At 45.3% G+C, this 60,948-nt stretch overlaps 2 protein-coding genes across 4 annotated transcripts; one reads left to right on the forward strand and one right to left on the reverse strand.

Annotated features, from left to right (window-relative positions):
* Positions 1 to 14,264: 14,264 nt before the first annotated feature.
* Positions 14,265 to 14,915, forward strand: LOC147340803 (histone H2B 1-like). The gene has a single exon (XM_086386585.1). The coding sequence runs from the start codon at positions 14,289 to 14,291 to the stop codon at positions 14,787 to 14,789; it is 501 nt and encodes a 166-aa protein (XP_086242711.1). The 5' UTR covers positions 14,265 to 14,288; the 3' UTR covers positions 14,790 to 14,915.
* A 7,866-nt stretch (positions 14,916 to 22,781) lies between these two features.
* Positions 22,782 to 60,729, reverse strand: RTL9 (retrotransposon Gag like 9). 3 transcript variants are annotated; one of them, XM_086386588.1, is made up of 4 exons: positions 60,183 to 60,729; positions 33,790 to 33,943; positions 24,452 to 28,545; positions 22,782 to 23,906 (listed from the first exon to the last, which is right to left on the reverse strand). In XM_086386588.1, exons 3-4 carry the CDS (start codon positions 28,466 to 28,468, stop codon positions 23,790 to 23,792), a joined length of 4,134 nt encoding a protein of 1,377 aa, XP_086242714.1. In that variant the 5' UTR covers positions 28,469 to 28,545; positions 33,790 to 33,943; positions 60,183 to 60,729; the 3' UTR covers positions 22,782 to 23,789. The 3 variants fall into 3 exon arrangements, with proteins under 3 accessions (XP_086242714.1, XP_086242712.1, XP_086242713.1); XM_086386586.1 differs by having other exon boundaries at positions 33,790 to 33,905; positions 60,183 to 60,718; XM_086386587.1 differs by lacking the exons at positions 33,790 to 33,943; positions 60,183 to 60,729 and adding an exon at positions 30,166 to 31,060.
* Between the last annotated feature and the right edge of the window lie 219 nt (positions 60,730 to 60,948).

The following is a 60,948-nucleotide window of genomic DNA, read 5'->3' on the forward strand; positions in this document are numbered from 1 at the left end:
GGATTTCCAGAAATTTGCTTCCTTTTGTAAGAATGCCATTTCTGGGAAAGTAAAAGACTACATTTTTGGATTAAAGAATTCTGAGGCGACCACACCTCAGCCAGTGTCATTAGAATAATTGCTGATACAATGCTGCCCTCTAGCAATGGCTCAGATTGGGCTTCTGCCCCAGTAGTCCTCTCCCCAGACCACTGAGACATCTTCCTACTTCCAGAGCACATCCAAACAGAAGGGGAGTTATCATCTTGTCTGATTCCCTAATGAGAATTGAACAATCACAAAGATGAGGTTACTGAGGCCCAGAATGATCAAGTGACTTGCCCACGGTCACACAACTTGACGGACTTGCATAGCTGGAATTGCAATTCAGATTTTCATTTTGTTTTATTCTCTGTCTCTTTCTCTCTCTCTCCCTCTCTCCTTTTCTTTTTATCAGGGTAAAGGATAGTGACTTGGTTATGGAGAAACTCTGAGTTGTATCAGAATAAGAGAGTCTTAGCCCAATGAATGACCACAATGATGAATTATCTGTTTGGATTATTTTAGTTTGGGGTTGAAGGAGAAAGAATTCACAGGAAAGAGGCCATATTTCTCTAGGAATTTTCTTTTGAGTCATGGCTTCTGGGCCTCCAGAAAACCCCAAAATACAAGCCCATATTCATCTTTGTTCTGAAATAATCTTTGTTATGGAAGGCAGCAGTTGAAAGAAAGCTATTATGGATCTTGGAAGGACCATGAGAATTTGCCTTTCTAATCCCACTCCAGCCCCCAAATCCTGAAAAGGTATAGGGCAGTAGCATAGTTACGGTGGACTGGAGAGCAAGGGGAGCAGTAGCTTCTCCCAGAATACTCTTGAAAAGTGAAGTCTCTAACAATACTTACAGTAATATGTTGTAAGATAGTTGAGTTTGTAATAAAAATATGTTAGAGGGAAACTCAATATCTTTAGCCATCAGGGAAATACAATTCAAAACCACAATGAGATACCTACTAGAATGGCCATAATCAAAACAGACAATAACAAATGTTGGTGAGGATGTGGAGAACTTGGATTCCTCATATACTGCTAACGGGGATGTAAAATGGTGCAGCCACTTTGGAAAATAGTTTGGCTTTCCTCACATGTTTAAACATAGAATTATATGCTCCAGTAATTTTAATCCTATATATGTACCCAACAGAAATGAAAATGTATATTCACACAAAACTTGTACAAGACTGTTCATAGCAGCAGTATTCATAATAGCCAAAAGGTGGAAACTGTACACCAACTGAAGAACGTATAAGCAAAATGTTGTGTATCCATACAATGGCATATTATTCAGCTAGAAAAAGAAATAAGTACTAACACATGTGACAACATGGATGAATCTTGAAAACATTATTCTAAGTGAAAGAAGCCAGACGCAAAAGGGCACATGCAATAGGTAAAGCTGTAGACAGAAAGCAGATTAGTGGTTTCCAGGAGCTGGGGGACAGGGAAAATGAGGAGTAACTGTTCAATGGGTACAGAGATTTTTTTTTTTTTTGAGGTGATGAGAATGTTCTTAAACTAGATTGTGGTAAAAAATAAAATTAGATTGTGGTTATGGTTGCACAACTGTGTGTGTGTATATACTGAAAAAAAATTGAATCGTACACTTTAAATGGGTGAATTATATGGTATGTGAATTATAACTCAATAAAGCTCAGACCAAAAAATACATAAATTTTTAAAAGATATTAGAGGATATTGTAAGAAAGCCATGGTTAGTCTTTCTAGCACCCATTTATACATCAATGCTTAGACCAGTAAAATTCTCAGCAAAGGTTGTCAAAGGGTAGGATTTGTTTTCTTTTTAAATCTTGCCAGCTTTCCCAAGACCAGCCCAGCTTTAAGGGTCTTGGTGAATGGTAAATTGACTCAGTCTTTTCATATGAATGGTGAATTGACTCAGTCTTTGTTGGAAAATGTCTACATTTCATACTGACTCTTGAGTGATAGTTGAGCAGTGTATAGAATTAGAAGTTCAAGCGCTGTATAAATATTCTATTGTCAGCTAGTCTATATCTCTTCTAGGTCCATCACCTCCCCCTGGAGGGCTCAAAAGTTAAGGGGTCTGCCATTAAGATCCCTCCTTGCTATTTGCTCCTGGAGATTTCCCTTTCTTTATTTCAGGCCCAGCTGTGAGTTCCCGCCCCCAACACTTTATTCAGCATTTCTTTGAGTTTACAATGGGAGAAGCCACTCAAATTATCTCTATTAAGATGCTTAAACCAGAAGTATCTGGTGCCTTTTTTTAATGTGAATACTTTTTTATCAACAATGCCTCTAGATTACTTTAAATATACTCTGATTCATATATACCCTTTTAAAAATTGAGATAAAAATGATATATAACATTATATAAGTTTCAGGTGTACAACATTACAGGTTTCAGTTATATAACATTATAAATCAACATCTGTATGCACTACAAGGAGATTACCACCAAAGGTCTAGTTACCATCCATTACCATACAATTGACCTCCCTCACTCATTAAGGAAGGGGGTTGAAAGGTGGACTAAATGATGCCTTTTAATGTGTACACTCATCCCAATGTTAGAACCATTAATAGGATCACTTTCCAAGGTGTGGTGGGAGAGGGCAGAAGAGGATGACATTGGAAGACAAGGACATAGACTATCCAAATGGTTGATCATCTTCCTTCCTTATCCATTTCCCCCCACCCCACCCCCTTTCTTGAGAGAGGAGTGGCAAAGAGGTGGAAATAAGTGCTGAGAAAAAAGAAACAGCTCCTGCTGTAACCACAAAAATTCCTTCACTTTCAGAGTCCTATACCCTTCCATATATGCTGGGGTCCAAAATACATTTTTTTTCCTCTATGGGGTGATGCCCAGGGGAGAATCTTACCTTCCTTCTGTGACCAGAGCCCAGAACAGAGGCTGTTCTACTTTGGGGCTATAGCTAGCCCCTGGGCAGAACCTCCTGAGTTCAGTACCATCCCTCAATGATTGATTCTTTTCCTTGAATATGAAAGACTTTTCTCAAATACCCCAGGAGAATTCACATCTGGGTCTAAGATGGGGAAGGGCCACTGTTGCTCAGGCCTCAGACTTTATGACCTTCAAATGTTGGCTACTGTTGGGTGGCAAAATTGTCCCGGGTGACAGGGTAAGCCTTCACAGTGACCATTTGGCTCTAAATAATGAAGCTGTGCCCATATAGTGGAGTGGTTGCATGTGGGGTTCTGTGGTCAGACTCCATGTGTTCAAATCCCAGCTCTGCTCCTTTTTAGCCTGGGGCCACTTACTCAACCTCTTTGTGCCAGAGCTTCTTGGTAAAAGAATAAAATAAAATAGGACTAATGAGAGCACCCACTTCACATGGTTGTTTTGAAGATGACATAGGATAATACAGATAAAGCAGGTAGTCCAGAATTTGGACCCCTGATAAATGCTCCACAGATGTCACTATTAATGTGTGTCTTATGCCAGTCTTCAGCCAAGGATTTACTTTTAGATCTTTCCCCACAGTTTAGACAGCATCTCCAAAGAGACTAGATGCTGATTATGTCCCAACTAGCCCTATCCTACCTCAACCTACCCCAACCTCCTCAGGGCTGAACCTAGGTGTAAGGGTAATAAAAAAGATCTTATATTTTTACATCTTGCATTTGATTTTTCCAAACACTTTCACAACATTTGTCACATGATGCTGTGAGGTTAGCAGGATGGTGATGATTAACCCCATTTTGGAGAAGAGGAAACAGAAGCTCTGAGAGGTAATGAGGCCTGTCTAGAACTACCTAGTTTGTTAGAGGGAGAGAAAGAGGTACTCAAAGTCGTCTCCTCCTCCAATGGCCATTTCAACCTCCTACAATACAATGTCTATTTTCCTATAAATCCCCCATTAAATCACAAAGGATTGAACTGATTGCTTACCCCTCCCATCTGTTTGAAATTTGCAGAGCTTTCAGACCAGGTGTAAAGGAAGGAAACATATGTCCAGAAGAAAAAAATTTCTCTATAGCTCTGAGGTAGGCCCAGTTATTTTACCTGTAATATTCTGGTTGGAGAATAAGGTTGAGAATGCCTCAAGCTTATTAGAAAGAGTGAGGGGAAGGCAACCTATATCTGATGTGAGGAACTAGTCCAGTGTCGTGGGATCTCAGGTGATCTCAAAGTGGGATACAGAAATGTTTAGAAACTGTCTGAGGCATAGCCATTCAGTGTCAGGCCAACCCTATACTTTCATGGAAGAAATGATCTTCAGGAGAAGGTTCTATATACTGTTGGTCCCTGAGGGGCAGAGACAGGGACCAGGTGGTGGGGGAGAGGATGGCAGAAAGGTAGAGGACCAGGCCAAGGTGACATTTGCTCTCCATTTGGGCCCCAGAACTGGAAGTTTGGAGACAGTCCCTAAGATTTATTCACCTGGAAGATAATGGTTTTGAAGAGATCTGTGGATGTGGCTTATGATGAGCCACACCCCAACCCTGCAGGAGCCTCCATATTCTCATTAGCCAGAGGCTCCCTCCAGCAGGTAGGGTTGGGCTCTGGCACGACCATGTGGGCAGCGGAAGGCCACGATGTAGAGTAGGAATGGAAGAACAGGAGAGGACTATCAGAATATGGGAAAACTGTCAGGCTCTTCCACAAATTAGAGGAGGAAACCTTCAAAGGATTGAAGTTTTGTAACACACAGGTAGGCACAGGCATCAGTGACAGTGAGTTTTTACTGCTTGTGCTCAGTGGCTCAGTCATGTCTGGCTCTTTGCAACCCCATGGACTGCAGTCCACCAGACTCCTCTGTCCATGGGATTCTCCAGGCAAGAATACTAGAGTGGGTTGCCACGCCCTCCTCCAGGGGATCTTCCAACTCAGGGATCAAACCCGAGTTTCCTGCGTTGGCAGGCAGATTCTTTACCACTGAGCTACGTGGGAAGCCCTTTTACTGCTTTTGGGACCTTATGTTTACCCATTGGCCAGCGGGGCCCGGAGAAACTTGAACTGCCATCTTACAGCAGACAAAGTCATCTTAAGTACTTGGGCATATGATACCCAGCTCCATGTAGATGGTGAGTGACTCTTTAAACATTTCTGCTTTTAACTTTGAGGTGGGGAGAGGAACAGGGACTGGGCTCTGGGAGGTTATGATCACTTCAGTTCAGCTCAGTTCAGTTGCTCAGTCGTGTCTGACCCTTTCTGACCCCACAGACTTCAGCCCTCCAGGCCTCCCTGTCCATCACCAACTCCCGGAGTTTACTCAAACTCAAGTCCACTGAGTCAGTGATGCCATCCAACCATCTCATCCTCTATCGTCCCCTTCTCCTCCCGCCTTCATTCGTTCCCAGCATCAGGATCTTTTCTAATGAGTCAGTTCTTTGCATCAGGTGGCCAAAGTATTGGAGTTTCAGATTCAGAATCAGTCCTTCCAATGAATATTCAGGACTGATTTCCTTTAGGATGGATTGGTTGGATCTCCTTGCAGTCCAAGGGACTCTCAAGAGTCTTCTCCAACACCACAGTTCAAAAGTATCAATTCTTCAGTGCTCAGCTTTCTTTATAGTCCAACTCTCACATCCATACATGACTACTTGAAAAACCATACCCTTGACTAGATGGACCTTTGTTGGTAAAATAATGTCTTTGCTTTTTAATATGCTGGCTAGGTTGTTCATAACTTTTCTTCCAAGGAGAAAACATCTTTTAATTTCATGGCTGCAGTCACCATCTGCAGTGATTTTGGAGCCCCAAAAAATAAAGTCTGTCACTGTTCCCCCATCTATTTGCCATGAAGTGATGGGACCAGATGCCATGATCTTCGTTTTCTGAATGTTGAGTTTAGGCCAACTTTTTCACCCTCCTCTTTCACTTTCATCAAGAGGCTCTTTAGTTCTTCGCTTTCTGCCAGAAGGGTGATGTCATCTGCATATCTGAGGTTATTGATATTTCTCCCGGCAATCTTGATTTCAGCTTGTGCTTCATCCAGCCCAGCATATCTCATGATGTACTCTGCATAGAAGTTAAATAAGCAGGGTGACAATATACAGCCTTGACATACGACTTTCGAGATTTGGAACCAGTCTGTTGTTCCATGTCCAGTTCTAACTGTTGCCTCCTGACCTGTATACAGATTTCTCAACAAGCAGGTCAGTTGGTCTGGTATTCCAATCTCCTGAAGAATTTTCCACAGTTTTATGTGGTCCACACAGTCAAATGCTTTGGCATAGTCAATAAAGCAGAAGTAGATGTTTTTCTGAAATTCCTGCATTTTCGATGATCCAGCAGATGTTGGCAATTTGACCTCTGCCTTTTCTAAAACCAGCTTGAACATCTGGAAGTTCACCGTTCAAGTACTGTTAAAGCCTGACTTGGAGAATTTTGAGAGTTACTTTACTAGAGTGTGAGATGAGTGCAATTGTGCGGTAGTTTGAGCATTCTTTGGCATTGCCTTTCTTTGGGATTGGAATGAAAACTGATCTTTTCCAGTCCCGTAGTCACTGGTGAGTTTTCCAAATTTGCTGGCATATTGAGTGCAGTACTTTTACAGCATCATCTTTTAGGATTTGAAATAGCTCAACTGGAATTCCATCACCTCCACTAGCTTTGTTCATAGTGATGCTTCCTAAGGCCCACTTGACTTCACATTCCAGGATGTCTAGCTCTAGGTGAGTGATCACACCATCATGATTATCTGGGTCATGTTGATCTTTTTTATATAGTTCTCAGGATTCTTGCCACCTCTACTTAATATCTTCTGCTTCTGTTAGGTCCATACCATTTCTGTCCTTTATTGTGTGCATCTTTGCAGGAAATGTTCCCTTGGTATCTCTAATTTTCTTGAAGAGTCTTTCCCATTCTGCTGTTTTCCTCTATTTCTTTGCATTGATCGCTGAGGAAGGCTTTCTTATCTCTCCTTGCTATTCTTTGGAACTCTGCATTCAAATGGGTATATCTTTTTCTCCTTTACCTTTCACTTCTCTTCTTTTCACAGTTATTTGTAAAGCCTCCTCAGACGACCATTTTGCTTTTTTGCATTCGTGGTTAGAATCAAACCCCATTCCCACCAGAGACGCTCAGAGGGCTCAAACAAACCTTGTGTGCACCAGGACCCAGAGACCCCACAGAGACTGAGACAGAACTGTGTTTGAGCATCTCCTGTGGAGGTAGGGGTCAGCAGTGAACTGCCATAGGGACAGGGGCTCTGGGTCCAGCAGACTTGGGTATGGCTGGGTGCAGCAGACTTGGGTATAGCATAAACCATCTTGGAGGAGGTCACCATTAATCCCACCATAGAGCTGCCAGAACTTACACAGGACTAGGAAATAGACTCTTGGAGGACACAAACAGAATATCGTGTGCACCATGACCCAGGAAAAAGGAGCAGTGACCCCACAAGAGACCGACCCAGACTTGTCTGGGGGTATCCAGTAGTCTTCAGCAGAGGTGTGGGTTGGTGGTAGCCTGCTGCAGGGTTGAGGGCACTGGGTGTAGCAGTTCATGCATGGGATCTTTTGAAGGAGGTCACCATTATCTTCATTACCTCTACCATAGTTTCAGTTCAGTTCAGTTCAGTCACTCAGTCGTGTCCGACTCTTTGCGACCCCATGAATCGCAGCACGGCAGGCCTCCCTGTCCATCACCAACTCCCGGAGTTCACTCAGACTCACATCCATTGAGTTGGTGATGCCATCCAGCCATCTCATCCTCTGTCGTCCCCTTCTCCTCCTGCCCCCAATCCCTCCAAGCATCAGGGTCTTTTCCAGCGAGTCAACTCTTCGCATGAGGTGGCCAAAGTACTGGAGTTTCAGCTTCAGCATCAGTCCTTCCAGTGAACACCCAAGACTGGTCTCCTTTAGGATGGACTGGTTAGATCTCCTTGCAGTCCAAGGGACTCTCAAGAGTTTTCTCCAACACCACACTTCAAAAGCATCAATTCTTCGGTGCTCAGCTTTCTTCACAGTCCAACTCTCACATCCATACATGACCACTGGAAAAACCATAGCCTTGACTAGATGGACCTTTGTTTGACAAAGTAATGTCTCTGCTTTTTAATATGCTATCTAGGTTGGTCATAACTTTCCTTCCAAGGAGTAAGCATCTTTTAATTTCATGGCTGCAATCACCATCTGCAGTGATTTTGGAGCCCCCAAAAATAAAGTCTGACACTGTTTCCACTGTTTCCCCATCTATTTGCCATGAAGTGATGGGACCAGATGCCATGATCTTCATTTTCTGAATGTTGAGTTTCAAGCCAACCTTTTCAGTCTCCTCTTTCACTTTCATCAAGAGGCTCTTACTTCCTTTTCATTTTCTGCCATAAGGGTGGTGTCATCTGCATATCTGAGTTCATTGATATTTCTCCCAGCAGTCTTGATTCCAGCTTGTGCTTCACCTAGTCCAGCATTTTGCATGATGTACTCTGCATATAAGTTAAATAAGCAGGGTGACAATACACAGCCTTGATATACTCCTTTCCCGATTTGGAATCTGTCTGTTGTTCCACATCCATTTCTATCTGTTGCTTCTTCACCTGCATACAGATTTCTCAGGAGGCAGACAAGGGGGTCTGGTATTTCCATCTCTTGAAGAATTCTCCACTGTCTGCTGTGATCCACACAATCAAAGGCTTTGGCATACTCAATAAAGCAAAAGTAAATATTTTTTTGGATCTCTCTTACTTTTTCGATGATCCAACAGATGTTGGCAATTTGATTTCTGGTTCCTTGGCCTTTTCTAAATCCAGCTTGGTAATGCATTTCTGATTCATAGGAAGAAAAACTGATGTTTTGAAGCAGCAACTATTAGCAACATAGACATTAAGGCATTTTCTTTTTTTTTTTTTTCTTCGCCCCCCCACCCTGCCTAGACTCCACTACCGGAGCACATGGGGCAAGGTACAGCCCTCCCCAGGCATTTTCTGAAGTCACTCTTTTCAAAGTGTGATTTGAAAAGTTCACACTTTTGAAATTGAAAAGTTCACACTTGTTTCTCCTAGAAGTCACCTGTACCCGCACAGAGTTTCCACTTCTGAATTTTTTTCCAGCGGATATTCCAATTTCTAATTGCTGCAACAATAAGGCATGCACTGGATTTCATGGCTGATTTTAATGTAGGTTGCATAGTAAGATCTTTTTTCCCTTCAAATTCCTTCATTTTAATTTTCAACATTACAGAATAATAATAAGAAATTAACTTCTTGAGGGGGCTTATTGCCAAATTCTTTTTTAAATTTATTTACTTTAATTGGAGGCTAATTACAATATTGTAGTGTGTTTTGCCATACACTGACATGAATTAGCCATGGGTGTACATGTGTTCAGCTTCCTGAACGCCCCTCCCTCGTCCCTCCCTATCTCATCCCTCTGGGTCATGCCAGTGCACCAGCCCCGAGCACCCTGTCTCATGCATCGAACCTGGACTGGCAATCTGTTTCACATATGATAATATACATGTTTCAATGCTAGTCTCTCAAATCATCCCACCCTCGCCTTCTCCCACAGAGTCCAAAAGACTGTTCTATACATCTGTGTCTCTTTTGCTGTCTCTCATATAGGGTCATCGTTACCATCTTTCTAAATTCCATATATATGCGTTAGTATACTATATTGGTGTTTTTCTTTCTGACTTACTTCACTCTGTATAATAGGCTCCAGTTTCATCCACCTCATTAGAACTGATTCAAATGCATTCTTTTCAATGGCTGAGTAATTGTGTATATGTACCACAGCTTTCTTATCCATTCATCTGCCGATGGACATCTAGGTTGTTTCCATGTCCTGTCTATTGTAAACAGTGCTGTGATGAACATTGGGGTACACGTGTCTCTTTCAATTCTGGCTTCCTTGGTGTGTATGCCCAGCAGTGGGATTGCTGGGTCATATGACAGTTCTATTTCCAGTTTTTTAAGGAACCTCCACACTGTTCTCCATAGTGGCTGTAATAGTTTGCATTCCCACCAACAGTGTAAGAGGGTTCCCTTTTCTCCACAGCCTCTCCAGCATTTATTGCTTGTAGGCTTTTGGATAGCAGCCATTCTGACTGGGGTGAAATGAGGACCTCAATTCTTTTTCTTTATCTCATGAGGTTCTGCCAGTTTAAAGAAAGTCTTCTGTTTTTTCTGTCCTGTAGAGCCCTGTCCCTTTCCTGAAGGGCTCAGGAAAAATTTAATTTCATGGGTTATCAGGATTTTATCTGAATGTTTGGCTGAGAGTTGTGTACTTTACAGGCTCTTATATCCTACACAATAGGAAATAATTACAACTGTAGGTGTAAAGAATACTTTGTAATAATTGAGAATGACAGACTATCTTCTCCCTCACAGAGGGAAGAAGAAATAAAATACTAAAATGAAATTACTAAACATTCACAGAATTGTGAAAATGACTGTGGTGGGTCCACCTTGTTTCTCATAAGTGGTCACCAGTGTTCTCTTAATAAGATGAAAGAGGCAGGAGATATGCCCACAATTAGTTCAAAATGCATATCTCCTATGGTTGATTTTGTGCCTCTAAAAGTAATGTATCTGTGCCATAAACACTCATACTCATATGTGATCATATTTGGAGATAGAGTATTTACCAAGTAATCAAGTTAAAATATGTTCATTAGAGTAGGTCTTAATCCAAATGAGTTATAGCCATATAAAAAGGGAAAGGGCCTCTTGATGAAAGTGAAAGAGGAGAGTGAAAAAGTTGGCTTAAAGCTCATCATTCAGAAAACTAAGATCACGGCATCCAGTCCCATCACTTCATGGCAAATAGATGGGGAAACAGTGGAAACTGGCTGACTTTACTTTTCTGGGCTCCAAAATCACTGCAGATGGTGACTGCAGCAATGAAATTAAAGGACGCTTGCTCCTTGGAAGGAAAGTTATGACCAACCTAGATAGCATATTAAAAAGCAGAGACATTACTTTGTCAACAAAGGTCCGTCTAGTCAAGGCTATGGTTTTTCCAGTGGTCATGTATGGATGTGAGAGTTGGAGTATAAAGAAAGCTGAGCACGAAAGAACTGATGCTTTTGAACTGTGGTGTTGAAGAATACTCTTGAGAGTCCCTTGGACTGCAAGGAGATCCAACCAGTCCATCCTAAAGATCAGACCTGGGTGTTCATTGGAGGGACTGATGTTGAAGCTGAAACTCTAATACTTTGGCCACCTGATGCAGAGAGCTGACTCATTGGAAAAGACCCTGATGTTGGAAAAGATTAAGGGCGGGAGGAGAAGGGGCTGACAGAGGATGAGATGGTTGGATGGCATCACTGACACAATGGACATGGGTTTGGGTGGACTCCGGTAGTTGGTGATGGACAGGGAGGCCTGGCGTGCTGTGGTTCATGGGGTCACAAAGAGTCAGACATGACTGAGCAACTGAAATGAACTGAACTGAACTGGAAAAGCGAAAATCAGACATAGATATATACATATAGGAAAGAAAATGTGGGGAGGTATAGGGAGATATCAGCTATTTACAAGCCAAGGAAAGAGGCCAGGAATGGAGGCCCCTTATGCATTCACACCTTGTGTAAGATCCAACTCAGATGAAACCTTGATTTGGACTTAGAGCCTCCAAAAGTATGAGACAATAAATGAATGTGTTTAACTGACCCAATCACTAGCATTTTGTACAGGAACTCTAGAATACTTGAAAGTGTTGAAAGTATTAGTCACTCAGTCGTGTCTGACTCTTTGTGACTCCATGGACTGTAGCCTGCCTCCCTCTTCTGCCCATGGAATTTTCCAAGCAAGAACACTGAAGTGGGATTCCATGGCCTACTTCAGGGGATCTTCCGACCCAGGGATTGAACCTGAGTCTCCTGCATTGCAAGTGGATTCTTTACTATTTGGCCATTTTCTAACACTTATATAATATTTAAATGATCTTAATTAGTTTTATAAAATGAACAATAATATAGATAAATAATCATACTTCTTACACTACTGTAACCAGACCCGAACACCCCAGGAAGACCATTATTGGTTTAGTCAGGATAACCTCGCTGTAGGGTGGCTCAGTGACTGTGGCTACCAGTTTGAGTCCCTCCTTGGCTGACATGGAGTCAACATGAACTTTTTAGCTTCTTTGATGAATGCCCTCGCCATCCCTAGGATGTTAAGCTGAAAACCATGAAGGTTTTCCACTTCAAAAACAAGAGAATAAGGGCTGGAAAAGAATTACATTAGATCATCTGAATGAGTTAGGGTAGAAACTTCTGATTCTAGGCAGTGTGAAATGAGTTTTTTTCCTGAATTTTTTGTTGCACTTAACTTCTATGTTGTGTTGGGGTCCTCTTTATAAGTGAATCCATAAACAATGGTAATGTTGAAAAGATTTCTGAATGGGGTATGCCTATCCTATCAACACCATCATCCGTGAGTTGAGACTTGCAGTTGTTAACTCAGCCGTGAAGCCATTTCCCTTATTTTGCCTTTACAATGAACCACAACATTGCAAGGTGATTACTCATAGGCTGTCTTATTTCCTTAATCATCAACTGAAGTGAATAATTACTAGTGTTACTCCCCCTTCCAGTCTTCAACATCAAACTGCTTTTCCCTTCTCCATCCTCAATTTCCTGTATATCAGAGACCTTTGAGGTCCCAGTTATCTCTTTAAAACCCATTGTTTTGTATTTTTAATGTTTTTTTATAACTGATGTGTTCACTTAATTTCTGAATTTACAAATGTGAAAGAAACACAGCTCATTAAAATATCTAATGGATTCTGTTTCTTAAAATGACTTCCTACATAATATATGTATTATATTTAGGTCTTTAGACCATTTTGAGTTTATTTTTGTATATGCTGTTAGAGAATGTTCTCATTTTACTTTATTGCATGTAGCTATCCAGTTATGCCAGCATCACTTATTGAAGAGATTGTCTTCTCTCCACTGTATATTCTTGTCTTTTTTATTATAGATTAATTGACCATAAGCACATAGGTTTGTTTCTGGGCTCTCTCTTCTGTTCCACATGTCTGTTTTTGTGCCAATACTATACTGATTGGATTAATGTAGTTTTCTGATATAGTTCAAAGTCAGGGAACCTTATTCCTCCAGTTCTGATCTTCTTCCTTAAGATGGTTTTGGTGATTCAGGGTCTTTCATTTTCCATACAAAATTTAAAATTGTCTGTTCTAGTTTTGTGAAAAATGCCCTGGTATTTTCATAGCAATTACATTGAGTATGTGGATTGCCTTGGATAGCATGTTTATTTTAACAATATGAATTCTTCCAATCCATAAACAAGGTAAACCTTTCCCTCTGTTTGTATTATCTTCACATTCTTTGATCAGGGTCTTATTTTTTCTAAGTACAGGTCTTTCACCACCTTAGGTACATTTATTTCTAGGTGTTTTATTTCTCTCTTTTTTTATTCGTTTTCTCTCATCCTAGTGACTTTTCAGCAATAAGAGTGATCATTTTTTGAGAAATAACCACTATAAATCATTAATCAATTCCAGTATGTGTGGTATTTGGGGGACCTAAATAATGTTTAAGAAAACAACTTATAATTTGCAAAATGTTAAATATTTTTAGTGTGCATGTGTAAGGATTCCTATGTCTGTGTTCTGTATTTGGAGACTGGGATTTTGTCATTCTCTTCATACTGATCATTGGTTTTGATAAATTTTGTAGATAATAGCTGTTTATTTAATTCCTATGATTTTCAGGAGCACTCTGCTGAGGAAGCCAGGACATTCTGCTCATGCCACTGAAGGTCAATCAGGAGAAGATACTGTGTTGGAGTAAAATGTCCACCAGGTGACCTGAGTCACTCTGATGCCTGAAAGAGCTGGAGTTATGGAGGTCTGTCATACTCTCTCAGGAAGTTCTAACTGATTATTTCATTTTTCAACTTAGGTGACTTTCACTGAGTTTAGCTGAAAGTGAAAGTGAAGTCGCTCAGTCGTGTCCGACTCTTTGCGACCCCATGGACACCAGGCTCCTCCGTCCATGGGATTTTCTAGGCAAGAGTGCTGAAGTGGGTTGCCATTTCCTTCGCCATGGAATCTTCCCGACCCAGGGATCGAACCAGGTCTCCTGCATTGTAGACAGACACTTTACCGTCAGAGCCACCAGGTGAGTTCGGCTGACTGGGGTTAAACGTGGGGGAGGGGGGCGGCAGGAGTTGGGAGGTGGGCCGTCCAGTGTCACGTGACATGGGCTGCCATAGTAACAGGCCTACCTGCCTTGCATCCAATCAGATATGGACAGTGTCTGTGACATCAGGGAAAGCAGGGCCTATAAATTCGGCCAACGGCCTTCAACGCCCTCACTGTTCTTCTGGGCTGAGCTATGGGGAATGGTGGCTCTACCATGTCCAAACCATCCTCTGACAGCTATGAGGAAGACGTGATCACCAAAGAAAATGGCACCTCCGAAATTGAGCCCTCTGAAACGGATATGGCAAAAGCGGAGACCTTCAAACCAGAGCCGTATGATGCGGAACCAAAAAAGGCAAAGCAGAAGACAGCTAAGGGCCGCCGTCGCCGTCACCGGCACTGCCATCACGACAATTTCTCAAGTTTTGCTACCTATTTCCCTAGGGTGCTGAGGCAAGTACATACAGGCCTGAGTCTTTCCCACGACTCCGTGAACATCCTGGATTTGTTTGTGAAAGGTGTGTTTGAGCGGATTGCCGAAGAGGCCGGGCGCCTGGCCCGCAACAACAAGCGCCGAACCATCATGCACGAAGACATCGAGACAGCTGTGCGTCTTCTGTTGCCTGGGGTGCTCAGCAAGTATTCCATAACCCAGGCCACCAAGTCGCTCATCAGATACCACACCTGCAGATGAACTGCCTCAGGACTGTCTGACCATCACAAACCAGACTTAAGGGTTCTCCCTTTAGGCCCTACATTTAATCTTTAAAACATTTCTACCCCAAAGAAAACATTAAAAACCTCATTAACTTTGCTTCAATATGTGTCGGTTGTGTCACTTGTTCGATGGAAAATCGTGTACTTTTTCTTAACGTATTGCAACTCGTCACTTTACTAAATGGTTATTTCTATTCGTGGTTTCTCAATGATTTTAGGGATCTTTATGGTCAAAATTCTTTCCCTAAAAGTTTCATTGGCCTTTTCCATTTTCATTCTCCCATCTATATTTAGGTATAATCCAGAGATTTTTATATGGGGTATAGCAACCAATAAAAAACAGTGTGGTCTTCCCGGGTGGCTCAGCAGAAAAGAATCCGCCTGCAATGCAGGAGTCACAGGAGAGGCAGGTTCCATCCCTGGGTCATAAAGATCCCCGGGAGGAGGGCATGGCAACCCTCTCCAGTATTCTTTCCTGGAGAATCCCATGGAGAGAGGAGCCTAGTGGGCTACAGTCCATAGGGTCTGCAAAGAGTCGAGCCCACCAGGCTCCTATCTCCTTGAAATTTTCCAAGCAAGAATAGTGAACTGGGTTGTCATTTCCTACTCCAGGGGATCTTTCTGACCAAGGGATAGAAGCTGTGTCTCTTTCATCTCCTGCATTGGCAGTCAGATTCTTTACCACTGCACCAGCAGTAGCAGATATAAAAATCACATTTACCCATTCTATTCCTTCAATCCCAATTCACTTCCATGTGTAAAATAGGACTCAAACACAGTGTAAAATAAGAAAATTTTAAATTTCTGGAATCCAGCACCATATCTTCTGGAAATTACCTTATCCAGATTTCTCTGATCCTATTTTTTGTTTGCAACGTAGAACATTTTGCTTTTAAAAAAAAAACAAAAAAACAGAAATCCTGACTGAATTGCAAACTTGCAGGGATGATGGAATAGTCCAGTGACAGTGAACGTAGCCACAGTCTCCACAGTAGCAGCCAATGAGGGACTGGTAGCCCATGAGCCAAAGCAATTGGCCAAACATATGTGAGGAGGGCTGAACAAATAACAACCTTCCTGTGACAATCATCCTAGAGATGGAGCAGGAAAGTGGGGTGATAGTTTCCCTGATGTTTTTCCATTCAAGCACCTGCTGTTAACCATGGCGATTTAAGTACAGGCATCCATTTCTTGGGGCTTCCCAGGTGGTGCTAGTGGTAAAGAACCTGCCTTCTTACGTGGGAAACATAAGAGCCATGGATTCAACCCCTGGATTGGGAAGATGCCCTGGAGAAAGGCATGGCACCCCACTCCAGTATTCTTGCTGTAAAGTCCCATGGACAGAGGAGCCTAGCGGGTTACAATCCATGGGGTCTCAAAGAGTCAGACACAACTGAAGCGGCTTAGCACGCAGACATCCATTTCTTGGGTCTTCCCAGGTGGTACCGGTAGTAAAGAACCTGCCTGCAATGCAGGAGACACAGGAGACCCAGGTTCTGTCCCTAGATGGAGAAGGTTCCCTGGAGGAGGGCATGGAAACCCACTCCAGTATTCTTTCCTGGATAATTCCCAGGGACAGAGGAGCCTGGTGGGCAGCAGTTCATAGGGTCACAAAGAGCGGGACACAACTGAAGAGACTTAGCGCACATGCATGCATCCATTTCTTGTTGTGGGACATGTCTCTAGCTCCTTGCATCAAAATAAGGTGGAGGAGGATGTTCAGCATTAAAAGAAATAAGATGACTCCTTCTTCTACCTCACGTATTTGACTGCTATTGCTTATGATAGTATTTACTGAATGTAATGTCCATTATGTTTTCTTCTTGGTGCATTAACATTTTTATTTCTATAAGTGTATTGCTGAATTTCAAACTAGTTGGTGATTTTCCTATTCATTTTATTTTTGTTTATTTTGAGATATTTTTTATTTTTTTATTAATTTTTTATTGAAGGATTATTGCTTTACAGAATTTCGCTGTTTTCTGTCAAACCTCAACATGAATCAGCCTAGGGTATACATATATCCCCTTTCTTTTGTAACTCCCTCCCCATCCCACCCCTCTAGGTTGATACAGAGCCCCTGTTTGAGTTTCCTGAGCCATACAGCAAATTCCCATTGGCTATCTATTTTACATATGATAATGTAAATTTCCATGTTACTCTTTCCATGCATCTCTCCCTCTCCTCCCCTTTCCCCCTGTCCATAATTCTATTCTCCTATTTCTTTTTTAAAAGATTGATTTCAAGCTTACTACATCCTTGGAGAAAGAGAAAGCACTCTGCGATTTCAGTCCTTTTTAATTTACAATGGTTTTCATTAGAACTTACTATTTCATTATATTTTAAACTATTCATTTTGAACTTTAAGCAACAGGGATATGCTGTACAGCACAGAGAAATATACCAATTATCTATTAATAAATGTAAACAGAGTATAATATGTAAAACAACTGAATCACTATGTTGTAAACCTGAACAAATATAATATTGCAACTCATGAATATATCCATAAAAAATTTTAAAGTTAAAAAGAATTTATCAGTACCACTGTTATTGGATGTAGAAATCTGTGAAGGATGTGACTCTCAGCAAAACAATGAGAGAAAAGCTAAGAGGATCTACAAAATTCCAACCTCTTGACCCCAGCTGTAGTGTTTTCTCTAGGTCAGTCATGACAGAGTTCGTGAGTTCTGAATTATTTTCCTAGCAATTTCATTTCCCAGTTTATTCTCATTCTCCCAATATGTACTATGGAGTTCTTCAGAAGCAGTTTATGTGTGATATGCAACAGATAGAGTGAAGAAACTGATATACCCATCCACTACCTCTCTTACACTTTCCCCATGTATCCCAGTTTATTTACATATTTTCCACATATCCTAGTTAATCAAACATTTAAATATATAAATGGGGACTGAAATATAGTACAGAACTGGCAAAACAAAAATTTCACACACATTTCAATTTTCTAATTTCCTGGTTTTTGAAACTGTTTTAAAAATTCATACAGGAGAACAAGATGGCAGAGGAATAGGTGGACATGGAGTACATCTCTCTCCACGGATACATCAGGAATACACCTTCAGACATAGAAGTGCATGCAGAACACCAGCTGAGAGAGGACAGGAGTACCTGACCAGCAGAAAAGAATATATAGACCCACACAAAACTCAGTAGGATGAAGGAACTAGGTGGGAAAACAGGAGTGTTAGTAGGACTGGACCTGCCCTCGGTAGGTGGGGGAACTGAAGCAAGGGTCGGATCCCCACATCAGGGCAATTGTCTGAGTCAGAGGAGAAACATTCAAGGTTGAGAGTGAAACAGCTGACCTGTGGCAGCCTAAATGGAATGAGAATCAGACAGTCTTTACAACCATACTTACCCAAGACAGGGATGCAGATCCCCTGGAAGGTGCAGCAGCTGGTAGCTGGAGTTTAGGAATTGTGGAGCAATCCCAAAGCGAGGGCTGCTGTTGACTGTGGAGAGACTAATCAAGGGGATGTGAGGGAGGAGACTGTGGTGGGAAATGCCTGTGGAGGAAAGCCAGGCAGCCATGGAAGCTAGGCAATACTGCTGAGTCACGTTTGGGGGTGGAGACATCACCATAGCCTCTCTCTCCCCGCAGTGCCAGCATTGGCGGCTGAACAATAGAGAGGCTGGCCCAGCAAGCACCTGACGCACTGAACTACAGAGTAGGACCCCACCCAGGGTGCCCCTTTAAGTGCCTGATGTGCCAATCTACAGAGTAGAACCCCAGCCAGGGGGGCCTCTATATGTGCCTGATGTGCCAAACAACAGAGAAGGTCCCCAGGCTAGGAAGCCCTCTAAGTGCCTGAAAGGGTGGAGCTACGGAGAAAGACTGGCCAAATAGGCCTTCTGATCGCCAGCTACAAGAGGCTTGAAAAAAGACTCTGATGGGGCCATAACTCCTGTGGTGGAGGCAGTCTGTGTCCCTGCACACTTGGTGCTGCCAGGGTCCCCGCAGGCCAAGCAGCTGTTGCAGCTTCACCCTCAACTCTCACTGGGGCAAAGCTGCCACAGGCAAAAAAAGTCTTGCGCCTCTGCATATGGGGTCACTTCGGTAGTGTCCTACTCTTTGTGACCCTGGAGACTGGCCTGCCAGGCTTCTCTGTCAGGGAGCAGGGTTCTCCAGGCAAGAATACAGGAGCGTGTTGGCCAATACTGGTTTCCATGGCTGTGCGGTGCTGGAGCAGCCCTGAGGAGATACCCCACGTCCAAGGTCAGAGAAGCCCAGCAAGATGGTGATGCTAAAGCGACCTTGAGGAGATACCCCACGTCTAAGGGCAGAGAAGCCCCAGCAAGATGTTAGGAGGGGCGAATTCACGTTTAGAGTCACACCCCATCTCCACAAGAGACACTCAGAGGGCTCAAACAAACCTTGTGTGCACCAGGACCCAGAGACCTCACAGAGACTGAGACAGAACTGGGTTTGAGTGTCTCCTGTGTAGGTACGGGTCAGCAATGGACTGCCGCAAGGGCAGGGGCCCTGGGTGCAGCAGACTTAGGTATGGCATAAACCATCTTGGAGGAGGTCACCATTAATCCTACCATAGAGCTGCCAGAACTTACACAGGACTAGGAAATAGACTCTTGGAGGACACAAACAGAACGTTGTGTGCACCATGGCCCAGGAAAAAGGAGCAGTGACCCCACAAGAGACCGACCCAGACTTGTCTAGGAGTGTCCAGGAGTCTCCAGCAGAGGTGTGGGTTGGTGGTAGCCTGCTTCAGGGTGGGGGCACTGAGTGTAGCCGTGCATGCATGGGGCCTTTTGAAGGAGGTCACCATTATCTTCATTACCTCCACCATAGTTTCAGTTCAGTTCAGTTCAGCCCCTCAGTCATGTCCAACTCTTTGCGACCCCATGAATCGCAGCACGGCAGGCCTCCCTGTCCATCACCAACTCCCGGAGTTCACTCAAACTCATATCCATTGAGTCGGTGATGCCATCCAGCCATCTCATCCTCTGTCGTCCCCTTCTCCTCTTGCCCCCAATCCCTCCCAGCATCAGGGTCTTTTCCAATGAGTCAACTCTTCCCATGAGATGGCCAAAGTATTGGAGTTTCAGCTTCAGCATCAGTCCTTCCAGTGAACACCCAAGACTGGTCTCCTTTAGGATGGACTGATTGAATCTCCTTGCAGTCCAAGGGACTCTCAAGAGTCTTCTCCAACACCATAATTCAAAAGCATCAATTCTTCGGTGCTCAGCTTTCTTCACAGTCCAACTCTCACATCCATACATGACCACTGGAAAAACCATAGCCTTGACTAGATGGACCTTTGTTCGCAAAGTAATATCTCTGCTTTTTAATATGCTGTCTAGGTTGGTCATAACTTTCCTTCCAAGGAGTAAGCGTCTTTTAATTTCATGACTGCAATCACCATCTGTAGTGATTTTGGAGCCCCAAAAAATAAAGTCTGCCACTCTTTCCACTGTTTCCCCATCTATTTCCCATGAAGTGATAGGTCCAGATGCCATAAATAACAGGGAGGGAACACAGCTCCACCCATCAACAGAAAATTGGATTAAAGATTTACTGAGCATGGCTCTGCCCATCAGAACAAGACCCAGTTTCCCCCTCAGTCAGTCTCTCCCATTAGGAAGCTTCCATAAGTCTCTTATCCTTCTCCATCAGAGGGCAGACAGACTGAAAACCACAATCACAGGAAACTAACCAATCTGATCAAATGGACCGCAGCCTTGTCTAACTCAATGAAACTATGAGCCATGCCGTGTGGGGCCACCCAAGACGGACGGGTCATGGTGGAGATGTCTGACAGAATGTGGTCCACTGGAGAAGGGAATGGCAAACCACTTCAGTATTTTTCCTTGAGAACCCCATGAACAGTATGAAAAGGCAAAAAGATAGGACACTGAAAGATGAACTTCCCAGGTCGGTAGGTGCCCAATATGCTACTGGAGATCAGTGGAGAAATAACTCCAGAAAGAATGAAGAGATGGAGCCAAAGCAAAAACAACACCCAGTTATGGGTATGACTGGTGATAGAAGCAAAGTCTGATGCTGTAAAGAGCAATATTCCATAGGAACCTGGAATGTCAGGTCCATGAATCAAAGCAAATTGGAAGAGGTCAAACAGGAGATGGCAAGAGTGAACATAGACATTTTAGGAATCAGCAAACTAAAATGGACTGGAATGGGTGAATTTAACTCAGATGACCATTATATCTACTACTGTGGGTAGGAATCCCTTAGAAGAAATGGAGTAGCCCTCATAGTCAATAAAAGAGTCCGAAATGCAGTACTTGGATGCAATCTCAAAAACAACAGAGTGATCTCTGTTTGTTTCCAAGGCAAACCATTCGATATCATGGTAATCCAAGTCTATGCCCTGACCAGTAATGCTGAAGAAGCTGAAGTTGAACAGTTCTATGAAGACCTACAAGACCTTCTAGAACTAACACCCAAAAAAGATGTCCTTTTCATTATAAGGGACTGGAATGCAAAAGTAGGAAGTCAAGAAACACCTGGAGTAACAGGCAAATTTGGCATTGGAGTAAAGAATGAAGCAGGGCAAAGGCTAATAGAGTTTTGCCAAGAGAATGCACTGGTCAGAGCAAACACCCTCTTCCAACAACACAGGAGAAGACTCTACACATGGACATCACCAGATGATCTATACTGAAGTCAGATTGATTATATTCTTTGCAGCTAAAGATGGAGAAGCTTTATACAGTCAACAAAAACAAAACCAGGAGCTGACTGTGGCTCAGATCATGAACTTCTTATTGCCAAATTCAGACTTGAAGAAAGTAGGGAAAACCACTAGACCATTCAGGTATGACCTATATCAAATCCCTTATGATTATACAGGGTATGATCAGGCTTCATTTATTCCATTTATCTTTAGTGACATTAGCTTAAAGGACAGGAGGGGCAAAAGCCAAGGGAAAAAGAATGACTGGGGCGAAAAATGAAGCAGAGACTTGTGATCATTCTGCATTATCATGGTGATCGGAAAATTAGTTTTCATCTTTAAGACATTTGCCTTCCCCTATATAGGTTCCAGACACAAATTTTGATTCTGCATCATCAATTTCTTTTTCAGGAAAGTCAACAGCCCTTTCCCTGAACTAAGAGCAACTCTGGCTGAACATGGAGGTCCAAAAATCCACTCTGGCTTGGACTGGACTAGGTGTGAGCCAACAGGGTCAGATAAGAGAGGAAAACTGGGTCCCCAGAGCACCACTAACTAGAATTTTGGTTTCCCAACCAGTTGAACCCTCTTCCTCTCCTACCCCCGCCAGGCCTGAGGAAACAGCACTGGTGATTGATGCATCCACAGGCAGCCCACACCATGGGGCTGCCAATTTGTCTGCTAATCTTTGTTTTTTTCCGAGAATCATTTTCCTCTTCCTGGAATCAGATCCAATGTTTAAGGTAATGGAGCAGCAGACTTGAACCCTCAGAGAAGATTTGGTCTCTGTGCCTCTTTTCATCCCCACTGCCCTGACCCTAGATTGAGTCATCTGAAGAGTCAGTCACCTGTACTATTGCAGTGCTTGCTGCCGTGCTCAGGCACTCGGTCATGTCCGACTCTTTGCAACCCCATGGACTATAGCCTGCCAGGCTCCTCTGTCCAAGTTAGTTTTCTAAAATGTGTTTCTAATCATGTCACTCCTACTGTTTTTAAAAGATCTTTGAGTAACCCAATTACATGGACTATTATTGAATAAATAAATTTGCTCTGTTAGTATCAAATTCCCCATTATCCTTATTTCCTGTCTTTATAGCCTTCACCACGATTTCAACCTATCTTACTTATGTGTTTTCTTACTTATTGTCTGTCTCCCTCTTCTGTTGGAATGAAGTTTCCGTTTGATCAATGTTCTTATCTGTCTGTCCCCAAAACAGTGGCTGACAATGTTAGATAATAAATATTGACTGAATGAAGGATTCAATAAATCAAATTCTGTTAGCCACAGTTAATTCTTTTTTTCATAAATGAACTTTATTTACTTTAACGATTACAAATGTAATACATGCTTACTGTAGAGAAACTGGAAAGTACAGAGAAGTAAAAAGAACATTAAAACACCCATAATCCCACCACATTAAGGCAAACACTGTTCACATTATGTTCTATCTATGCCTGTTTAAAGACCAAGATCTTTATCAAGAGTGCTGGCCACGAAGCACAATAGCCAAGGGGAGTGAGGGCAATTAACAACTGAGGAGGTCACCCAAAGGTCAGAGCTAGAAATTTCACACTAAGGGACAAGACAATGGCCACTGACAATAGATCAAGACTTCAGAAGTTGACAACAGAAGAACAAGTTGGGTTATGGTAAGAATGTAGTGAGATGATGCTTGTCAAGAGTTTAGCCCACTATCTGTCACATAGTACATAAACAATAAACATTAGCTATTACTAAGATTATTACTATGGGTCAAAACGAATGGTTCAGGATGGAGACTATAAACAGGACAAGGGCCTTGGAGACCAAATTTAAGTGCTATGAGTTGGGGCATATAGGGACAAGTATACTGGATGAAAAGGATGGTATTGGAGTGGGCATCACTCTCCTTATGGGCTCCCTTGCCAGGTGAAATGGGACCAGGGCTTCCTCAAGTTTGCCTGATGACATGTGGCAAGACACTCTAAGGTGTTTTTGAGGTAGGACATAGTTTCTCCTGCCTAGACTTCTCCCTGGACCAAGAATTAGCACTGTCCTTGTTGGTAATGGGAGTTCAGAACCTCACACGTTGAACATTCTTGAAGTCCACGTTCTGATTGTTGGGGCAGGTTAAAGGCATGTGGGGTGAAAGAGAAGGTCAAGTCAACCAAGTGAGGGATAGGGTGGGATGCACCTGGAGGGGGTGCTGAAGGGGGAAAGGCCACAAGTTCTAATGATGTAATTGCATGGAATGAGTCTAGGAACCAGTCCTCAAGTTAGCAGCCAAGTTGGATATCACAGGAGAAGAGTCCAGGTAGCATTACTTGTTAGTGGGGGCCTTCTGTTGGCCTGTGCTCTTTCGAAGGTGGTCGTGCAGACCCTCTTGAGGGTCTTCATGCTCTTTCAGGTAGTAACAGCGTTTGGGAACATGCTGGTGCTGGGAGTGAGAAAAAAAAAAACAAAAACAGCAAATGTAAGAGCCATGCTTACTATGACAAGTGGGGTTCCACCTGGATAATCTCAATCACTTAACATGTCAAGGAACTTGGCCAACGTACCTTATTTGTATAAAAAGTGTGACCAAGGACTAGACTGGTCAAATTCCCTAGTGACCTGGGTCTACAACACATGTGGCTGTAGGTGGGACCCAGCCTCCAAAACATGACCCCTCTTTTAGAACTGGACCTGGAATCAGTAGTAGCAAATTGGGACTGAGCCCAACCAGTCCTCTCAGAAGATTTAGACCTTTACCACCCCCAAACCCTGAGTATCTTGGGTAGGGCAAGGCTCCACAAAGTTAATGGAGTTTGGGTTAATATGCCCAAAACAAGGGCCTAACCAGGCCCGCTGATGAAATTCCAGGTTGAGGCTTATGGTCTAGGAGCTCAATGCCTCCCCCAGCCTCTTCCTTAGTCTACATAAAGGAGCAGGATGCCTTCAATTTTCTATTCAGAAACCTTGAGTGTGTTTCCCCATCATTACCTCCTCGGTCTGCTGCTGGGGGTTCAGTTCATTCTCCATTGCTTCCTCACTATTCCGCTTACAGGGTGATGTCAGAACCTGGCTGGAGCTGCCTCGGGAATTCTTCTCTCCGGCCAGCTGGCACTCGGTATAGAGAGACCTATCTATCAGCTCCTTTAGGCTGCCAGCCACCTTCAGGAAGATCCGGCCCATTTTGGTGGCAACAGCTTCAGAGAGTCCTTCCAGGAACCTGGTCCGCAGAATGGCATCAGACCAAGACAAATGTCGGGCCAGCAGAAGGAAGTCAGTGGCATACTGCCTGACCGACTTCTGGCCCTGCTTGGGATGGCAGAGAACTGCACTGAGGATGTCAATTTCAGACAGGGAGTCATATAAGCCCTGGGATCTTCTCAGGAAAGATTTATCTTCACTGGTGAGGGGGTTTCCTACCTCCATCTGCAAGATGGACCACCTCTCTGCTGCCCCCAGATGAAGAGACACCAGAAAAGCCATTTTCTCTGAATCATTCAAAAATCCCTTCATTTGCTTCTCCTCATCAATCTCCACCTCCTCTTCCACAGGGCATGAACCCCGGGCTGCTTCTTGTTCTTCTAAGAGGTAACAGAGTGCTGGGGTCAGCATGCCAAAAGATGGGACTTCCTCTGATGGTGGCTTTACTGTTTTGGGGGGGGTGGTCGTCGCATGTGGTGTGGACTTTGATCCCGAGGCTGTGACATTGATGCGAGGGGCAGATGTTTCCCCAGAGTCTGTGGCTTTGATTCCCAAGGTGGACATCATTCCAGGGGCTGCCATTTGGGATGCGAACATGGCTCCTGGGACTGTGGCCCTCATTAGTGGCATGGACATCCCCCCAGAGGATATGGGTCTTAGAAGTGGCATGGACATCATTCCAGAAGCTGAGGCTCTCATAAGTGGTGTGGATGTGGCTCTGGAAGCCGAGGCTCTCATCAGTGGTGTGGACATCTTTCCTGAGGTTGTGTATGTTGTTTGTGGCAAGGACGTTGATCCAGAACTCACAACTCTTGTTTGCAGTGTGGACATTGCTCCAGATGACAGGCTTTTCATTAGTGGTATGGATGTCTCTCCAGAAGCCATGGCAGACATCAGTGGCATGGATGTTACTCCAGAGGCCACAGCTCTCACGAATGGCTTGGACATCCCTCCCGAGGCCATGGCTGTGGTTTGTGCGGTGGCCATCTTTCCAGAGGCTGGACCTCTCATGAACTCTGTGGACACATCTTCAGAGACTGAGGGTCTCCTTGGGGGTGTGCACATAATTCCAGAGACTGGAGCCCTTAATAATGGCGGGGACATCACTCCCAAGCTGGGGGCTCGCATGGATAGCGTGCACACCTCTGCAGATGCTGCTGTGGGCATCTGTGGTGCAGATGTTGCTCCAGGGGCTGGGGCCCTCAACAATGGCATGGGCACCCCTCCAGAGCCCACAGCTGTCATTTGAGTCGTGGACATCACTCCAGAGGCCGTGGATCTCATGAGTGGTGTGGACATCGGCCCAGAGATTGGAGCCCTCATTTGTGGCATGGACATCATGCCAGAGGCTGTGGCTGTTCTTTGCGGAGTAGACATTGCTCCATAAGCTGGGGCTCTCAGAGGGGTGGTGGCTATCTCCCCAGAAGTTGGGGGTCTCGTTAGTGCTGAGGACATCTCTCCAGAGGATGAAGCTCTTGTGAGAAGTGTGGACACCTCTCCAGGGTTCGAGGCTCTCATCAGGGGTGTGGATACTGCCCCAAAGCTTGGGGCTCTAATTTTTGGTGTGGACATCACTTCAGAGGCTGGGGCTCGCATCTGCAGTGTGGACATCCCTCCAGAGGTCATGAATCTTTTGAACGACATGGACATCCCCCCAAAGTCTTGAGTGCCTATTGGCTGACTGGGCATCTTTCCAGAGACTGTGGATCTCATTAGCACTGTGGGCATGGTTCCAGGGCCCGGGGCTCTCATTAGGGGCATGGACATGCTTCCAGAGGCTGCGGCTGTCATTTGTGGTGTGGACACGTCTCCAGAGGCTGGGGCTCTCATTAGTGGTGTGGACATCCCGGCAGAGGCAGTGTCTGTCATCTGTGGCATGGACATGGCTCCAGAAGCTATGTCTCTCATTAGCATTGTGGAGATCTCTCCAGAAGCTGCAGTTGTCATTTGCTGCATGAACATTGCTTCTGAGGCTTTGGTTGTTGTTAGTGGCTTGGACAATGCTCCTGAGGCTGTAGCTTTCATCAGCGGCACGGACATCACTCCCGGGGCTGTGTCTCTCGTTAATAGTGAGGACATGGATCCAGAGGCTTTGGCTGTCATCTGTGGGGTGGACATGGCTCCAGAGGCTCTCATTTGTGGTCCGGCTGTCACTCTCAAGGCTGTGGCTCTCCTTTGTGACCTAGATGTTGCTCCAGAGACAGGCGCTTTTATTTGCAGTGTGGGCACTGACCCAGAGGCTGGGGTGGTCATTTGTAGCATAGATACTGTTTCAGAGATGGGGGCTGTGCTGGGTGGGATGGACATTGCCCCCAAAGCTGGCGCTCTCATTCGTGGTGTGGACTTTGCCCCACTGGCTGGGACTTTCATAAAGCCCGTGGATGTGGCTCCAGAAATTTGAGCCGTTGTTAAGTGTGTGGACATTCCTCTAGAGGCTGCAGTTGGCACTGGCTCTGTGGACATGGTTCCAGAGGTTGTGGCTGTCATCAGTGGGGTGGACAGTGCTGCAGAGTCTGGGACTGTCTTTAGCAGCGTGGACATATTGCCAGAGGCTGGGGTTCTCATTCGCAGTGTCGACCTTGCTCCAGAATCTGAGGCTCTCGCTGACGAAGCAGACATCTCCCTGGAGGCTGTTGCTCTCGTTGGTGGAGTAGACACAATCTGAGAATCTAGATTTTGTGTTAACTGTGAGGACATAGCTCCAGAGCTTTGGGCTGGCATCAGCTGGGTGGGCATCCCTCCAGAGCTCAGAGCCATCATTAGCAGTGGGGACACTGCCTCAGCATCTGGGGCTGGCTTTGACAAGATGGGCATTTCTCTAGCCTCGGGGACTGACAGGAGTGGTGAGGATATGGCTCCGGAGCCTGGAGCTGTTGTTAGTGGTAAAGACTGTACTGCAGAGTCTGGGCCTGACATTAGCTGGGTGGACATTTCCCCAGAATCTTGGGTGCTCGTTAGCTGGGTGGACATTGCTTCAGAAGTTAGGGCTGACATTATCAGTGAGGAGATCGCTTCAGAGTCTGTGTCTGACATGAGCAGTGAAGAGATCTCTCCAGAGACCAGGGCAGTCATTAGCACTTTGGACATTGCTTCAGTGTCTTCATCTGTAATTTGCAATGGTGACATTCCTTCAAAGCCTGGAGCTGGCGTTGGCTGTGTGGACATCTCTCTGGGGTTAATATCTGGCATTAGCAGTGGGGAGAGCTCTCCAGAATCTGGGGCTAGCATCAATGGTGTGGCCATTGCTTCAGAGGATGAGGCTGACATTGCCAGTGGTGATATGTCTTCAGAATCTGGTGTTGCCGTTAGTGCTGTGGACATTGTTCCAAAGTCAGGAATCATCAGCCCTGGGGACATTAATCCATACTCTGAAGTGGACAGCAATGGAGACAATGTTCCAGAATCTGAGGCTGGCATTAGCAATGGGGAAAGCATCCCAGAGTCTGAGGTTGGCATTAACAATGGGGACAGAGCCTCTGAATCTGAAGTTGGCATTAACAATGGGGACAGTGCCCCAGAGTCTGACAGGAGTGGTGAAGACACAGCTCCAGAGTTTGCTGTTCCCATTAGAGGTGTGGCCATGGTGTCAAAGGCTGGGGATGTCATCAGCTGTGTGGACATCCCTCCAGGGTCTGATGCTGAAGTTGAGACCATAGGCTGGACACTAGAAGGCAGAATTTGGCCTTCTGCTGCGTTCTCCTGCGTTGGTCCAGAGAAGGTCATCTCCCTATTTTGGGTGTCGCCATTTTCCTCCCTCAGCACATTGCTGAACTGCAGTGAATTTAAGGGTATTGATGTATCTGCCATGGCCAAAGGACAGTGTGTAGAGAACCTCTAAAGCAATTATATCAGGGGTCCTGCTGAAGCCCAAGTGGCAAGAAAATCTGTAAACAGGAAACAAGTTTAGCAGTCAAAAGGCAAATCAAAAAAATGGGGAAATAGACAAATGATTCGTGATGGAGACCTCTTATGTGTTTGCTGGCTCTGTGGCATCAGAGATGGACCTCTCAGGTTAAAGAAGCTGTATGGCATTAAACAAATTCGAAGCTGGAGCAACTATCCTTTCCACCTCTATCCTTTTCAAACCAACCTGCTCAGTCACACGGCACACACACTCAGTTTATAAAAGCTATCAACACTGGCAACTTCAGCAGCCCAGAGCCTGGGAGGTCCTGGTTGAAATGAAACAGCAGCACCACCTTCTGGAAAATTGTGAGAAGTGCAGGTTCCTGAGCTATGCTCTCTTCCCACCATAGCACTAGCAAGCCAGCCAAGGGCCTGGATGAGAACACCTTTCGCCCCAGGATAACTATTAGTTCCTAGTGCTCACTGAGTCCTGCTAATGCTTTAATCCCCATTTTACTACTCTAATGGACCTAAATGTCTTCCTCAGGAAAAGGAAGGCATTTAACTGACCAATGAGAGTAGCATTCCACAAACTGAAATTCCTGTTTATTAACATTTTGATTTTTAATAACAAAAATCACCACTACTACTACCACCTACTGCTCACCTAGTGTGTTCAAGGCAGTACACTTTAGCATCTGCAGTGTACCAGGATGTATAAGCATTACACATTGGAATCTTACAATAGTCGTATTATTCCCATTTTACCAGTGCACTCAGATTAGTTGGGATTGGGGTTAGAATAAGACCACTGAAACACTAGAAACTGTTTGTCTTTGACTATCACTTACTCCTTGGGGTTGCCTAGCCTTTGGCATCCCTAAGGCTACATTCAGTTATCTCTCTGATGTCCTAGATCATGGTTCACTTGAAGCTCAGTCTATAGGAAGTACAAACTTCAAGCTTCTCTGACAACTGGGTAAGAGTGAGTGGGTAAGCCCAGAGCCTCACCCCTCCAGCCCACTCCCATAAGCAGCCTCCAATGGGGCTTCTTGGCACAGAACTTGGAAACTAACACACACATGACACAATGTTGACATGTCCCCTCAGCCTGCTCATGCCCCCAGTGGAACACTTGCTCATTTGGGACAATGTCATAAAACTCATCAATCTGGTGCAGCGTGCCTCCATAATAATATTGAGAATGCTAGCAACAGAAGTGCCAAATGCTCAACATCTCTTGAGCATATGATGACTGGCAAGTACCCTACTGGGCACTTTACATGCACTCTCTTACTTGGTCCCCACAGCAACACTGAGAGATTTTGGTCATCCTCAGTGACGGTCATCCTCAAAATCCTCATCTTACAAAGGAGAAAACTAAGATCCAGAGAGGCTTCATAATTTGCCTGCAGTCACTTGGATTCCCAGGCCCACCCAACTCCAGAGACCCCTACTCTTCTCTGCTGTGCTATAATGATCCACCTTATCTGAAACACTGGCCTCATGTTAGGACCGTGGTTACTCTAATAATTGGTGCAATGGGAAAGATGGGTCAAAAGGGAAGCTGTAGCTGACCACCCCCACCTACCACATCTTCAGAAAAATCCCTGAACATGCCATAGTTTCCCACCAGGCAAAACCCAGAAAGATCTTACCTTGCCAGTCAGGGAGAAGAGAGGGAGTATGTCCTTTTCGCCCCTAGTTGTTTTGGTCTGGCCAATTTACTTATGCCCCATGCCCAGCCAGTTCATTAAAGTAAGACCCAGTACCAGCAGCTGTTCTCTGCAATCTCCCTTAGCTATCCCCTGCCACGCCCCCCTCCTGCCCGCCAGCCAGCCAGCCTGCCCACCCGCCCACCCGCCCCACTGCTCCTGACTTGCTAGTGCTTGCTCTGTCTCTCTGGTCCCAGATTCCTGCCTCTATATAGGCTCTGACATTTGCCTCTGGCCGCGTTTCACTTGACAGCCCTCCAGAAGCTCCACTTTAGCACTTGGCCTATGCAACTCCACCCTTCTTCCCCTCGCCCCCAGTAGCTGCACCAGGCCACTCTGCCCACCTCTGGCCATCCCAAAGGAAAGAGGAGAGTCACACAAGTAAAGAGATGAGACCGAAAGGGTCTTGGCTCAGGAAATGAGACATTCTCTCTGTGGCTGAGTGGACACCAGGGTCGTGGGAGCCAGGCGCTACCACCAGTGGGCCGTGGAAGAGCAGGTAGGGGATAGAGGGAACAGGGCTGGAGGCTGAGTGGAGCAGTGGAGAAGAGTGGGTTCAGGTGCGGGTAAACCAGGGTTTGGAAGGATGGGCCACGGGGCTTAAGAGAGCCCAGTAATGGTGACAACTAAAAAGCCAACTGGCCCTAGTGTCAGAGACTCAGTGGGAAATCTTGCAACCAGCTACCCTGCCATAGGGTTAGAATTCAACAATGAGGCTCCAGGGCATCCAGACAACTGGCAAGAAAAGCATGCCAATCTTAAGCATACCAGGTGAGAGCTTGCTCATAGAAGCAGGACTTTAGCCTGCTTTCTAGAACTGGGGCACAAGATCAGAGTAAAATTAACAAAAAGGTTTGCCAGAGCCTTCTGAATAAGGAGCCCTCCAACCCTTATACTAAGGGCAGAAATGGTCCCTGAGCCCCGAATAGGGCAAAGCCTTTAGATGAAGTTGAAGTACCCCAGGGACTCAGAATCTAGGGGCTGGGGGGAGGCATTCAGCTTGTTATAAACCTCCCCATGCTCCAACAACCAAAGATAATTATCACCCCACAATACCTGGGCACTCAGGCTAAGCACCACACTTGTTTTATATCCTTCACACCTCATGGCCACACCTGCAAGGTAGGCACTAATACCATTCCCATTTATTTTATGCTTTAGAAATTTTTTCCTTCATTTTCTTTTTTTCAATTTTCTTTTTTATTGAAGTACAATTGATTTATAATGTTATGTTAATTTCAGGTGTTCATCAGTGATTCAGTTTTATTGTATATATGTGTGTGTGTATATAATATATTCTTTTACAAATGGTGAGAGGTGCTTGGAGAAATTGTAACCAATATCATAGAACCAGCACATGGCAAAGCCCTGATATGAGCCCAAGTTAGTCTGATTCCAGAATCAGACTAATTTCCTCTCTTGGTAAACAGACAAGTGATTAGAAACACTCCCCAAGTACCACCGTGCTCTTCCTACCCCCACTAATGGCTGAATCATCATTGTGATAATAATAATAGTAATAATAATAATACCAACTGACTTGGAACTCTTGCTACATGCCAAGAACTACGCTGAGGGTTTTACATGCATTCTCTCATTTGATCCCAACATCTATCCTGTAAGCTAGGTGTTTTTAATTCTCAGTTTACAGATAAGAAAACTGAGTCTCGGTGAAGTGAACTGACATGACCAAAACCATACAGCTCCATTTGACTCCAGAACTCACTGTAGTATACTACTCAAAGGGAAAACTTCCAATCACTCTCCCCCTACCCTAAACCAAAAAGTACTCACAGGGAACCCAACAACAACAATTATTATTATTATTATTATTATACTTAATAATAACAGCTAACACTTACTGTGCCAGGCACTGTGCTAAGCACTATACATGCAAAATCTCATTTGCTGCTCACAGCTGCCCTATGAGGTAGGTATTATCACTCTCATTTTCAGATGAGGCACAGAGAGATTAGTTAGCTTTGCCAAGGTCACATAGCTAGAAAGCACTGTTGTTTATGATCATAAAAACTTGGAAATTACCTAAATGCCAGCGTTAGAACCCAATCCACTGAATGATTAAACAAATCATTGTACATCTCCAGTGTCCAGTGAAAATGAGTATCTTATTTTTATAAAATAAATATGTATATTTTTGCAGAGAAAAAAATACAGTTTGGAAAGATGTATACCAAAATGTTAACAGTGACCATACCTGAGTGACTGGATTAAAGAGAATTTTTACTTTTGTTTTTCTTAGCTGTATTCTCTCATCTGTCCATATAAATATTATTGTATTAGAAGAAAAAAATATTTTTCTTTCTTTTAAAAGGTATGTTCCTCTACAGTTCTATCTCTAGCCCTCTCCTCTCCTCTCTCTAAGGGCCCCCAACATCTCCCCACCCAAGTAACCTTTCTCCTCCAATAGGCTTAATTCTTGTATCACTGAGATCCTTGGTCAGTAGTGACCTCTGAAAACTGTCTCTAATGGCTTATTTTATTTTTTATCATTACTTTTAAAAAATCCAGTTTCTTATTTTTCTACTTTTATTTATGCCTAAGAATTACACAAGTAATCTAGGAATATATTCTCAGGATAAAAACTTGAAATCCTACCTACAGATAAAGCCAGTCCTGCACCTACCCCACCCCACCCCATCCCCTCAAGTTCCATTCCTCTGTCTGTTCACAGTTGGGTGTGTCTCCTTCCAAACTTTTTCTAGCTGCAATGGCATTTGGAGTTCATATCATGCAATTGCTTGCAAAACCCAGGGTGTGCAAAGAGCTCCTGTTAGAAAACCACTCTGACTCTGGACATCCAGGAGTTCAAGTTCTGGTTCATTGTGACCATTAATCATCAGCCGTCTTCTAAGGTGGCTATCTAGCAAGAGTGCTTGCAGGCTCAGGCCATTTGGGTCCCAGATTTTCATTTTGTTCGTGCCAGTGTCTCTATAGACACAGAGAGGGGAGGCCTACTAAGGAAGGAAAAGCCCAGAAACTGCTGCTTAGCATCTCAGATCTCTCACGTCTGACCCAGTCTACATTGATCAATACAGCTAGTAGGAAGTGTCACATGCCTGCTGCCTCACAAAAGGTAATTGAGTTTGGGCTAGCTGCTCAGGGAAATAAGAATAAACAAGAGACAGTTCAATATGTCAACAAATAGCTCTCCAGCTCTTGAAAATAAACTTTTCCTGAGATTCTGCATGATAGCCTCTCCCTGCCGGCACTAGCAAGCAAGCATTAAGATAACAGAAAAGAGACAACCTCAGGGTAGAGAAAGACTTGATCTACTTGAGGGTCTGCCACCTCCCTCATCCCATTGCTCACCCCACTTCTCCAATAGCCTTGATGCTTAAAATGCCCACCTGGCTCTTTATAAATCGAAGGGGGAAAGAGCTTGCATTCACGGAATCCTCACTCTGCCAGGCACTGGGTTAAGCTCTTTACATATATCACATCATTTATCACACAACAAACCAATGAAGTGGTTTTTTTAACCCTAATTTTATAAATCAGCTTTAAAAAAAAAAACAAGTGGAGAGAAAATAAAATCAAGTAACTCACCTGGGCTCCCACAGCCGAGAGGGGGTGAAGCTGGGCTTGTCACTCGCGACTGTCTGACTCAGCTGGTGCTCTTAACTCAAAGGAGAGTCACACACTGTCTTCGAGTCTCTGAAGGGCTGTCATATGGAAGAGAGGGTAGGTGTGTTCTGGGTAGCTCCAAAGAGAAGGATTTGACTGTTAGTTGGGAATTACACTTTCATTGGATGTGCTGCAAATTCCCCAAACAACATGTATATGCATGTCCAACTCTATAGGGAAAAAAAACATTATAAGAAGAGCAAACGGAACTGCCTTGCATTAGCTGCTGTCCTGTGCAATCGGAGAGAACAGGAGGGATATCAAAGGATTGCACATGGGCAGCATCCCAATTTTCTTAAAGAAGGAAACTACAGACCAGTATACTGTAAACTCCAGAGCTGTAAGCTTGATGTCAATCCTTGGAGAGATTCTGCCGCAGATTATGAAGCAGGTAATTTATAAGCACTTAGAATGGAAGTGGTGATAGAAGGTACCTAGAGGTTCTAGCAGAACTGAAGCCAATTAAGCCAGGTTCCCAAGACTGGCAGCTATCACAAACCAAAAATCTGGGGAGACTGACAGTAGGTTGCCAGGTTTTTATTTCTCCAAATAAAGGAACAAGCAAGACAAAACAACCTCAAATTATCATTTCCTAGAAAGGGTTTTCTTTAAACACAAAAAGAGAAGCAAACAATCTCAGAATAAAGGACAGTTCTTTCAGTGAAATAGGTTTTGCTTTACAGAACACTGGCTACATCGTCCTCAGGCTTTCTCATTGCACCCGAGGACTGCAATAATTTTCCTGGAGGATGGGCATTTATCCAAAGACCTTCTTTAGGGAATCCCTCACAGTGAAAATATCAACAAAGATAAGATCAGATACCTGTAAGACAGGAAATCTTTCTGGCCAGAACTGGGAAGAACAGAGTTTGACCTTAGCCTAAGTGAGGATATTAACATACATAAAGTGTCCACATAAAGGAGCATGAGAGAAATAGAACTTGCCAAGTGCAAATTCAAGCCCTGCTGGGCAGGACTTGGCCAGCACATTTGACTTTTGCCATCCCTTGGACCACCCAACTGTCCTGTAGGAATATTTGCCTGATGCCATTAAGCATTTGGCTCACAAACCAGTTTCTGACTTGAGACACTCCAAGCAGCCTTCAGACTATTACTGGTCTCTCCAGGGAGAGTTCCTAAAGGCAAATGAATTCTCAATTGGCTCAATACTATAGCCAGACTGGGGTTCTACAACAATCTAGAAGGCAGCTTCTAGCTTTGGTCCCATCCTGTTCAATCCTCTCATCAATGGTGTGAAGAAGAGCATAGATGGATCTTTTACACAACTATTCTAGCGCGGAGGAGAATCTCTATGTTTGGCCTAGGAAGTAGATTTACATTTTTAAATCCCATGGTTTATAATCTATGTCTCTGCCTTTGGGCATTTTCTCTCCTGTTCTTCGCTGCCAATACCGGAAGTCTCTGCAATGTGTGCTCTTTGTGGAAAATGCTTAGTGACGGTATGGCTGCTATGAGCTCTGCCTGCTGAAGAACAGGTAGGTTTTTCTCTACAAAGTGCTGAGCCTTCATCTCAGGCCTGCCATCTTTCCTCAGGTAACTGGTGTCAGTGGATACTTCTTGAATTAGAAAAGAGGACAGACTAATGTCCTCATATTTGTAGAATCGGCCCTATTTCCAAAAGAGCGTCAATTGGACTTTGACCTCATCTATTGACCTTGACCTTATTTCTGAAGGTGAAGGCAGAGCAGTTTACAGTACCTGCCATACTCCCTCAAACTGCATTTCTCTAAGTGTGGTTGGGAAGCCCTTTGCATTAGTCATTCTTCTGTGAGGACTGTTAAAATGCAGATGCAGAGTTGGGAGGTGGGGCTCCACATTCAGAGAGTCAGACTCAGTAGGTCCAGAGTGAGGCCGAGGAATCTGCATTTTGACCCAAGTGATTCTGAAACCCTCTAGAGTTTAAGAACAGCTGGCTTAGGGATCTGGACACCCTGGATATTATTCTTAATTAACTAATTTATTTTAATTGGAGGATAATTGCTTCACAATATTGTGATGGTTTCTGCCATACATCAATATGAATCAGCCACAGGTATACATGTATCCCTTCCATCCTGAATTTAATATCAAATAAACCAGGATTCCAACTCCCAGCACTGGCCTGTTATCTTTTCTGTAAAACAGGGATAATAACGGTACCTACCTCACAGGATCTTTGAATGTTTTAAACACAAAACATGCGTCAAGGGTCTGGCACCTAGTTGAAGCTCAGTCACCTCTCCTGGGCCTGCTTATTTGTGAGCCCTGCTGCCTGTATTCTTCCCCTGTTGCCAACTGCTCACTCTTTCTAGGTCTGGTATTCAAGCTCCCCAAGCGAGAGACTCTCATTGGTCCAAATTTAGTCACCACTGTGCTTGTTGGGCAAAGTTCTCATCCCACGTTCCCTCCTAGGCAACTTGCCAGCCTATAGAGTGACTGCTCTTGGATCAGATGCCCTCTCCTGGCTCAGTCGGCTATTGGCAGGGAGAAGCAGGGTCACGTGGGTACCAAACATAGCCACCTATTCATAAGAAACTGCTCCTTCCCTCGGCTAGGGTCTGCGGATGGAAACTCTTTAGAAGGGGCCTGTGGGTGTGGCAGGAATTCTGAGGCTTAGCCCATCCAGTACACCTAGGCTTCTCATTTATCCAGCCTGCCAAAGGAATGAAGCATTCAAGTTCACTGAAGTCTCTATTTAATTCCTACTTTTCATCTCCATCAGGCCAGGAATACCAGTTTTCAAAAAACTAGACACAGTGAAGGAAAAAAAAAGAATACCTTAACCCTAAGAATGAGACTGTCTGTGTCTAGAACACGTTCTTCAGTTTTCAAAGCTCTTTCATATCTATTTCCTCATCATAGAGTCTGTAAACTAGCAGCCACAGGCTGGATTCAGACTGTAGAAGGATTTTATTTGACCCCTACAATGTTTTTGCCATTTTTTAAAGTATTGCTAACATTTGAAAGTCAGGAGATTTCACCTACATAATGCGGGAAAAACAGAAAACTCAGATCCTGGTTCTGAGATGGGAACAGTCAGGTGGAGCTGGGTAAGCTGCTCCTTGTAGATGGACCACTGGCTCACCATTTTGCCTCAGTATCCACCAGCCACTGACTTTTTCACAGTGACTTGCTTGGCCCCTGTGGGCCTTTGAAGCCTCATTTTAACCCCATCGAGCTTGTACAGAAGATGGTTAAGAGCACAGATTCTTAGGCTGAACTGTCTGGGTTAGAATCCCAGTTTTGCCCCTCACTGGCTTTGGGACTCTGCTCAGGTTATTTAACCTCTCTGAGCCTCAGTTTCTTCATCTGTAAAATGGGCATGATGGTGATAATAATAATGCCCACCTTATAGGGTTATTGGCCCAACTAAATCAGTCAATGTGTACAAACTGCTTAGAACCATACCTCGCACATGGCACACACTAAAGAAACGTAGTTTAGTAGCTAAGTCATGCCAACTCTTTGTAACCCCATGGACTGTAGCCGCCAGGCTCCTCTGTCCATGGGATTTCCCAGGCAAGAACACTGGAGTCGGTTGCCATTTCCTTCTCAAGGAGATGTTCCTGACCCAGGGATTGAAGCCAGGTCTCCTGCACTGACAGGTGGATTAGTTACGGCTGAGCCACCAGGGAAGCCCAGAGAAACATTAGCTTCTTTCATTGTCCACAATTTCTTACCTGGCTTTTTGACATCCAAAGGATTCTGAAAACTGAAATTTTGTGGCAAGCTCATATGGTAGCCAAACTGGGCCTGAATTGTTTTGTGTGTTATTCGCTCAGTCAGTCATGTCCTAACGTTTGCAACCCCATAGACTGTAGTCCACCAGGCTCCTCTGTCCATGGAGTTCTCCAGGCAAGAATCCTGGAGTGGGTTGCCATTCCCTTCTCCAGGGGATCTTCCCAACCCAGGTATTGAACCTGGGTCTCCTGCATTGCAGGCAGATTCTTTGCTGTCTGAGCCACCAGGGAAGCCCAGGCTATTCATTTATCCCATTGAGAAATATTAGTGTGATTGATGACAGAATACTTGCCCCAGATTCCACAAGGGGTATTATATATGTTATAGGTACCATATTGCTTTACTAAAATCTAAAAAAAAAAAAAAAAACTCATGAAATCCAGAACATATGTAGTCTCAATGGTTTCAGATAAAGGATTGTAGACCTGTATTATTATTAATTTGTATACCCACTTGACAGATGGGAAAACTGAACTCCTGGGCACTAAGCAACTGATTGACAGTCCTACAGCTTGGAACTGGACATAATGTTGACCCCTATGCATGAAGCCCCTAGTGCCTAGTGCTGCGGTATGCACTGGGCTCACTGTAGGCGTGTTGATACAGGCTACCAGTCAGGGTCCCCTAAGGAACTGAAGCCTGCCGTCAAATACTGAGAGAGACAAACCCTCCCCCTAGTAGCATTCTTGTGACCCTTGGCATTAATCTTCACTATTGATATCACTGGGGCTTCCCCAGTGGTGCTAGTGGTAAAGCACCCACCTGCCATTGCAGGAGACACAAGAGACATGGATTTGATCCCTGGGTCGGGAAGATCCCATGGATGAGGTCATGGCAACCCACTCCAGTATTCTTGCCTGGAAAATTCCATCAACAGAGGAGCCTGGTGAGCTACAGTCCAGAGAGTTGCAGAGTCAGACACCATTGGGTTAGGATTAGAATGGGGATTACTGTCTTCATTTTACCCTGAGATCCAGCGAAGAGAAGTGACTTGTCCCAGATCACTCAGCAAAAGACAGGCAGATCTAGAGCCAGAAACCAAATGCTCTGCTTTTTTCTTCTTAAACTCCAAGGCTGATCCAAGGGAGATGTGTGCTATACTTTTCACATACTGACCCACACTCTCTGCAGACAATCCTAAAATTTCAACACACCTGATTAAAGGAGAATGACCCAAGATCTTGCAAATATCAAAATGAGACCACGTGACTGAGTGGACCTCAGCCTTCCCAGTACCATAGGCAGCATTGTATAAACACCATCCAGTCAGAAGCCAGGGAGGAGAGATTTCTCAAATCCCAAGAAAATCACAGAGACCCTACTGTTTGCCCCTCTCTGTTGATTTTTTAGGCGCTGACATTTATTTTGTCAAAGGTCAAAAGAAATGAAAAATCTACTGGAAGGGGAATTACACCAGTTATGGAGCAGCATCTTAAAGAAACCTTTGCACAGTATCAGTTCCCATGTTGGAAATGCAGAAAATAGAGCACTGCTATTTCATACTGTCGGTGCATCAGAGACCTGGGAATGAGAACAGCATCCCCAGGAACTCCTGCCAGCCCCCAACTCTGCACAGGGGAGCTTTCTGACACCACCAGCCACTTAACCAAGTTGGAAGAGAGAAGGCAGGCCATGCCCCAGGTGACCTCACGTCTCTCCTAAGCTCATGGCTCGAGTTCCTCCTACCAACAAATCCGCACTTTGATCACACACCCACAGCGACCCAGATCTTTGAATTCAGCAATTCTTTCTCAGGTTTCAGCGAGGCATTGGCAGCCTGAGCTATTTTGGGACACTTTCTCTGCTGTGGATGCCACTTTCGGAATACGCCAGAAACACGCTCAGCACTAGGAGCTCTCCATCCTGGACCTGTTTTCGGGTTTGCTTGCGCTCTCTCTTCCTCTGGGCTGATCGTTTGGAGGACAGTCATTCTTGCCAGCCTAGTCCCAGGAGCCTGACTACCTTGCTGGGCCACAGGCTCCAAGAGGCAGTGTGGCTGCCAGCACCCTCACGAGAAGGGGTATGGAGGCGCCAGGCAGCCAGGAAAGACAGATGTCCTGGGGAGGTAGAGGGGGTGATCTGAGTTTGGATATGGACTGAAAAAAACAAGAGGAGAGGGCGACAAGACTTTCCAAACATCTTATTTTTACAATCATCACCTCCTAAGCTGATGCAACTGACTCAGCAGGCATTCAGGAACCTGCCTTCTCCATTTTTCTGTCCGAAAATCCTCTGCACCTGTAAGTACCGGGGCTCGTTGTCACTCATACTGTCTTTTATTTGGGGCAGGGAGGGAAGGGCCTGGGGTAGGTCATCAGTCAGGTGTGGGCAGGCCCATGACTTTGGAAGAATTCCTGACACCCTCCCCCACCCCCGGAAGTGCTTCTGAGTTCGGAAAATGAAAATGCCTTTTCGTTCTTTCCCAAACCCCCAGCATACTAGAAATGCCACACAGCCTTCGGGGGTCTTCTGTTGAGCAGTGCTGTGCACATCCAATGGCTCGAGTTGGACTTAATGGGAGAAGCGCGCCCTGAGCATTTGAATTTCTTAAATGTGACCTCAGCTACTGTTGTGGGTACAGTCACTGCTGGCTTCTCCATCTTTTACAAAGCAAATTGCTGAAACGGGGCAAGATGTAAACAGGACAGTTGAAATAGAATTTAGCAACTCCTCTGTGTTGAAAAGGGCAGTGGGGCTTGGGCTGATAGTCAGCCCAATTAGAAACGCAGCCACCACACTGCAAGCTCCCTGCTCTGCCGCGAGATGGCCCTTTTCAACATCTTCCCAGTCTGATGGAAAGAGAGGCCAAAATAGACATGGGCTCCCCAGGAAAGGAGGAGCTTTTATTTACTGCTTTCCTGAGACACTGGACATAGTCTCTGGCCAGTTTGTCAGTCCCTGAAGCAGCTCAAACGAGGGCTCCAAAGAGTCCTAGATGACAGAGCCCACCCCTGTTACCTGCCCCAACACCAAAGCATTCTTAGGGCACAGGACATGTTTGGAGGCGAGTGTGAGGGATGCCTTTGATAGGAAATTATCTGGATAAACTTACCAGGATCCATACTAAAAACAGTGTCCCTCTAGGCTTTCCTAATGACTTGATGGGTCATGAATAAGAACATAACAAGGTCAGAAGGTCTTGCCTTTTTTCCGTATATAGCAGCACAGAAGGAACACTGTCTTTGGCAGAGAAAAAGCAAAACTGGCTACTTTCAATTTCTCAGCCTGGCAAAATCAGCAGCTTCTCATTTGTATTCTGCTAAGAGTCTGAGGAAGATTAGAGGAGAAGAGGGCTCATATCAGTGCCAGAGAAATGAAAAGAGGAAAATCACCCTGTCTAGGGTGGAGATTGGATTTGTTCTCAGGTTATAGAAAGAAACTAGTCTCAGGAGGAATTTGGCTTTGCTTTGACTACTACTGTTTGTGTGGTCTTTGGTAACTCATGGAGCTTAGCAGTCCTTCCAACAGAGCTCTGAGAAAATGATGCTTGCATCATAGAAGTTCATTATCTGGAAGACTTTTTAGTCAAAACCTTGAGTGGTGAGTGAGAGGAGGGAATTCATTCGATGTGATGGATTCTAAAAAAAATAAGCCAACTTCTGGCCTGGTGGTAGCCTGAATTTGATGTCTACTTCATGGTATTCCAGGAGTATTAAGAACATTCCCTTGCCCTTCCAAATCTCTCCCTATCCCCACCCAAGGGCTTGAAAATTCTTAAGTCCATAATTTCTTTGATATGGGGCTTTGACACCAGTTAAAATGCCAACTTCTTGGGAGGGTCAATCTGTTAAGACTCACCTGGATGTATCCCATCCTGACGGCAACTCTGATAGCAGAGAGAAGAGAGTGCAGGAACATGAGATTACTGTAGGTACAGAGATAAACCTCAGAGCAGGAGCTGGAAGCAGGACCTAGGTCAAGGCCAAAAGGACCAAGACAGTCCATTGGCAAAAAGGGAAAGTTCTCATGAAAGTGAAGTACAAGACAACTTACTAAAGGTGAGACTCAGAATTTGGGTAACAAGACAAAGACGCATTTAATGAACCTGGGGACAGGGAAGAGGAAGGAGCTCATCTGCTACAGTGGGATAGGAGATAGAAGGGTTCCCTGCAAAGGCACCCCGGGGCTCAGTTGCCTGAGCCACTGAACTAGGGACTCTCAAAAATGTGAAGAGGCCTTGGTACAAAGAATCAAACAGATCAAATACTCTGGGACCCCTCAGCCCCGGCATTTCTCCAGCCCAAGAGGGTGGATCAAAGGAGCAGATCACATAGGGACTTAGCCTTGGAGCCTCTGCCCCACCTGTTCCTTGGATTGGGAACTCATACCCAAGGGAATTCATGATAGATACAGTCACTCACCTTGTTCACCAGAAGCTATCAGATGCAAAGAGAGGTTGCCCATGCAGAACCACAGGCCCAGGGGAAGGCATCCCCATATCCCTACACCCTTCCTAGGGCCTAATAAACAGAGTTTGGGAGTAAGACTACCTGGGCTGAAATCCTGGCTCTGCCACTCCATAGCTGCATGGCCTTGGGCAAGTCATATAACCTCTCTCAGCCTCATCTGTAAAATGGGCACAATATTAGTAGGATCTATCAAAGAGTGTCGTGAAATGAGGTGATGCATGTAAGGCCCAGCATAGTGCCAGGTACGAAATAAATATTTCACAAAAATCAGCCACGATTAAGATTTCCAGCTCTCTGCTGTATGAACCATCATCTGAGAATGGGTTACAGCAGCAGGAAGTCCTGCCCAGGGCAGATCTACCACCATCAGGGTTACCATTTCCTTAAAGTAGCTCTCTTCCTCCTTTGCTTCCTGGTCCCACCAGATGAGAGCTTTCCCAAGCCTTTCCTCTCACTGATTTTATATCCACCCCATCCCCCAGCTAGCTAACTAGACAGATTCAGCATTAGGGATCCATGCAATCATTTTCTTGGCTTTCCTCAACCACAGACTGAGCTTTGCTACTCCTTTCCTAGTGATGAGCTGGAGTTATTTCTGGGAGGGTGGGGTCCAGAAGGGTGAAGCTCCCTAGAGAGTACAGAGGCTCAGTCATGTCCAACTCTTAGCAACCCCATGGACTGCAGCCCACCAGGCTCTTCGGTCTATGGGGACTCTCCAGGCAAGAATACTGGAGTGGGTTGCCATTCCCTTCTCCAGGGGATCTTGCCGACTCAGGGATCAAACCCAGGTTTCCGAGCCACTCCAAGCACTCAACAAAAGGAAAGGAGTGCCACCTAAAATTTCGAATCTCTGGTTCCTGTAAAGCTGACTGCAACTGCAGCATCAATACCTAGCCATGGCCACTCCCACTGTGGCTCTCTGATCCTGTGGCTGCTGACCCACCAGCACACACCCCCGACCTCTGTCTCCCATCCTCCCTCCCCCTTCAGGACATCCCGTTGTCTGGGCCCCAAGGTGCTTCAGCTTCAAGAGGATTTCCTTCACTTCCTCTCTTCCCCCTCCCCGCCCACTCCTGAGGATTCACTCTCTTTCAAGGGGTGTGGTGGCAAAAAAGAGCTCTGCTTTCTGTGCAGGCATGCCCTCAGCGTGCTCTCTGCATTCAAGCCCTCCCTGATTCTGCTTGGCAAGGGGGCTGCGGAGGAAGCCCCCCTAGCCACACTTTGGGTACCTGTAGAATTAGCAGACAGGCTTCCAGCCTCAGAGACTTAAGTGAGACCAGTTGTGGAACTACTTCAGTCCAGGAGTTGGCTCAAATGCATATTCCAGCTATAATCTCCATAGAGATACAGAGTGTCTGGGCTTGGGGTTCATCCCTGGAATCTGCATGTTTAAAAAGCGTTCCTTGAGCCACACCTTAAGAAACGTGGTGCTCCATCTTGTGGAATGAGGGCAGGGGATGGGGAGGAAGATCGCTGGACTCCGATTCCTATAACCAGCCCCAGCCTCCATCCTGACTCTCTTACCCAGGAAAGCATGTGTAAATGTCTTCTGAATCCTGACTTCTCATTCAGGCAGCAGCTCCTAGGTTTTGTTTTTGTTTTTGTTTTTTCACAAAGACCCGGAGCAGTTTTAAATATCTGAACTGCAGATCAAAATCATTGATGCTACCAATCTGAAGTGCTAAATGGACAGAGAACTCTTATCTAGAGGTGTTCTGAGCTACTAGAGGCTCTAGAAGGCCTGGTGCTTCCCAGGTGGTAAAGAATCTGCCTGCAATGCAGGAGATGTAGGTTCAGTCCCTGGGTGGGGAAGATCCCCTGGAGGAGGGCATGAAAACCCACTCCAGTATTCTTGCCTGGAGAATCCCATGGACAGAGGAGCCTGGCGGGCTACAGTCCATGGGGTCGCAAAGAGTTGGACACGACTGAAGCAACTGCACACAGAAGGCCTGGGTGGTTAATAGCATGCTGAAGCCACACTGGTAGACTTAGACTCACAACCCAGGCCTCCTATAAGCTGTATGACCTTGAGCAACTTAATCTTTCTGTGATTTGTTTCTTTACCTGTAAAATGGAGATAGTAATAACACCCCCCTCACAGTGTTGTGCATGTGGAATTAGGAATTATTTCGTCTAATGTGTTTAGAACCATGCTGGGCCTACATTAAGTTCTCAGGAAACATGATATGCTATGATTGTTACTATTAATATTATATATATTGTTACTATTATATATATACTTATATACATATACTTATATACGTACATATAGTATATGTATATATACTTCCCTGGTGGTTCAGACGGTAAAGAATCCACCTGCAATGCAAGAGATGTGGGTTTGATCCCTGGCTTGGGAAGATCCCCTGGAGGAAATGGCACCCCATTCCTGCCTGGAGAATTCCATGGACAGAAGAGGCTGGTGGGCTACAGTTCATGGGGTCACAAAGAGTCAGACACGACTGAGCTACTAACACACACACACACACACACACACACACACAGGGTCTATAATATTCATAAGGAATAAGTGAGTTCATGTGAGTAAAGTGTTCAGAACCACTACTGATGCGGTCCCAGGAATTTAACAATAAATCAAATATCTGTCAAGATGGCAGTTTGGGGTCTCTTACACTCAGAGTGTAACTGAAACTTTCATGACTAACTTGGGGCTTTAGATGTATGGTGTTATGGGATTTGGTTAGGGGACCCACTAGGTCTAATTGAAGCTTTAGGGCTCCTAGGAGACCCATGGTAGTTTGCACAGAGTAGATCTTTAGAAATGCCCTCGTGAATGTGCTTCCAGTTCTGCAGCACTGAATACTCGGTTGTTTGCACTGAATGCTCCAGCTGTCATCATATAGCCCTTGCATTTGTCCTTTCTGTCCCAAATCCCTGGTGGTTCATTTATTGGATTTCATCAGAAGACACGCCCCACCAAAGAACCCAAAAGCTGAAGTGGCTCACCCCCATGTGACATGAGTTCTGCACACAGAGCACCTCCCTTCACTGGTGGGAGCATAGCCATGGAAAAGGGACACTGGTCTTGAGGAGAAGGGACGGGGTTTCTGGAAGGGGCTGTGTCTTCTCACCCTGGGCCAGTGTCCCCGCCATCACACCCCTTTCATGCTGGGGCTCCCCTGGCTCTGTCCCCAGCCCTTGTCCTGTAGGAGTAAACGGGACAAGAGATACTCCATCCGGTCCCACAGGGTCAGCTAATGCCACTTAGACCCTGGTGGGTTCTCAGCCCTCAGCTCTCACCCCACTTCCTGCTGGATATGTCCACTAAGTCCCACTGGCAACCCACACCCTACGAGTCCCACTGAACTTGTTGCCTGTCCCCACTCATGCCCCTACCAACCCTGTCTCTGTAAACAGCAACACCAGGGGCCCGAGCTGGAAGCTCAGGGTCATTGTCACCTTTTCTCTCTCCTTAATACTCCACAACATTAGCCCTGTGGTTTCTGTGACATGTCCCTGGAATGGTTTCCTGCTCCCACTGCACACTCCTGAGCCAGAGCTCCTGCCACTTCATGCCTTGAGATGGCTTCCCAATCGGTCTAACCCACTTTGAGCCCCTTTGCTCACAGAACAAGGTGCAAAACTCAGCTGGCCAACGAAGCCTAGTATAAGCTGCTCCCAACCACCTTTCCACCCCCTCTGCTGCTGCCAATCGCGCACCACCCCAACCCCAATCACCCCCACCACCACCCCCACACCACCCCAACCATCCTCCCGCCCTCTGGAACAGGCTCTTTCATGCAAATACTGCTCCCTCTGCCCAAATGTCCTTCCCCTCCCTCCACTGCTCCTCCTGGCCAAATCCTCCATCCCTCAAAATTCAGCTCAAATGTCCTTCATCTGAAAAGCCCACCTAACTTCTGGATACCAGATCACTTACCATCAGTGCCCGGGTGATGCTGCTCCCTTCGACCACAGCACAGCTGTACCATGAGTATTTATGTGCGCCCCATTAGTCCTGCGAGATGGAGAGGTCCCCAAAGGCTACCAATACAAAGGTATTGGGTTCTCATTTGCATTCTCAGTTGAATACAATAAACTCTTGGCTTCCCTATTTTTAGGTCCATCATGAAAAGAATAGTTGCTACCTCCCAGAGTTAGAAGGATTAACTGAGATAATGTAGATAATGATAAAGAAGATGGCGATGATATGAAGGAAGAATAGTTAGCATCCTCTTGGTGCTTTCTATTAATACCTACCAGACACTGTCTTAAACTCTTTATATGGATGAGAGTCAGGTTAGGTATGCATGTGTTTATGTATAAAGATATAGATGTCATTTAGATGACATATTTATAACATGTATCAAGCACACTGCCTGACACCTAGAAGGAACTCTAGTTTTTCCTTTCTTCCCCCATTTTCCCTATCCTTCACCCTTAGCCCTTGCTACCCATCACTCTACAGGGCTGGGTCAGGAGGGAGGTAAATGCAGGGGTCTCTGAGTTATGGTCCCTGGTAACAGACTGGTTAGCAGAAAAGAGGGAAGCCCTTGGGATTCCTTTGGACTTAGTATCTAAGCTCAGTCTCTCCATTCAGGTTGTCATTTCTTTAAGAGCAGGGGCTATGCTGGACCCCTGTTTCAGGCCACCATAAGCACTGGCTCAGTGGTGGGCACGCGGCAGGCTCTAAATAAGCTCTTAGTCTGGACTCAGCCTCAGAGGTCCTAGATTTCATCAGTTGCTGAGCCAGGTCTTGGAGTCGTGATTTCCAGATTCTCGGGAGCACAGAGAGCAAAGCCAGCGCCACCCGGTATCAGCCCTCTTGGCAGCGCCCTGCTGGGGACTGGCCACCTGCATCCCAGACACAGCTCTGCCACCAACTGGCCAGGTGACCCTGCGCCAATCTCCCTGCTTGCCTGGGTCTCGGGGTCCTCACCTGTAAAATGCTGCCCCTCTGGCTGTCTGAGGAGGCACAGCCTGCCAGCTGTGAAAGCTCTTTGCCAGAAGTTAAGGTGTTGTTAATTTCAAGTGCTGGGCTTCAGTCAGTAGGAAACATTCAGGAAGCGTGGGTGGAGGGAGAGAGCAAGGGCTCGTGTATCCAGGACATATGGGGGCCTAGATTTGTTGTCCTTCTGCTTAGCAGCGTTAGTGATTCAAGCTGGTGCTGCCTGTGGAACACTCTGTCCTTTGGGACCTTCGGGGACAGGAGAGGTTGCAGAGCTGCGAGGCTGAAGCCAGCGCACAAGACGGTGAAAAATAGTGATAGCAATGAGGAGCCACGCACGCAGGTTCATCCGCATGCATTCACACTCCTGACGCCCCCAGCGCTGCCGCGCAACAGCAGCTGGAGCTAATTACAGACAGACAGACAGCTCCTTTTCCATCCGGCTCTTTTTTTCCAAACTGTCATCCCTCCCCGCACCGCCCCCACCAGCCCGCCCCTGGAGATTGCCTGAGCTCTCAGTAGGGGTGCTGCTGGCGCCACAGTTAAGTGCCCAGAAAGAACGTGGAAGGGGTACAGGGCAATAGAAAGCCACCATGTGGCTTGTGTGGATGAGAAGACAGGAGGAGGTGCGGGGGTGGGGGAGCAGGCTGGGAGGCAGATGCAGCTTTGTGTTAACAGACCTGCTCTCCTAGCAGGAGAGAACCCAGCAACTCTGCCCCTCCCTTCTCCTTCATCTGAATCCACCCAGGGGTCCCCTCTTAACCCTTCTCCCTCTTGAATCCCCAACTTCTTCTTCAAACTTGGTATCTGGCACAAAGCTCAGTAAACGTTGAATGAATGGATGGATGGATGAATACACGAAGGCTCTTCAAACCTATGACTCGCATGTCCCGTTCCCACTTCACAGACCATAATACCTCCGCAAGCCCTTTCCTCTGCTTTTCTTTCTATGTACTCCCTTTGGGCAGTTTCAACTCTCACCTACATGCTCCTAACTTCCATATCTCTTTCCAGCCAAGACCCTGCCAGCTGCCTGAATGTTGCTCATGCTCCTCAGATCCAACGGGCTCCATATTACATTCTTTGGCAATGACGTCCCCAAGGGTTTTCTAGCACTGAGTCCTGGTCTGTCCAGGGAGTAGGAGAGGGAAGGGCTTGCTGTGTGTCCACTAGCAGGATAGAGGCAATGAATATATCAGCACAGTCATGGGGCAAACTCCTATTCCCAGAGCCTCTCTTCACCCTCTTAATCATCACCCCCTCCACACACACCCATAAGGAAAGTCAAGCTGGGAACCTGGGTGGCTAACTGCCTCAATCTGAGCTTCTAACATGGGGATCAGGCAAGTTGTTTCAGCAAGGGGAAGTCCTGGGAAGGGAACCAGTATGTGCTAAGGAGTTATTTCTTCTCCAACACTCTCTGTCCAGACCTCACTCTCATTGCCTTGCAACCTGGTACCACCCACCCCACGCCTGCCATTCCTCACACAGTACACACATACACACACACACACCCCTCCCCTCACTCCCCAACTCCATTCCTCTTCATTCTGGAACCCTGTCCCCAGGCTCACTGCAAACCCCCAGGTAAATATTGAGCCAAGATTGGTAGAGACTGGGGATTTCATTCCATCAGACCAGTGCTGGAGGGAAGACCCAGAATGTTTACTGAGAGTCCACACTCAAATTCTTTCCTAGCCTTGGCAAGGACAAGAAAAAATAAAGCCCCTCTTTCCTTCAGGCCCTCCTAGATCTGGATAGCAGCCAAAGGGATGGGTTACAAATACAGTGGCCTTTGGTTCCTGACAGCCTCAGGGCCTATGAAGGCGGAATCCAAGTTTCTTCCTTCTTTCCCGAAGGGTCCTAAGTGGCATGCGCTGAGACAAATGTAAGGTGTGACTGTACCAGACTGTGTTATGGTCACATCTAGGCATTTTCAAATTTTAAAGTAAAGTGAAATCTTTATCACCAGTTTGTCTGACATGTAACATGTGATATACTTTATTTAAAGGATTCATGTGTTTACTTAAATGAATTTTAAATTCATTTGTTCATTCAGCAAATATCTTTGAAACATTTCAATGAGTTGTAAACCATTGTTCCTGCCTTCAAACTGCTCCTATTCTAGCTGGGGCGGAGAAGCCTACATACAAGGGTTAACTGACGATACAAGATTATGCCATGTTTCCCTCCATGCCTGGTGTGGCCTGGGTGACTCCTGAGTTCCCTCCAACAGTATGGAAATTTTCTACTCTTACTGCTACTGTCATGACTATTCCTCTCTCCTTCAATATAAGATGGTGGTTAAATGTATCTTCAGGGTGGGATGTATCTCTGGGTTCATATCTGAGTTCCACCATTCACTAGCTGTGTGACCTTGGCCAAGTTACTCAGCCTGTCTGAGCCTCCTCTGTAAAATGAAGACAACAATAGTACCTACCTCACAGTGTTATAGTGAGAATCAAGTGAATTAATACACACGGTGCACTAAGAATGATACCTGGCACATAAGTACTCAATAAATGTTAGTAATTATTTTCCTAATGCACCTACTGTCCTTTGTTACCACCAGAGATTAGAGTTCTTATTGGGCTTCGGAAAAAACTCATAGAGGTCTTATTCATTCATCCATTCAATCAACAAATCCACATTGAGCATCTACAAGCTAAGCTTGGATCATATAGACAAATAAGGCACAGCTCTTGTGTTTGGGAATAAACAGTTCACTCAAAGTATTGCTGGGTTAACAATGCCCTGAAGCACCTGGAAGAAGCAAACACAAATTCTTACTGGAGGAACACACCTTCCATCTGCTTCCGGATTCCCATCAATAGAGTCTGGCTGAACATGAACTCATAATCCAAAATTACAAAGCACACCATGAAGCCAGAAAAAACAGAAACAGAATCAGATCCTCAAGATTCAGATATTGCAATTATGTCATATAAAATATGTATTTTTAAAAATTTTAGGTGCATTAAAAAACAAAAGAGGATTTTGAAAACATTAGCAGAGGACAAGATACTAGCAGAAAATAATTAAAGTATCATCTTTTGTAGAGGGCAAAGCTAGGGCTTTGAAGGAAGTGACTCTTTCAATATTACACAGCTAATCACGAGGGACTCAAGTCAGGTTCTCAGTGTCTAATGTTTTTTGGCACACTTGGTTACTGGAGCTGGGCCATATTTTCCCTGAGTCAGTCAATTGACTGAGATGAGTACGAAGCACTTGTTAGATCTGTAGAAACTGCCAAGATGAACACAAGAGTATCTCTGCCCTCAAGTAGCTTAAAAGTCAGTACAGAGACATGACTACATACAGAAAAATAATCATGGCTCTCAGGTTGTGTGGTAGAAACTACTGTGGTCTGAAATGGTAGGAGGTACCCAAAGGACAGGGAAGAGGCAGATCTGTGGGGAAGAGGAGCTTTGGAGTGGTGACAGCAGTAGAAGAGATGGGAACAGCCTGACCAACATTATGGAGAAAATGAGCCCACACAGCAGTTCAGGGAACAGTGAATTCATCCGGCCAGCACACTGGCTATATGCAGGGGCAGGCCTGTGCCCAAGCACAGGACCTAGCACTCACAAGGGCCCCCACCATGCTTGGTTGAATGTGCTGCTGTTGCTGTCTTGAACATCTGAATACATTTTTTACAAGGGGACTCTACATTCTCATTTTGCCCCAGACCCCACCCACAAATGATATAACCAGTCCTATATATAGGGCAATGAGGAGAGGTATGGCAGGAAAGACGGGCACTGTTGGGAAGGACCTTGAATGCCTCTCTGATATCTGCTCTGCAGACAATGAGGAATCACTGTAAGTGTTTGAGTCCAAGAGGGATGTGGTGACTGAGGTTTTAGAAAGCCATGTGGGAAACTGGGTGGGTGGTGGGGGTGGGGGAGGCAGGTAACAGACGGACTGGAGAAAGCAGAGATGAGGATTAGTCAGGGCACTATTGCAATAAAGCAACCATGGTCCAGACAGGAATAGTGACAGCAGACATGGAGAAGGAAAAGGTCTTCACATTACTCAGTTACCCATTCTCCAGATGTTTACTGAGCACATAAGATGTGCTAGGCACAGTGCTAGGGGCTGAGATTTGGGGTTGCACACGGCCCCACCCCTGACCTCAAGCTGCTCCCAGCAAGGAGACAAATAAGTAAACAGACCATGACCACCCCATGTGCTAAGGGCCAGGACCAGATTAAGGTGAGAGTGTTGTGGGAACCCAGAGAAAAAGTCCCTAACCCAGACAGGGGATTCAGAGATTTCTACCAAGATGCAATATCTGAGCTGCATGTTGAAGGTGGTATAGGAATTCACCCCATGGACAAGGTACAGGCAAGCAACCCAGGAAGAGGGCATAGAATGTGTAAGATCATGCCACGTCTACTATGTGCCAGGCACTGTCCTTGAGAGTCCCTGTTCTCAGGCTGCTAGAGGAAGCAGACAACTAAGCAGAGAATAACGAGATGATGGGGAAAGTGCTGTAATGTGGATGCTGTGGGTGTTCAGGGGAGAGGCATCTCACCCAGACAGGGAGGGGGGATCAGGGAAGGCTCTTCTGTAGAGGTGTCTTCTGATCTCTGTGTTGTAGACAAGAAGGCATCAGGGGGGAGAGGGAGGGGCGGGAAGGGGGGAGATGTGTGCAGATGCTCAGAGATAAGAGACTGTGGCCTCAGAGAAGTGTAAATGATTCCCTATGATTCTAGAAGGAGGATAGAAGGAGCGTGGGGAGACAGGACCGAAGAGTTGGGACTTCATCTTGAAGAACAGTAGTCGTCAGCCTTGACTGCCAACTGAAATCACCCGGGGAACTCTTAAAAAACACGGATGAATAGCTCCCACTCCCAGGGACTCAGATTTAATAAGCCCATTGGGGAGGCGTTGGAATGTTTAAAAGCTCCCCAGGTTTATACTAATGTGCAAGCAGAATTGTGAACCAGGGCTTTAGGGTGGGAGGTCTAAATCTGAGCACTCATAAGAATCACCCAGAGGGCTTGTCGGACCCAAATGGGGGGTGGTGTACCCTGAGTTTCTCATTCAGTAGGTCTCTAAGAAGTACCTACTTTAACAGGTTTTCAGAGATGCTGTGGCTGCTGGCCCCATGACTACACTTTGAGAGCTTCTGGTCTCAGGTATTGTAAAGTGAGTTATACTTCAGTGGAAGAAAGAAAAGAAAATGTTAGTCACCCAGTCATATCTGACTCTCTGCGACCCCATGGACCTTGCCAGGCTCCTCTGTCCATGGAATTCTCCAGGCAAGAATACTGGAGTGGGTTGCCATTCCCTTCTCCAGAGGATCTTCCCTACCCAGGGACTGAACCCTGGTCTCCCACATTGCAGGCAGATTCTTTACCACCTAAATGGAGGAGGTGGTGGGAAATGGTCTGATCTGCCTCTTGGAAAGATAGTTCAGACCACTTTGAGGAGAATCATCACCAAGGGGAAAATGAGAGGTGAGGAAACAAGAAGCTACTGAGGGAATCAAGGCAAGAGAAGACTGAGGAAGTCATGAACTAAAGCACTGGCAGGAGAAATGGAGAAATGGGTCAGATTTGAGGAACGCTTAGGAAGTAAGCTTGGCAGGGCTTATTGACTGGCTGAACATAAAGGTGAGAAATAAGGATGCAGGAAAAACAACTCTAGGCTTTTTGCCTTGGGCAACTGGTGAGTCTGATTGCACTGGGCATGTTGGTTACTGCAATCAAAAGTTAGAGGTATTACCGGACTTGGGTTGAGCAGTTGGGGAGCGGGGCATTTCTATCCTCAAATATCATAGTAATCATTTCAGAGAATTTAACAGGCATTTCTCACTGTCCACTTAACCCCTGCTTTCAGCATCATGAGTCATTACCTCGACCCTAATCAACTTGGGATTCTCTTCAAAATGCCCGGAAAAGAAAAGAAAGACAGTGATCACACTGACATGACTGACTAGCTGCCCAAGCCCAAGGTACCGGGCATACACCTCTGCTATAACCTCAGGTGTGTTTCATTCATTCGTTATTTTAATATTTATAGGGTTGCTGCCTAGAGGGGTTTTGGAATGTTCACAGTGGCCACATTTCACATACAGGTAAAGAATTCATAACCTGCTCTTATATAACCAGGGAAACAAATGTAGCTTAAAGGGCAGCCTGCAAAAACATTCATTCTGCATGGATTTGAAATGTGTAAAAATGAGCAATTTTCCAGTGCATCATCAGTCGTGACTACTTATAACTCCCTTCCGTGGGCAAGTAGAGAGCCAGCAATCAGCAGGACCAGGAGATGATGGATGGGATAATTGTCCATTAGAGTACAGATAATTTTTGTACCGTGGGAGGGTTCGACAGCATATAGACATGATAGATGGAAGAAGAGTTAGTTAATGTGATCAGAGTTGTAGCTCCATTTCTGATAGTAACCATTCTCTGGCTGAATTGATGACTAATCAAAGACACTTTCTCATTTGAAACTTTTCGCTAACCGGTGCACAACCCCTGCTTTGGGTTAAATTTAATAGCATCATTAAAAACTGCTGTTCAAGAAACTCGAATTACTTTTCCCCAGAAGAAATCATGCCACATTAGAGAGCTCTTTTGTGAGCTCGTGCACAGGGGCCATGGAGTGGGTGTGCCTGTGTTTAAATGTTTAACATTAGAATCCTCAATGCCCAGCCTAGGGGCTGACACAGAGCACTCAATAAATGTTTGTTAAAGTAAAGTGAAATGAATTAATACATTTGTCCATTCATTCATCTGTTTATTCCTTTAGCAGACATTTATTAAATACAGGAATTAAGAGCTCTAGCCCCCAAACCAGATGCTGCAGGCTTCAAATTCTAGCTCCCATTTGCTATGAACTTGAGCAAGTTACTTAGCCTCTATGAGCCTGACGCCTCCTATAGAAAATGAGAGAAACCATAACAGTTGTTTTCATAGGGCTACTTAAGGGTTAAATGAGTTAGTGTCTGGAAGTGTTCAGCAAGGGCCTGGCCCATAGTAAATGCTCACTAAAGGGCAACTGTTATATCATTATCCTTGTTATATATACTATGGCAGGGCCTTTCTCAAGTAACTAGGTCCATAGATGAGGCCCAGAATCTCTTAAGAAATGACAGGGCTCTTGGCCAAAGCTGCCTTTCATTAAAGTTGTTATTTATGGTTTCCAGCCCAGAGCCCAACTGCCCTAGGCCTGCCAATCCTGGCCTGGTGCCCTCCTGTGGTGGCTCTGGCTACCCCTAGGTGGGGTGTGCTCTCTAGAGAAACCTGAGAAATTACGGAGCAGGAAGGTGAAAGAGGAAGGCAAGGGCTGGCAGGGATCCAATTAAACATCAACGTGCAACCGCCGCTGCGCCCCCGACATTGTTAACTCCCTTGGGTGTCTTTCTGTGCTTTTGTATAGCTCTTCCTGGCAACATTTCTACCTACTAATTGCTATTTCGAATGTTTATCCTCTTGGCTCGGCTGAACAAGACTCTCCTTGATTTTAATTTTCATTTAAAGGCAACAGAGTAGAGCACACTTGCCTTGGAGTTCAGTCAGGAGGTAAGGGAGGCGATGCAAGTAAGTGGCCTGAGATGATTCTAGAGATAGACACGATCAGCCACTGAAGAGCTATGTGACTTAAGACATATTGCCTACAGTCTCTGAGCCTGAGCTCCAGAGAAGGGAACTTGAGAATAACGGTCTTCAAGACTACATGGAGACCACTTAGGAGGGTGCCTGGTGCACAATAAAGTACCTAATAAATGGTAGCTATGACTATTATTTTGGGGCCCTGGCTGGGGAAACAGAAGCCCAGAGAGGTTAAGGGCACAGGTAGCTAGTTAGTTTCGGAGTCTTCCTGTTCCTTATTCTTACTATTAAACTAGTCCAGTCTCTTTCAAGCCCTTTCCAGTTCCCATTTACACATAGTCTAGCATACGAATTACAGATCATGCTTGTTTTCCACCACAGGTAAATGTAATACATTTAAATGAGTGCTTCCCGTATGTGTCTACCCAGAAGGTCTTACAAGCAACTCAAGGGCAAGAGCTATATATCATTCATCTGACATGCTCACTAACCATGGGTGAATGCTGGTAGTTGAGCCAGCAGTCAGTAACCTACCTGAGGAGTGTATGTCTTCCATCTTCTGGGTGTTATTCCAAGCAGTGCAAAAAGGTGGAATGGCAGGGACTTCCTTGGCGATCCAGTGGTTAAGAATCCACCTTCCAATGCAGGGAATGCGGGTTCAATCCCAGGTTGGGTAACTAAGATCCCACATGCAGCAGGGCACCTAAGCCTGCACGCTGCAACTACCAAGCCTATGTGCCACAACTAGAGAGCCCGAGCACTGCAATGCAGATCCTGTATGCCACAATTAAGACCCGATGTGGCCAAATAAATACATTTTTAAAAAAATAAGTGGGATGGATGTACTGGACTCATATGAGCCTAGGCTTGAACTCTACAACCGGCAGCTAGGTATAAAGCACATGCCTGTGCTGGGAAAATGATAATAGCACCAGTAACCATAGCAGCAGTGGCAGTAGTAATAGCAGTAGTAATTTTAACGATTAGCGAAATGTAGAGTAGGGCATTTTTGTCAAGGATTCATTTTGTTCTCAAGGGCTGTGAGAGGCCTGAAATATGCTATGTGGAGGCAGTATAGTGCTGTTGCATCAGATAAGCCTGGGTTTGAATCCCACCTCCCCACATATAGATTGTGTGATCTTGCATTATGTTCCCTGAGCCTGTCTCTTTGTTTGTCAAATTAAGATAATGACAGTACTTCCCTTACTGCTTTGTGGTGAGGATGAAATAAGGTATGGGATATAAAGCATATCATAGTACAGTACCTCACACATAATGACTCAAAAAATCTGTTTGAATTAGTGAATATGAATTTTCAATAAAATGGCATGAAAGAAACTCCAGACACCTTTTAGCATCTACAAGAGATCTGAAGGAGGAAAAGAGAGTTCCCAGTAAAAGCTGGCTAAACACTTAACCACCTGTCTCTTCTGATGTAATACCTCATGTTGGAAACAGTGGGAATTTAACGTTATCAGAATAAACCATTCCCAGTGAATGCAGAGAAAGAAGCCAGTTTCAAAGCACAATCTTGCAGTTGCAGGAACAGAGAGGGTCTCTGAGAATGTGATAAAACGTTGAAAAGTACAAATTTGACACCTACACACAGAATAGTTGGTCATGTCAGCCCCTCCCAAATGTGTAGAAGCACATACACCAATAACCATTGAAGCCAAAGCAGAAAAAGAAAAAAATCTAAGCAGTTGAAACCCAATCATGGCAGAGAACTCACTGGATAGACCTTTTACTCTTGGCCCTGAGGTGACCTGCCAGACTGGAAAACCTCTTGGGCTGAGTGGCTGACTCTGGCAGGGGAGTCTGCTGTCATGATGTCACCATCATGTCCTCTTTATGAGTCCAGGAGAGACTGGACATGATGGGGGGACAAGGGGGCTACAGGCAGAGATCAGCTCCCAGCCTAGGATGCAAAAACCACCTATTCTCCACTTTCTGTGGTGCCCACACCCCCTGCCCTCTTCTTGTTTGGGCTTGCACCAAGAATGGCATTCAGGATTCCTGCATTCTCTCTCTCTCTCTCTCTCTTTTTTTTTTTTTAGTGTTTGGATTGGCTGTTTGCCAAGGCAACTGAAGCGCATTTCCAAAAAGCAGGTGAGCCTGGGGAAGATCTCATTATCTTCTCCGATATTTTAACTCCCTGACAATGAAAGTAATCAGGGACCCCTTTGTAAAGAGCATAAGCACTCTCAGCGCTTCCAAGTTAAAATTCCTACAAGACGCCCAACAAGGTGGTCATTTTCAAGGGAAAAGTACCCAGATGTGGTAGCTGATTTAAGAAATTTGAGAAGTGACACACAGGTTACGTTTCTGATAGTGAAAACCACTCTGTGTTAGCAACCGTTTGGGTGGTATTGCAGTCATGGGTGTGAAACATCTGGTTGTAACCAGAATGTGGGTGACTGGCTCACAACTAGGGGAGGCAAGTAAATATGACTTGGCCTCCTGGTCTTGTATCTGGCCCCAACGTGCAAATTCCTGTCTGGAAACTGATTCTTCCCTGCCAGAATTCAACAGGTTAATGACAGCAGCTGGCAGAGGTCTGCCCGTGGTTACACTGAGTGCCGCATGGCGACAGGTTAAGGACTACAGAAAGCCGCCAGAAAAGGGGGCTTGGATTGTCTGAGGAGTGGAGGACCTGGCTTGCCAGTCAGGGGAGGGTTCAGGCCATGGTCCAGGGCCAATATCAGAGGTACAGCAAACAGAACCAGAAGAAGCCAGGACAGGAAAAAGGAGATGGCAAGGACTTATTGCTTGAGCACTTCCTCTCTCCCCATCAGGCACTGTGCCAGCTCTGGGTAACTTCTCTTATTTGATCGCAGCAAGAGCCCCATTTTACAGAAAGGGAAACTGCAGTATAAGATCAAAAGCAGGAACCAGGAACAGTACAAATACCAAAGCTCCCAGAGGCACTTGGAATCAGCTGCCAAGAAAAATTTAGGAACCTGAGTTCTTTATAGTCATGGCAAAGGGGATTAGGAGATTTGCATGTAAACCACTATATCTCTTCAGCTGACTACCTTATTGGGCTGCCTGTACCTCTCACACCTCAAGGTGGCTGGGAAGGGCCAGCTTGGCAAGGACAGGGACCAGAAGAGGGATGGACAGGTATCGATGACAGATTCCTTTGAAGAGTACGTTAATGGCCACACACCATAAAACTCCAGCTAGAACACTAGTGGGGAAAAAAGATCAGTGAGTTGCAATAGCAGAATTGGCACATGAATTTGGGCTCTGTGTATACTTCTATAATCAGTGCTAGTCATTTCCTTGTTTGCAACTGAGATGCTCTGCCATCATTAATACCTGTTCATAAGTGCAAATAGGCTTGAATGACACTCACAGAGACCCACATTTAAGCACACTGACAACTGCAAGCAAAGCACGGGTCCTACTGAAAGGAACACACAATAGAAATCACCACAAAACTCCGAGTCATAAATTGTCTAAATAGTCCTCCCCCACCGACAACGTTAGCCATCATTTGTTCTCCGGCCAAAACTGTCCTTGGCTCCAATTAGCAGTCAGTGAACAAATGACATTGTATTACAGAATCCCGCCACTAGAGTATACACCTCCACACGCAGGAAAAGCAGGCATCTCTCACCTTCAGCCCTCTGTGCGTACAAGCCAAAAAGTCCAAGTGCCTGAAAAGAGTTAGATCCTGCTTAGTCTTTTGAAGGATGAGAAAACCCCTGGAAGGTGACAGACATCAGGGCAATCCATTGACACTTGTTGGGCTGTGACACGAAACCAGAGGGGTTGGATGAGAACCTCACACAATAGCAACAGAGTTGCATTCCCAGCTGTGTGAAATGACCAGCACACCATGATTGCCTTTTCACGCAAGTGTCAGTGACATAACCCTAACAGACTCGCAGCTCTCTCACCGGTGTGATAAAACAATGACCCAATTATTTTGCAGGGCTGAAGCAGCAGATGTGATGACTAGGTAGGCTGTGAAGAGCACTGTGTGTGACGGACGGGGCACAGTAGGGCAGCAAACTGTGTGCCGAGGGTTTGAAATTTGCCTCCCAAGCCAAACTTCTACCATTCATCTGGTCAGGAAAAAAAAATAAAGCCATTCAGTATGAAAGTTCCCACTTGTTCTCATAATGGAGGCCAGTTGGGAAAATGTGGCGCAGCGCTGATTGAAGCAAATTCTGTTTAAAAAACCAGCCGTTTTGTGGGTATTTGTTTATTTATAACTCTCCCCTGCTCCTCCCCCTCACTCTGCCTCCTTCTGCAAAGGATTTGAAATCGGATTGGAAAACTGAAAGTTTGTTTAAGTCCTAAACAGGTCCAGCTACTTTTCAGATGGACGACAAAATGAAACTCTTACAATCAAGCGCCTTGCTCTAGAAACGCTGCCGAGGTTGCTCAGTCAGCGCCAGTCCCCCCTGTATCCCACAGGGAGAGGGACCTCTCACATCAGAACACACCTTGTCATCAGTGCTACATTTTAATGCAAGCCAGGGAAATAAACATGAACCCATAAGCCTGCGCCTGAGAAAATAAAAGAACAGGGATTCACTACCTCCCTTATTCATTTACTCAACAAATATTGACTGGTACCTGTTTTGGAACAGGCTCTATTCTAGACACAGGGGAAGAAAAAATGAAGAAGACAGAGTCCTTGAACTTGAGAAGCTCCCAGTCTAGTGGGAATGATAGTTGATCAGAGCTGTGGCCAGGTAGCTTGGGGGCTGCACCGGGGCATGCATGATTCAGTTCCCAGCCTCAGATGGCCCTGGGTTCAACTTTTGGTTCTGTCTCTCGCTAGATACATGACCTTGGGCACTTTGCTTAACATCTCAGGGCCTCAACTCCCTCATCTGTAAAATGGGGTGGCTAATAATAGAATTGACATCATTGGGTTATTATGAGGATTAAATGAGATAATCTCCCTAGAACACTTAGAACAGCTCCTGACGCACAGTAAGCCCCCAGTAAAAAGTTAGCTTCCTGTGCTTTCTGTTCCTTTTGTTTAACTTTCGTAAGACTGTGTCTGGTGATAAGACTCCAAGGACCAGTTTCTAAAACAAAACTGCTTTCAACAAACTCCTCCCTTCAGCCTGATTTTTTTTTCATTTGGAATGACACAGTTCTGTCATGATTTTTTTCCTCAGCAACCATATGTCTGGCAAAAACCTCAGGGAGAAAATATTTCCCAGATGGTTTTGTTTATGTCAGCCTACTATGTGCCAAGCACCCATCTAGATGAGAAGCACATATTACCAAGTGATAAAGACAAGGTCCCTGTCCTCCTGGAGTTTACATTCCAACAGGAAAGACAGACTCTAAATAGATACATAGAAACAGAATTACACAGAGAGGTAAGTGGGATTAAGGAGCTATAGGCAATAAGAGGAATATTAGGAGGGAATTAACTGGAGGTGGTTGCAGAAGGCACATCTCAGGAGGTGACACTTGAGCCGAGACCGAAAGGTTAAGATGAAGCCTCCCATGTCAAAAGCAAGAGCAAGGCAGTCCAGGCAGAAGGAATAGCATGCACAAAGGCCCTGGGACAGCAAAAGACCTTGGGAATGTTCCAGAAATCAAAAGAACAGCATGGCTGAGACATGCAGCCCCAGTAGGGAGGTAAAGCAGACAGAATTAGTCAATGCATTCTGAATGAGGGCATGGAAAGCCCAGAGAGATTAACAGACTTACCCACAATGCCTTGCACACAGTAGGCGCTCCATATGTTGTAGAATTGTCAGTCTGCAGGGCGGGGCTGAGGCCCACTGCCTTCCAAAATCGGACTGAGATTTCCCACCACAACTAGGAATCAGCTACCCAGCAAGACTGAAACATATAGTCTTTTTCGTTGGTGAGTCATAGGCAACACGCATTAGAGTGTAGGGTCGAGTGGCCCCAGCTGCCGCCTGAGTGTAAGGGGCGGGGGTGGGCTCAGGCCGTGGCTGAAGCTTTTTAGCATGTTTATGATGAGCTGAAAGCACTCACTGCTTAATTTAAAATACCGCTCACACATACACACACAATTCAGCAGCTGGGGGAGCTGCCAGGAATTGAGGCTAAGTGTAGAAAATTGGAGGATCAGAAATATCGGGTGCCGGGCCTTGTTTCCCAGCCCCCACGGGTTGTCTCTAACCCAGTACAGTCCCATCTTCCCTAATAAACTCCTGGAGGTCAAGACAGAGATGGGGGCAGCCGTGGTTTGAGGAAGGGAGGCCTACACAGAGCCCTCCATGCCAGCAACACTGGTAGCTCTACCTGGTCTTAAGTTTGCCAGCCTTCCTCTCCATCCAGCCTATTAAGATACCTCTCAAAGCCCAAACTCACTTTCCTTATGAAGCTTCCCTTTGCAGCCCCCCATTAACCCCCCCATCCTTAACTCCCCCCAACCTTCATGTTATTTGAAATTTGACAGTTGGGAAGACTCATTTGGCCCTGATCACAAATTGCCTGGGCTGGC

This window comes from Bos grunniens, chromosome X (assembly GCF_055505025.1).
Source record: "Bos grunniens cultivar Pamir isolate PY7600 chromosome X, Bosgru_T2T1.0, whole genome shotgun sequence".
NCBI classification, from domain to species: Eukaryota; Metazoa; Chordata; class Mammalia; order Artiodactyla; family Bovidae; genus Bos; species Bos grunniens.

Excerpts from the sequence above, each read along its gene's own strand:
- LOC147340803 (XM_086386585.1), top strand. The coding sequence starts at position 14,289 with ATGGGGAATGGTGGCTCTACCATGTCCAAACCATCCTCTGACAGCTAT.
- RTL9 (XM_086386588.1), bottom strand. The coding sequence starts at position 28,468 with ATGGCAGATACATCAATACCCTTAAATTCACTGCAGTTCAGCAATGTG. Across the intron at positions 23,907-24,451 it reads CCCAGCAGCAGACCGAGGAG|CACCAGCATGTTCCCAAACG; the intron begins GTAATGATGGGG and ends TCTCACTCCCAG.